The sequence below is a fragment of the Lissotriton vulgaris genome, chromosome 10 (assembly GCF_964263255.1).
Source record: "Lissotriton vulgaris chromosome 10, aLisVul1.2, whole genome shotgun sequence".
Lineage (NCBI taxonomy): Eukaryota > Metazoa > Chordata > Amphibia > Caudata > Salamandridae > Lissotriton > Lissotriton vulgaris.
The window spans coordinates 972344175-972416263 of NC_141698.1; positions in this window are offsets into that span (position 1 = coordinate 972344175).

Consider the following 72089-nt stretch of genomic DNA (forward strand, 5'->3'; position numbering starts at 1 on the left):
TCTCCTGTGAAGCTGCAGAGAGAATGACTAAAGTGGGCGGGGCCCTTCAACTGTTAGAATGGGAAACCTTATGAACCAATCAAATGCTCTCTTTTAAAGTCGGATGGGAGTCAGCCCTGCTGACCGCAGTGTAGGCCAGAGGCAGCGGTCAGTAAGGGCCAACAGCCACATGGCGTTCCCTTGAGCTGCACAGAGTTAGTGGCACCAGAGGGAATCAGTGTGTGCACAGCCAGGGATGATGCCTGCTCCTAGCGGGCAGCACTGGTAGCAGTGTCTGTTGCCTACCAAACCACCTATATTTGATGTGAAAACCACTGGCCAAAATCCACCACAGGCTAAGCTTGGAGTTATTCAGCGGCCAAAAGTGAAATTGCTGACATACTAAATCATTATTAAGGTTAGCTTGACCCACGTGGCATGACTTGAACCTCTGGCCTGAATGCAATGATGAAACAATAGACAAGTGTCTGCAGCATTGCCCCCCTGCTTCTTGGTGGCCCTCACTTGACATTCACAACATGGCATCACCATAATAGTGGCACCAGCCCTCATGGTCTGATAATGATTACTACATCGTTGTCCCCTACAGGTGCCTAGCCGCACTCCGGATACCCACAGCTGGCCTCCATCCCATCACATCGGCGAGGCAAAACAATGTGGAAGCGCGAAAATGCACGGGTGGCCAGACCCTCTCATTTTCACATACATCCTCCCTTTACGTCCTCCACAGTTGCCTAGCAACCCAAGGGACACCACAGAAAAAGCAGAGCAGGTATCACTGGAAAACTGGCGATATCGGCAGTTTGCACCAGGTTGAGAATGGGATGATCATTTTTTCACCACTTTTGCTGTGCTAAAGTGCCGCTAAACCGGCAATAAGTCCTTATTTTTTTTCCATCCGGATTTGCTCACCCAGCCAAATAAAATAATAATAATGATAATAATTTTTGGGCCCTGGGGGTTTTTGTGGGATCCCCTGAGCAGGCCTACGGGGTCAAGGTGTTTGTACCCTGCCCACCTTTTTTAATCTTTATTCTTGTGATTCGACTGTAGCTACAGCAAAGTTCTAATAAATACAAGGGCTCGTTTTAAAGTCACCTTATAACCCAACAGTGGGAACTTATCGCCAAGTTATCAGTGCACTTTAGCACAGCAAAGTGGCAAAAGAATAATCGCCCCATTCTCAAGTTGGTGCACACTGCCACATTGCCTACAGGCTGACGGTACCAACACAGCGGACAATTAACATCCTTCTGCAGACAATGCTGCTGGCTGTGCGGCACCTGTTGGCCTCTGGTACCTTCCAACTAACACCTGCTGGAGCCGAAGGAGTCTCACAGCCAGCCCTATTAAACTTCCTCACACGTCTTGGATGCATGTCCACAAAAGCAACATAGGGCCCATGTATCCGCACCACCTGCTCGACCAAATTCATAGTATTCCTGCATAAATGTGCATACATTTGTGAGTGGATACATTAGTGTCTGAGTGGATCTGTGAGTGTGTGCAGGAGTGTCTGAGTGGGTCTGAATCAGCATGTGAGAATCTGTGTAGGTGTGTGAGTGGGTCATGAGAGTGAGAATACATGTGTAAGTGGGTGCATGAGTGTCTGAGTTGGTTTGTATGTGGGTATGTGAGTACCTAAATACATCTGTCAATGGGGGCATATGTGTCTGAATGGGTTCATGACTCTGAGTAGGTCTGTGAAAGGGCGTGCAAGTATCTGAGTGGGTCTGTGAGTGGATACATGAGTGGGTCTGTGAGTGGGTATGTGAGTGGGTGAGAGTGTGACTGAGTGAGTGTGTGACTGTCTGAGTTTGTGCATGAGTGGTTGATTAGGTCTCTGAGTGGGTCTTTGAGTGGGTGCATGAATTTCAGAGTAGGTGTTTGAGTGGGTGTATGAATGTCTCAGTGGCTCTTAGAGTGGATGAGTGAGTTTCTGAATTGGTCTGTGAGTTGGTATGTGAGTGTCTTTGTGGGGATCTGAGTGGGTGTTTGAGTGGATCTATGAGTGGGTGCATCAATGTTTCATTGTGTCTGTTAGTGGGTGTGTCAGTGTCTGAATAGGCCTGTGAGTGGGTGAATCTGTGAGTGGGAGTGCAAGTGTGTGAGTGGGTCTGTGAGTGGGTGCATGAGTGGGTCTGTGAGTGGGAACATTTGTATCTGAGTAGATCAGTGAGTGGCTGTGTGTGTTTGAGGAGGTTTGAGAGTGGGTGCATGCATCTCTGAGTAGGTCTGTGAGTAGGAACATGACTCTCTGAGTAGGTCTGTGAGTGGGTGTGAGTGTCTCAGTTGGTCTGTGAGTGGGTTCATGCGTGTGCTAGTGGGAATGTGATTGTCAGTATGGGTCTGTGAGTGGGTGCAACAGTGTCTGAGTGGATCTGTGAGTGGGTGCAAAACTGTCTGAGTGGGTCTGTGAGTGGGTGCATGAGTGGCTGAGTGGGCCTGTGAGTGAGTACATTAGTGTCTGAGTAGGTCTGTGAGTATGTGTGTCAATGTCTGAATGAATCTGTTTATGGGTGCACGAGTGTCTGACTGGGTTATGAACAGGCATGTGAGTGGATGAGGAGATCTGTGAGTGGGTATGTTAGTGTCTGAGTGGGTTTATGAGTAGGTGCATGAGTGGGTCTGTGACTGGTTGCATGAGTTTGAGTGGGACTGTGAGTGGATGCATGAGTGCCTGATCAGGTCTATGAGTGGGTATCTCAGTTAAAAGGGTCAGTGCATGGGTGCATGAGTGGCTGGGTCTGTGAGTGGGTGCATAAATATCTGAGTGAATCTGTGAGTGTGCAGTTGAGTTTCTGAGTGGGTCTGTTAGTGGGTAAGTGAGTGTCTGAATGGGTCTGTGAGAAGGTGCATTAGCATCTGAGTAGATCTGTGAGTGGGTGTGTGAGTATCTAAGTGAGTCTGAGCGTATGTGTGTGAATCTCTGAGTGGATCTGTGCATGGGTGCATGACTCTGAGCACGTCTGTAAGTGGGTCTGTGAGTGGGTAAAAGACTGTGGGTCTGTGAGTGGGTGCATACGTGTCTGAGTGAATCTGTGAATGTGTGTGTGTGTGTGCATGAGTAGGTCTGAAAGTGGATGTGTGAGTCTCTGAGTAGGTCTGTGAATGGGGGCATGACTCAGTGTAGGTCTTTAAGTGGGTGTATGAGTGTCTGAGTAAGTCTGTGAGTAGGTGTGTGAGTGTCTCAGTGGGTCAGTGAGTGGTTGCATTAGTATCCTTTGGGTGCTATGAGTGGGTGCAAGAGTGAAAATGGGTCTGTGGGTGTGTGTGTGTGTGTGTGTGTGTGTTTGTGTGGGTCTATGAGTAGATGCATCAATGGGCCTGTGAGTGGGTACAATAGTATCTGAGTGGTCTGGGAGTGGGTGCATAACTGTCTGAATAGATCTGATAATGGGTACATGAGTCTCTGAGTGGATCTGAGAGTAAGTGCATGAATGTCTGAGTTGGTCTGTTAGTGTAGGTGTTAGTATCTCAGCAGGCACATGAGTATCTGTGTAGGTCTGTAAGTGGGTGAGTGAGTGCCTGACTGTATTTCTCAGTGGGTGTGTGTGCATCTGTTAGGGAGTGTATGTGGGTGAGTGAGTGGATGTGTGAGTGTGTTAGTGGTTCTGTGAGTGGGTGCATGCATGTCCAAGTTGGTCTGTGAGGAGATGCATAAATATCTGAGTGGGACTCTGGGTGCACAAGTGTCTGAGTGGGTATCTGAGTGAGGGCATCAGTGTCTGAGTGGGTCTGTGACTGGATGCAAGTATCTGAGTGGGACTGTGAGTGGGTACATGTGCATCTGTGAGTAGGTGTGTGAGTCTCTGAGTGGGTCTGTGAGTAGGTTTGTGAGAAGTCAAAGTGAATACTTTTCACTGGCTAATAGGGCCACTTTATATACTCATAGATTCGCACTTGAGCGGAACCAAGTAGCCACTTAGAAATGGTGTCATACTTTAATTCTTGGTATATCCATTCAGGTATAAATGCATTTTGACTTAGTTCAATTTCATCTCTTGGTAATGTAGATATCAAAATATTCTAGACTTAAGGTGATGATGGCCATTCTATAATATCAACACAGCTTGTCAGTTCAACTCGGTTGTTCAGGCACTTAGGCGTGGTATCCAGACTCCATTTGTCTTCTGCCACAGCTAACTGCAATGAGTGACGATGGACTCTCAGCAGGTCTCCTTTGCTGAATGGTTGCATTGGCCATGCTCTTTGTCAAAGTAAAGCTTGCTCTAATTCTACACGCCGCTCTGATTAGTCTGAACTAGAAAGATCAGTACATAGGATCACTCCCTGTGTCATTGATCTTATGTTGCCTTATGTCAACCCACCTTCTTTATTGTGGCTACGCATACAATGGAGCAGCATCAGCCTGCAGTACATTATCTCACACTCCTGATTATACACACAGAGATCTCACACTCTGGTGATAGTGAGGGACTCTAGTCATAGAAGACTACACGTTTACTAGAGAAGGAGCTAGACACACTTCTGAGTGCTAGTATAAAGTCATGTGCCCCACAACTGTATGTCAGGTGCCACAATCATTGCCCTTGCCTGAAATGGGGTAGTAGTCACCAAAAATTTAAGGTACAGCACTTTGGATGGAAGCAAGCACTCATCTCCTGATCATCTCACCAAACCCATGTTGAATACCTTTCTCTGGACTCAGGACTCAAGTCTGAGATGCAGGAAACATAGCTAGTTTCTCAGTAATTATGAAGTGAGGAATGAGGTGGTGCAGTTAGTTTTGATTTTACAGCACCCATTTTGAATGTTGAACCAGTCATTATTGTGCTCCTTCTTGTGATTGCAGAGCAGTCTTACTCAGATACGAATGGTTCTGTCAAAGCTGGTTGCCAAAAGCAGTTGTATATGCCTGTCCCCTTCTCTCCCAGATGGGCTGCCTGTGTATCCAGAATGCTCCTGTTCAGAGTGCCAGACCACGCATCTTTGGCTTAAGCCCTTTGTATTGACAGCAGTTAGTTTTGATTTTACAGCACCCATTTTGAATGTAGAACCAGTCATTATTGTGCACTGACAGATGCGTTTTGGCATAAAATGCCTTTCTCAATGTCAGTGAAACAAAGTTCAAATTGAACCTAAATACAACCTTGTAGGTGCATGTGATCGAGACATTCTAAAACTAAATGCTAAACATCAAAGAGGTGGCAACAGCTAGGAATCTGTAACAGTGAAAACAAACCAAAGTATTTACAACCAGCAGCATTGCAGTCAATGGGTCATTCGAACTGAATAGTTCCACATGGTTAAAAAATACTAATAATGTAAACATTTCATGAAAATGGACAAATACCCATGTGTAGCAGTGTTTTGAGCCCATTTGCAGCTTTCATAATTGTGCCCTTAGTGTTGCAGTGTGGCAAAATTCATATCTTGTCACTAATCGCTAGTCGCTGTCAATATTTTTTCTCTCATTCATTCTTTAATAGATTAAGGAGTCCTCGGTAAGATTACATGAGCATTACAATAATACAAGTCCATGGACTCTATATCATATATGGACAGCAAAAATAGTCATGATTTTATACAATTGCTGTAATCTAATTTACCAATAAGCAACCTAGACATAGTAACAATTTCTTTAAAAGAATTGCAGCAAAAATATCTCAATCCCTACCTAGATCAGGAGGTGAGAAAGGTGGAGTATAGCAGGGAAAACTTGCTAACCTAAAGGTACCCACATCTCTTCTTCCCCATTGTGACCCCCTGGTGTCATGGTTTGAAGCTTGATGATGTACTTAGATTCAAGTCCCCGCAATTGTCTCACTCTGTCCCCTCCCCTTTCATTTTTAGGTACCTGGTCCAGGCTGAAAAAGCTCAATAGGTCCCTATTGCTTTTATCAAATTCCTCGAAGTGACGGGCGATAGGATAATTCGTATCCTTATTGTTAAACGCCCGCATATGTTCGAAGATACGCTTTTTCATGGGATGTATGGTGCTACCAATATACAGTTTTAATGCAAGGACAAACCAAGCAATAAACGGTATGCTCTGAGTTGCAATTAAGTAGCAGATTGATCTTCCAGAGACTCTTGGGGTCATTGACGTTAGTTCTGTAACTAGAAACTTTCTTACTGAACTTGCAGGTTTGCAGCGCATGCAAGGATAAAATCTATGAACCGAATCCTTCTTAGGTGGTACTGTCTGAAAGTGATTATGTACTAAATGATCGCCCATAGATTTCCCACATCTATAGGTGATCATAGGTCTCATAGGTAAAGTACTCTGCAATACCTGATCTTTGAGAAGTCTTTTCCCTAGGAACCATTCGATGGCATGTAGCCCTTGGGTGTGGTGGATGGACGTATAAAGACTTGGGATGTCCAAAGTCATCAGCATCATGTCCGGCTCCATTGTGATACCCTTTATGAGCGGAAAAAAATCTTGCGAGTCTTGGCCGTAAGATGCTAATTCCCTCACCAAAGGAGATAGAAATAAATCTATATAAATGGAGCAATTTTTCAAGAGACTTTGCATACATGCCACTATAGGCCTCAGCGGGGGTTGGCTAGGTCTTTTTGCACTTTCGGTAAGTGATAAAAGGTGGGGGGGACAGGGTTTTCACAATACAAAAAAAGGAATTCTTCATGAACAATCATACCTGCAGTTTCCCATTCCATGAGATATGAGTCAAAAGTTTGAATACAATTAAGATATTCTGTTTTAAAAATGGTTATATAACAGTCCTGGTCCTGCAGTTGTCTTAGGGCTTCTCTCAAGTATAGTTCTTTCTCTAGAATGACAATATTCCCTCCTTTGTCGGACGCCTTGAAAATTAGGTTTTCGTCATTCTTAAGATCTTGTAATAAATCCCACTCCTTTTTGGTGAGATTGTATTGATTCTTCGTTGGTGTCTTATCCATCATAAGTTTCTTGAGGTCGGCAATAATGGCTTCATTGAAGACATCTATAGCATCATGCTGAGTCTTAGGTATAGTCCTAGATTTGGGTTTGAGATGGCTTTTACCTCCACACTGTGTGATGTCCATCACTCTTACATGTTCTTCCACAGTGGCTTGTGTATTTATTCCTGTCGTTCTCTCATCGTATTGTAGACTCAAAAGTACTCCCAGAGTGTTGAGATCATTGCTTGTGATGGTATTAAGGTCATCTATCGTCACTCCTCGGTTGCTGATATTAGTATTAGGATGAAGCAAGTTGATTTTTTGTAGCTTCAATTTCTGGATGTATTTAAATAGATCAATTCTGATCTGGGTGTAATCAGGTTCCATGGTTGGACAAAATGTTAAACCATATTGAAGTACTCGGATTTCCTCTTAAAGTTCCTTTGGAGAGGTTGATGATTGTCATGGTATTTTCGTCTGTTACCACTTCCCTCTCCATCCCCGGCTCTGTGTCACTCGCTGGTAAGTTTCTTCACCCATTCCGTTTTTGTCCCCTCTTGGTTTTGCGTTTTTTCCTTGATATTGTTGGGGGAGATGTGTTCTCGGTGCCGGCCTCTGTTTGATTTTGCGCATCAATTTGTATTCCCCAAAAAAGTAACTTGGTTCATTTCTTCCTGATGCTCCATCTGGAGCTACAGATTTTTCCCTCTCTATGTTCTAAACTTCCGATTCTTCTTTCTTGGTGCATCATACGTGCACACGTAGGTCAGTATTCTTCCAGAGAGATAATCTTATTCATCTCTTTTTGACTGCTTCTGTTTCCTGATTATTGCCTCATAATATTTAAGACGTTTTGTCATGTTTTTTTTTTCTTTTTTTTTTTTTTGGCAAAATGAATAGGAATTTTCATTGCAGCGACCTGTTCTGAACCAAAGATAACAAACCTTCAACTTTTCCACCACACCCCCACCCACTCCAACCCCCCAATCAGGTTGTGTTAATCCCCCCCATCAACTCGCACAGCGTGCAAGTAACCGAACATTGGGATACACCCCAGGAGGGCGAGGGTCCCCGGACATACTACCCTGTTTGCACAGGGTGGCCATGAAGACCATGTGGGCGTCCATCACATCAGTCCCCAGCGCCCCACATTGTTTGGAATCTCTTTGTCTTCACCCCAGCATAGCGCTAGCAATCTCAAAGATACGTTGTCATATATCTACTAGCTGGGATTGGCATATGGAGACATTCACTCTGTGTTAATTAAGGTGACTAACCCTCCCCATTCAGCCCCGGATCCAACTCTCTCATGTAATAGCCTCGGTACAGTAAATAAAATCAGTCATTATCACTTAGCTGGTTCTTCTCGGTGCTCCGCTGCTACCTCGGGGTCTTCTTTCTTGTGCCACAGATGTGTTGAGCAAATTTCAGGGCGGATTTTGCATCAACAAAGAAATGGGCCGACCCCTCATGTGTGACCCTCAATTTGGCAGGGTAAAGGAGCGTGTATGGCACTTTAGCCTGTAGTAGCAGTTGCTTCGCAGGCACGAATTCCTTTCTTGCCGCCTGCACCACAGGTGTGAAATCCGGGTAGAAGGAGATATTGTTCCCTTTGTGAGTAATTTGACCCCTCTCGCGTGCCATCTTGAGAATTGAGTCTCTGTCTTGGTAATTGAGGATCTTCGCGAGAATGGGTCTTGGCGTACCGCCCACTGCCGGTTTCGGGCCTAGTGCTCTATGTGCGCGCTCCACCGCAAACATTGGGGACCAGTCAGAGTCAAAAAGTTCACGCAGCAGATCGGTAACATATACCTCCATCTTCCCTGTGTTGGTCGTCTCCGGAATTCCTGTGATGCGGAGGTTGTTTCTCCGAGAACGTGCCTCCGAATCGTCATTCTTAGCTTTGATTACCATTAACAGCTTGTCCATATGTAGGAGCTGTTCCTTCGTGTCAGGCTGAAATTCAACGCACTCCGTGTGCCGGTTAGCCAGCCCATCAAGTCGCGTTTCATGGGTTGTCACTTGTGTTTTAACCTGGTCCATCTGCGTGGTCAGCATGTCCAGCTTTGCATCATTATTGCGCAGGCTAGAGCGCACATCCCGCATCAGAGTGCAGAGATCCTCTTCACGATCTGCCTCCAGCTCAGCACCTCCAGTCGCACTAGTCTCCGCCGACGGGGTGTTTTTGGTTTTAGTAGATTTGGCGTTGTCGAAGGATATTTTCGCCTGTCTGGCGTCGGGTTTCCCCTTGATTAGTAGTCGATGAGGACACCGGACTGCAGCACTGACGGTATGGCTCACCCTCCAGTCGCCCACGCGGTGTCAGCACAGTCCAGTGCCCGGCTCGCCAAAACCAAGCAAGCAGTGGCAGGGTGTCTTACAACATTGGTCTGCCGTTTTCCGTCTGCGTCTTGCTTGCTGACCAGTGGTCTCCCGTTTCAGTGGCGTGCAGGTGCAAGGGGGTATCTAACGCCAGCAGTCTGACTTAGCCGGTCATAATGGTGCCTACCTCCCACATCGGGTGCCGCACCCTACGGCATCAGGCAGGGGGGCAATGTGAACTGCGCGCCGGCAGCCCTGCCCGCGGAAGTCAAGGAGCTGTGTGCGGTTGTGGGGCTCCGCGCCAGGGTCCGGGGCCACTGACAGTTATGGCGGCAAGTCTCACCACTTCCAGGTATAGTGTGCCACCGTCTTAGGAGGAGGATTGCGCTTTGGCCTCCAGCTTCTTTTATCATAGCGGCACCTCAATGCAGCTTAATCCTCTCATTACATCTCCGGTGAGGTTTGGGCACAAACCGCTCCACTGTCCCACCCGGGCCTGATGACGGAGCTCGCAAGATGGCGCCCCGCGAGCTCGCAAGCAGTCTCTGGCATTCACTGCAGCTCCCATTTATCTCGGCCAAGCGCGTGTGCCCCTTTGATGCAGCTGTGGCTGAGGCTCACCTCTGCGCCTTCCGCTCCAGGGTCGTGGTGAGACAAGCCGTCTCCGAGCAGCCCTGCTCGGTCCGCCCAGGGGCCAGGAGTCCTCGGGCTGTATTTGCAGCAATGCGTGGAGGAGGAGTCACCCGTCTCTGGCTTCGGCGCGGGCCCCGTCCCGAAGCAGTCCGCGCCTGTGCCCAATGTTCGATCGACTGGGCAGTCGAGGAGTCAAAATTCACCTGCCGTGATCCTCCGGTGTTAGTGTGAAGGAGCGCTGGTTCCCAGCTCACAAGGACGCCACTTTAAGGATTGTTTTTAAAGGATTAGGTTCATGGCCGGCAGAGCTCGCTCACAAGGCGGCCATTTCGCAGTCCGGATAGCCACGCCCCTGACGTTTTGTCATGTTTGATCTCAGATATTCACTTTTTTCTTTATCCCTTTCTTTAGCAATCTGATCTTCTATTTTCTTAATTTCTAATTTCAAGGAGCAATTTCTTCTTGGTCACTCTATGCATACATTTCCACCATGCCTATTGCTGAGTTGGTAGTATATTCTGCCCAGTCTTAAGGCAAATTGGGGTCCGGGTTCGCAAATGATGGAACCGTGAAAATCCTGAGCCCCGTGGAATGCGTTTTACATCTAGGTATTTCTGTAGGGAGGTAGCCTCCCACCATTTCCTTATTTGTTTTTCTTGCATTTTTTTCCAAAGTTTGATACAGTATTTTCAGGTCACTGCTAGGAGTAGTAGTTGAATTCTTACTCGTGTAGCTCTTGCTCCACCCACACATGGTTTAAAAATATCTGTTGCTGCCTCTTTACGTTTTACAACACGCGACATAACTGTAGAACCTCGTGTTCTAATTCCACATAGAGACAAGGTAGAAAAGGGGATGGGGGCTCCAAGTAGATGCTATTGTATAGCCAAGACCCTCATTGCTGCTGCAAGTGTGATTGTATGTCTCGTAAATACACTCGGAGACGTCGTCACTCACAGCTTTCTTGCTGTATTTACTAATACCGCTGTGGAGGAACGTATATATATATATATATATATATATATATATATATATATATATATATATATATATATATATATAAATATGGTCCTAACTATAGCTACCTACTGGCAGTCATCATTAGGTAGCTTTAGTTATGACCCTGTTTCCATCGAAAAATCATTTTTTGACTCGCTTATATCTTTCGCATCATTTGACGAACCTTCACAAAATTTTACAAAGTGTCATACATAGTGAGCCTAGAAAAAGTGGGGGTTTAAAAAAGTGAATTTTCCATGCTAATTTCGATAGGAGCTTTAAACACGACTACAGCCCAAATCACTGGACAGAGTTACACCCAATCTGACAGATTGGGTTATGCAGATCACGCTTTCACTTATTTGTTGTAAATCTATTCAGTAGTTGTTGAGAACTTTAAGGAAATCCAAATTTGTATGTCTTCTATGTCTATGAGTTGGAAGTCATGCGACTCACAGGAGGTGTTTGCCACTGAGCAATCTTTAAAACATTGGCATATGCAGCATTTCTTTCTGTGTGATCAAGAGCACTTTGTGCTCGAAACGTGTCATAGAGAGAAGGTCTAAATAAAACATCTACCTGCCAGAGCTGTGTGGTCCATCTCTCTCTTTTTCGCCCAAAGTGAAAGTTTGGAGAGAGTGCTTGGTGCAAAGTAACGACGGAAGCTGATTGTTTCCAGTGACGGCGGCCCCTCTCTCTGAAGTGGCCTCCACCTACAACCAAAAGCAAAATACGATTCCAGAGAGGAGTATTAAATCAGTGGCCCCCTACGGCAGCAGAAGTTATCATGGAAGCCGAGTGGAACACGAAAATGACTGAGTCGGAGGACCCGTCGGGAATGTAGAACAGCCGTGAGTGATATCAATAGAGCTGCGTGCAGGTGGGAGAGACAACGGTTTGAAAGCAGGGAGGAGGAGGGGAACGGCGGACGCTGACCCCGGGATTGTGACATTGACATTGACTCCGCTCTTAGAAAGGATGTCAGCGAGTCTTGAAAGAGAGCGGGAAGAGGCAGCCGAGAAACTGTTTGGCAATCTACCAAAAACTAGCACCAATACACTAGGTGCGGAAAGTAACCAAAATTAAATCAATCATGATGTCAAACAGCTGTTAAAAACGTTGGAGAAGAAAAAAAAAAGCAAAATTACAAAATGGTGGGAACACAAGTCTCTCACAAAATACGTGGAGGTTGGACGAGTCTCTCGGGGGTTGAGGATTTTACAAGCGCCAAGTTTTAAGGAAGCAAACCCCGCCATGCTGCGAGAGTGGGGGGAGAGCAACCTCGAGGCTTCAATGAATTTAGTCAAGATTCTGATAAAATACGCATTAATTGATCGCCAAGCTCTCTTGGAAGACATTAGAAAAATCAATGAGGAGTTTGACACAATAGTTCAGAGTGTGCAAAAGGAATTAATACTTAAATCACAAAAAGAAATAAGCAAACGGCTGCGTAAACATGAAGACAATATCAATATTTGAAAAGTAACTAAGTTTGCGAGAGACCAGAGGGACTATGAACAAAGGCAAATTTATACTTTTTCAAGAAAATTTGATCATGCAAAAAAACTAAAATTCAATGGAAAAAAATTCCACCAATCAAACAAACCAACAGAAACCTCAGTCTGAGCCCCTGTCGGAAACTGAAGGAGATACAACATCACTGTCCAGTGCTACCGGCTCTCAGTACAGCAGCCATAAAGGGCTCAGTCTGAATATGGTGTTGAATTTGAGTGAAGAAATTGATTTTAGAGTAGAGGATCGGAGAAAAACGCTACGCCCAAGAACTCAGAATACTCAAATGGGAAAAGGAGAAATGCAAAGGGGAGAGCAAGAAGGAAAAAATAAAAAGCCACAGCCAAAGAAAAAACAACAGTGGTTCAGAAAGAAATGGTAGTGGACATGACCATTACTAACCTATCTGATATCAATTTAACGACATCAGAAAAGCAGCTACTTGCTCTGGGTCTCAATTTTTGCCTGGAAAGTTCATTCAATTATGCCAGTACCAGGGTCGATATTGTTTGTTTCATAAGAAAATTGAAACTAAAAAAGTTTTTTACTATTAAAGCAGGAGGCACTAGTGGTAGCTCATTGACCACAGATTACAATGTGGGCATACCACCCCCTGATATTCCAGCATCAGATGCAGAAATCTTTTTGGCTCCCCACTGTTGGACCTAGGGTATCCTAGACTACATAGGGTAGCCTGGCACAGTAGTGGATACAGCTAAACTCAAGGTGTTGGTTAAGTGCTTACAAGTCCCACTCACAGTAACCCAGTGATTAACCACTAAAATAAAAGACACAACACCAGTCTTAGGAAAATACCAGTACCTTTTATAAAAATAATATACTTTCTTGTTCTTGGGTTAAATAAAAGCAGTATACAAATAATTTACACAGTTCTCATAGATCTCAAATCACATTGGATACTTTCCTCAGTCAGTACATAGAATTAAAGGTACAACACTTTTGAGATAAGTTGCTGCCAATGTTACAATAAACTTCTTCAACTTATGATTACAGAAGGGAAGCCTCACCTTTCAGGTGTAATATGCCACTTTACACAACCTGGAGTGCACCTTACCCATCCATATTCAGAGCCCAGCTCAGCCTGTCAGACTCTACCTCTAGTAGTGCTGTTCTCATAGCCCACAGCCAGTTATTTAGCTAGAAAGGAGACAAGATGGTTTAGTAAGGCTTCCTTTTGTTTAAGCTAGCTACACCACTCGGGAAATGGAGTTGACTCCAGATGATCCACTGCCTGCAGCAATTTTAACAGAGGCTCTAAATATTGCTGGGGCTCTCTAGCCCAACTCCTACACTTCTTGCCCAACCACGTGAACCAAGCGGTACGTTTCTTTTCACACTCCCTCCCTTCTTTAAACTCTTTACTCACAGTCAGGGAGTGTTCTAGTCACCGTTCCTCTTTGGATCTTTTGGGCAGACACAGCACTTCGCAGCCGCGCTCGCTACGGCTGCCTTCACAGGTTGCTGTCTGCCGGCACAGCCTTCTCGCGCTTCCCCCCTTCCCGGCTTACTTTCTTTCTGAGGCAATCCCGTCAGCGTTGCCTTCTTCCGGCACCTGTCGAAGGGTCTCGGCGAGGTCGGCGACGGAGGGGGGAAGGCGGGGAAACTCACGCTCGGCTGAGTCGCTCCACCGTCGGGTCCTTGGCGGTGCTTCTGTCTTCTTTCCGCGTCTCCTCAGGCGGGGGCTCCGCCCCAGGCGCACCTCTGGTGACGTGGCCGGCTCCCTCCTGACTCCGCCTTGCGCCCGCCTCTTCCGACGCGACGGCGTCCTTCTCCGCCTTGCAGGCAAACAGCTGGGCTCTGCTTCGCTTCCCGCCTCTTCCGGTGCCTCAACGGAGCTCCTCAAATGACGAGGCAAGTCAGCTGGGCTCTCCCTCTTCTGTTGCCCTCACGTCTGGATGCCGCCTCTCCTTCCGACAACAATCAGATCAGCTGGACACTCTACACTTGTGTGGGACAGTCGGGCAGACGGCGCTTCACGCAGGTAGGAGTCTCTGCCGGTGTCGCTGCCTTAGTCCACGGGTTAGAGAGCCAGTCACCAGATTAATGAAGCTGACAGACGCCTCTCAGCCGTGCAGCACAGCTCAGATCCGATGTTCACTTCGGATGCCCACAGCATGCAGGCAAGTGAGTAGGACGCTTACCAGGGTCGATTTGGGTTGTAGATTATCAAGGTCTCTTTACAACACGACCCGGGCTCTCCAAGTCAATTATACAGTCTCTGGTCACACTTTAGGGCTGGTGTAACAGTGGGGTTCGGTCAGCCTGAAAGGGGGCACTTCCCAACACGTGACAGCCGGCCCACAGGTCGATCTGGTCACCTCTGGTGCACAATCCTCCTCCGCAAGTCGCCTCTCTCCTCACTGGTCACTCCTGAGACTACTCAAAATGGCTGCTGGACACTGGCCTTATATAGGGTGGCCTGAGACCTGCAGAAGTCACTGGATGCTTCTAGAAAATTCCTCATGTTGTCCTATGGCCTGTTCTCCAGTGTTGTCCGTTATGGCAGTTGGTGGACACCATTTTAGGTGTCTGGGTGTCCCTAGATTTTCAGGAGCTGACTAGGCCTCATAGGTTATGAGGGAAAAATGGCGTCATAGCCAAGGAACACCTAGCCCCCTGACAGCACTGAAAAATCCTGGTGGACACATATAAAAAATAAAAACAGAAACTCTGGGAGGCTAAGGGGGACAAAAATAAATAATAATGGTTAGAACATCCCCAGAAGCAGACAGGTCTAACACCCACGATTTAAGAACATCATCTACAGATCAACTCCAAACAATCAATGAAGATGGGATCAGTACACAAAATCGACTTCAACAAATCAATATACCACAAAAGGGAGCAGGAGAAAGCCCTTTCAAACCAAAAAGTACCTTTACATCAATCATGCCGAAGGATGCAATAGACATTTTTCCTGAATGCGTATTGGAGGACTCGAAAAAATTAAATCGGACAGTTAATAAACAACGCCACATGAAGAAAAATTACAATTTGACAAAGTATGCAAATTTGATGAAAAAACTGTCAGACAATCAGCAAGTGATAGTCAATAAATCAGATAAGGGGGGAAATATTGTCCTGTGGCCAAAAAAAACTACATCAAAGAGGCAATGAGACAATTAAGCAATGAACAATGCTACATAAAATCCAACGGATTAGAATATAAGAAAGCGAAGGTTATTATAAAAAAAACTGTTGCACAAATACAAAAGGGATGGTTTGGTTTCATCTACATAGTTCAATTACCTTCATATTGAAAATCCGGTAATTCCAGTTTTATATCTGATCCCGAAGGTGCATAAAATGGTCTCCCCAACACCTGGTAGACCAATTATTTCTGCGATTAATAGCATTTCTGAACATATCTACCAATATATTGTCTATTATCTTCAAGATTTTGTTAAAAGCCTCCCAAGCTACTTGAAAGACACTGGAGATTTCCTGAATAAACTCAATACCATCAAATGGGAGGATGGCTGGTGTCTGGTCTGATAACATTAGACATTGAGTCGTTACACACCAGTATTAATCATGAAGCAGGATTGAGAGCAGTCAGCCATATCTTGAGTAAAAGACCTTGCCAATAATATGGTCATAATAAGATGTTGTGTGAATTTACTGCCTGGTGTCTAAACAATAACTTCTTTTTGTTTGGTAAGGAGACTTGGAAACAAGAAAGGGGCGTAGCTATGGGATCTTATTCCTCCCCCAGCTATGCATGCTTGCATGTTGGCTGGTCAGAGGAACAGGTCCTAAGCAAGATAGCCAAAATACATCAGGCGCGCCATTGGTTAAGGTTTATAGATGACGTTTTCTGTGTATGGGAGGGAGATGAGGATAGTGCAGAGGAATTCGTCAACACTCTGAATAACAATTCTAGTAACCTCAAGTTTACATCCAACTTAAGTAAAAACCAAAGTAGAATTTTTGGATGTACAAGTCTCAATACAAAACGATAGTGTAGAAACAACTTTGTTCAGGAAAGAAACATCAGGCAACAGCATATTGAATGCCACCAGCGGACATCCAAGACACTTTATAGAGAGTATTCTGTTTGGTGAACTATTAAGACTCAAACGTATATGTAGCTCACCACAGGAATTTGGGAAATGCTCGAAAGAGATGGTAGGTAGACTACAAGAGAGGGGATATACCAAAGCAACCCTTGCACAAGCTTTGAGTAAGGCCAATGAAACAAGAGATTCTTTGTTAGCCCCTAAAGAAATACCCAGTGAAAGGGAGGAAGGGAGCCCCAGATTAGTCACCACGTTTAGTAAGCAGGACAGAAAAATGACATCAATCATAACAAAGAATTGGCCAATCATTGTTACAGATGGGGTCATGGGTAGCAGGCTACCAGAAACACCTACCATAACATATAGAAGAATCAGATCTATGAGGAACTAATTGGTTAGAGTGAATTCAGAAATTGGCACTGGTAGTACATGGCTTAAACCTAAAGGAGGTTTTCACAAATGGTCATCATGCCGAGCTCGGCATAAACACAACCCACCACAATACTCCTTTTTCGGACGTCGGTGTGCCAATCAAAGGAATCTATGGACGCAGAACAGAGTATGCGGTGTATGTTCTGACGTACACCTGTGGCTTGCGTTATGATGGTAGTACAAAGCTGCAGGTGCACGTCCAAATCTTGCAGCATCTCAGGGCCATAGTAAACAATGACACTGCCTATCCAGTGGCTAGGCATTTCAAGGCTGCGCATAATAACGAGTTGAAGTGCCTTTCATATTTTGTGATCAATGTGGTGGCCCCCCTGAGAAGGGGAGGCAATAGAGAAAATCTACTAAGAAAATTAGAGACACGTTTGATTTTGAAACTGGATAGCAAGAGTCCGAATAGGTTGAACGCTACCGAAGATTTGCAAAAAAAAGGTTATGTGATTTATGAATTGATGATTATTTCTGACTACAATCAAAAGGTTGTAACAAAAGTAACAAGTTATTTGGGACATTTTATCATTCCTAAAATTGTAACTGCTAAGATTTGCCGAATTAGGATAATTTTTGAAGATGAGGTGTGTAGATATATATATATATATATATATATATATATATATTCACTGAAAAAACCATAGATTTCACACCATTTATAGTTAGCTGGAAATTTTACTGACATAAAACCATTGAAATTCCCACGTTATAGTTAGTTGGACTCACTATAACTTGCGCGCCTGTAATGCACTGCTGATGACGTCACATATTACATCACTCATGACATGGTCAGTGACATCACTCATGACATCACTGATGACACCATCCAGTGAATGTGTGTCTTTCTGAAAAATAAATTTGTTTTATATATGTATTTGTAAAGGTCGATGGAAGAATAAATGTTTAAATAAGTGTGTAAATGGATGTTTTTTTTAAAAAAAATTGGTTGGGTAACTGGCTTATTACGTGTATCTTAGTGAATACATATATTAGCGAGTATTGTTTAAATATTTAAATGTTTGTATCAGTGTTTCTCTTTGTGTATAAATGGCTGCAGGGGTTGGTGACTGACTCACTGTTTGTATGTGTTTTGAAGACAACATATGTGCAGGACTGTATGGGTGGATGAGTGTGTATATGTGTGTGTTAGTGAGTGAATGACTGTCTCACTAGTGTCTTCATTAGTAACGACATATGTTTTAATCTAGTATATGTGAGTATTGATGTATATAAGTGAGTATAGTATATATAGTGAGAGATTGTAGGAGTTCCTGTTTAAATAAGTATGTGTTTCTATAAGTGATTGTTTAAGAGAGTAAGTATGGGTAAGTTTCCTTAAAAGTAAGGTGGTAGTGTGTGTATAAATGTATATGCAAATAAATGGATGTTCAATAGTTTATTTGCATGTGTGAGTATGTGTGTGAGTAACTTTTGGATGACTGCTGATGTGTAACAGGATGTATAGGTGTATCACTACATATGATGAGTGAGTATATATATGAGTGACTATATAGAACTGTTGGTGAATGAGTGGATGTGTATATAGATGGTGGAATTACTGAATTGGTTGTTGTTACTGGTTTGGGTATCTCCATTTTTTTGAAAATGTTTGTTTCTATTTTTGAATATGTGTTTCAAGCGTTACATTACACTGAAATTAGGTCTGTCACTCTGTCACAAGGATGGTGTCATCAGTGATGTCATGAGTGATGTCACTGACCATGTCATGAGTGATGTAATATGTGACGTCATCAGCAGTGCATTACAGGCGCGCAAGTTATAGTGAGTCCAACTAACTATAACGTGGGAATTTCAATGGTTTTATGTCAGTAAAATTTCCAGCTAACTATAAATGGTGTGAAATCTATGGTTTTGTCAGTGAATTTAATAGGTTTTTTAAATGCTAATTCCTAACTATAACTGGTGTGAAACCTATGGTTTTTTCAGTGAATTTCAAAGGTTTTTTAAATGCTAATTCCTAACTATAACTGGTGTGAAACCTATGGTTTTTTCAGTGAATTTCAAAGGTTTTTTTAATGCTAATTCCTAACTATATAAGACCTGAAAGCCCACCAGGAATCTCCAGTATGCGCCAGGGGACTGCATTGCAGAGAGGTGTAATGAAGCCACAACCCTTTTTACACCTCTCTGCAACGCAGCCCCCGTGCATGTTTGAAGAGGGGGAACTAATTCCCCTTGCATACTGGGGGCCCCTGGGGGCCAATTAGCCCACCTGGAACCTCCAGTATGTGCCAGGGGCTGCATTGCAGAGGTGTAATGAGACTATGCCCCTTGTTACACCTCTCTGCAACGCAGCCCACTGCCGCGTTTGCAGAGGGGGAACTAATTCCCCTTGCATACTGGGGGTCCCTGGGGTCAACTGGTCCACCAGGAGCCTCCAGTATGCGCGAGGGAGCTGCATTGCAGAGAAGTGTAATGAGGCCACACCCTTGTTACACCTCTCTGCAATGCAGGCCACTGGCGCGTTTGTAGAGGGGGGACTAATTCCCCTTGCATACTGGGGGTCCCTGGATCATATCTGCCCAAACACCGATATTCCGAACGATTGTAAATTACTTTTCTTGAGAAACATTTGGATTTGGATTATCATGTCCTATACTTTGGAATTTTTGAAAGACTGACTTTGAAGATGCTATAAATTACTCAAGTCTGCCCGAATTGTGTGGGTAAAATTGATACCTAGTCACTTTGAATAAGAATATACTTATGTCTCGTCTAACATTTGGAAGAAATATCTAGTTATATGACAACTGGATACCGACATAACTTGAAGGAAATAAGAACGCCCTGAAGAAGTTCTGTTGTACAGAACGAAACCTTTCGGCTGGCTGTGGTACATAAACTTAAGGAAAATAAAAGCATTTGAATATACACCAAGATTCAGCGCTTCAATAAGTACTCTAAGTGATATGATTTGATTGGACTCATTGTGAAAGTGGTGCTGTGCCAAACTTTGGAATATTCTCCACTACTCTCTACTACTTACTCTCTCCTACTCCACTACTCTCAAATACTCACTGTCTACTACTCATTCTCTACTACTCTACTACTCTCTACTACTCTCTCTCTACTACTCACTCCCTACTACTCGCTACTCACTACTCCCTACTACTCACTATCTACTACTCTTTACTACTCACTCTCTACTACTATCTCTCTACTACTCACTCTTTACTACTCACTACTACTCTCTACTACTCACTCTCTACTTCTCACTCTCTACTACTGTCTACTACTCACTCTCTACTACTCTCTCTCTACTAGTCTCTACTACTCACTCTACTACTCACTCTCTACTACTCACTACTATTCTCTCTGCTACTCATTCTCTACTACTCTCTACTACTCACTCTCTACTACTCACTCTCTACTACTCACTCTTTACTACTCTCTACTACTCACTTTCTACTGCTCTCTACTACTCACTCTACTACTTACTCTCTACTACTGTCTACTACTCACTCTCTACTACTCACTCTCTACTACTCTCTACTACTCACTCTACTATTCACTCTACTACTCTCTACTACTCACTCTCTGCTACTCTCTCTACTGCTCTCTACTACTCTCTACTACTCACTCTCTACTCTCTATTACTCACTCTCTACTCTCTACCTCTCTACCTCTCTCTTCTTCTCTCTCTACTAATCTCTACCTCTCTACCGCTACCTCTCTACCTCTCTACCTCTACACCTCTACCTCTCTACCTCTCTCTACACGCACACATTTGCACATATATGCATATATATATATGCATATGCATTTATATATATATGTATGTGTATGTATAAAAAAAAACAACAAAACATTTTTTTTTTAAACAGCTACTTTTAAAACTGTCATTCTTTTTCCCCATGGTACGCTCCCCGGTACGCTTACCGGTGCGCGTACCGGTGCGCGTACCGGGCGCTCACCCCGCGAAAATCAAAACATTTTTTTATTTTTTTTTTGCTCCGCGGGGCCCTTTTATGGCCCCCACATCAAACCTAGGGGGTCAAGGGGGGTCTACTCTGCCCCCTTATGGTCATTTCCCTCTTTGTTTTGGCCACCTCTCGTGTCTCGATCCTACCGAGACACAAGATGGCGGCCGCTCCGGACTGTTTAGAATGTTTACAGACACCCCAGAGCCAATCAGCTTTCTGCGCGCAAGTCGCGGTAAGCGCCCGGTGCGCGTACCGGTGCACGTACCAGAGCGCGGCTATAGATATATATATTTTTTTGAACCTTAATTACTCAAAATCCACTGGAGCACATATCTTGAGACATAGCAAAGGCACATCGGGCTACCAGTCCCTACAATTTTGCCAAGTTTGGTGGAAATCCATTCAGCCGTTCGGGCTAAAAGTGAAATCGACCGCCCTATGGAAATTAACATGGGGAAAACGCGTTTTGGGACCCCCCTTTTATCTCGGCCCCCGCTTGACGAATCCCCCCCAAACTTTCAGGGAAGGACCGGAACGCCGCGAGGCCATTTTGAGGAAATTTTCAGGCAGATTCGTCAACCGGCGCCAAAGTTATTCCAAATAGAATTTTCAGATTTAACATTGAAAAAAATCCTAACTATAACTACCTACTGGCGACCGCCAGTAGGTAATATATATATATATATATATATTATAAGTTAGGTAAAAGACTAGGGTGTATTCAGTAGGTTTTTTTATGAGCACTGTAGCACTTTTTATATTTATTTATTTATCACTTTTTTAGTATTTATAGGCTTCCATATAGACAATTTTTTTTTAATATTTTTATTTTCATCTTAACAAAACAGTTAGGACAGCTTCATTAAAGTTATTTCCATCATGATACATCATACATATATAAATCACCTGTTACATATTAGTCATAATTAATCCAAGGCTTTGCGGGAAGAAAACATAATTGGTAATACAGTATATCACATCATGACTATATTTAGGCGAGGGTTCCACAAGCAATCAGTCTAAGTCCTGGCCCTCCGCAGTGGCTCGTGGTGGATCACAAATACAACCTCTGAACCTGTTCCAGTCCTCCCATATTCCCTCCCATTTACTTGGGCAGCCACGATGGATGAAAACAGCCCTCTTCGCTACCATCGCCTCATCCATATCTTTACGCCATTTGTTGAGGGTCGGAGAGACTGTTGATCCCCACAACAAAGCAATGTTGCGCTTCGCTATCATCATGCTCAATGTTACCCGGTCCAACTGACGATGGTTCAAATTGTTAGGCTCCCACACGTTGAGTAAACAGCGGCGAGGCTCCGGCAGCAGAGAGATACTGATCGTTTGTGACATCGTCCGCATTACTGCTGTCGAGTATGCTGCCATGTGCCTACAGTCCCAAATGGTGTGAAAGAATGCTCCCTGCTCCCCACAGCCACGAAGGCAGTACTTGTCCGTGGCTCTACCTATTTTATACAAAGTTGTCCTGGTGTAGTAAGTGCGGTGTTGTATCTTTAAATGGACCAGTTTCAATCTGGAGGTAATGTCACGGGGTGAGGCAAGGGCCTCCTGCCATTCGGAGTCATCGCAGGGGCCCACCTCTTCAGTCTAGGTCATTTTCAACTTTGACATCACGTCCAGGAGATTATTTATGAGTTTCCTGTAAGTAAAGGAAGTAGCCTTATCCGGCATGTGGTCCATCAGAAGTCTGTCCTCTAGCGGGGATGACTCCTGTAGGACAGTGCCCCGCGGTATAACCGAGTGCAACGCATGTGTGATCTGCAGGCACCTACATCTCTCCGTCTGGGACATGTTGTATTGTGCTTGCAGGTGACCGAAGTCGACTACGTCACCCTTCCTCCATAAGTCCCCTATCACCGATATACCAATGGAGTCTCAAGCCTGGAACCCCATACTGTTTCGAAGGAAGCCTAGTTGCCAGGAGTCCCACAGTGGTGTCATTTGTGTGATAACGTCCTTGCACTTAAGGCGTCTATTGGCCTTGTACCATAATTGTACCGCGTGGTGGGTCGGACCCACTAGGTCCAACGGAGGGCGGCGGGAGTAAAGATTACGGAGTAGACCCCTACCTTCAAGAGAGTGCCTATCAGCAAAGTACACTGGCTCAGTCTGCGGGGCATGTAACCAGAAATTGATCTTAATGTAGGCCGGTGGGACCAGAAACGGGGAATTTTCAAGCACGTATAAAAAGCGCGGCTGCGCCATCATTTTGTACAATGCCGCCTTACCCAGGAGCGTAAGGGGAAGGGACTGCCACACCTTAACGTCACGCTTAAACCTGTCAAGTAATGGTCGAAGGTTCAAATCATAAAATTCGTCAGGATCTGAGGTAATAAAGACACCTAGATATTTGAATGGCGCCTTCGTGACACGTAGGGGACAGCTCTGAGGAAGCATGGGAGGTGCGCCAGACAGAATATGGAGGACGGACTTAGTCCAGTTGATCTTATAACCGGACACCCTACCAAATTTTTCACAGGCGTTCAATAGCTCCAGAATGGATTTCTTGGGGGAGGTGAGGTATAAAAGTATATCATCCGCATAGAGGCTTATGCGGTCCTCCCACCCGGCTGTCCAATGAAGTCCTTTAATGGAAGGCTCCCACCTGATCCATATCGCGAGAGGCTCCAAAAGCAATGAAAAAAGCAGTGAGGACAGGGGGCATCCCTGCCTAGTGCCACGACCCAGAGGGAAGTCTCGCAAGATGTGACCATTGGCAGCAACATGTGCTAATGGTTTGGTATATAATAAGTGTATCCAGGCACAGAACTTAGGGCCAAAGCCCATTTGTTGGAGCACCGCAAACAGGTATGGCCATTCGACTGTGTCGAATGCCATTGTTGCATCCAATGAGAGGATGACTACCGGTTCTTCTATAAGTGCCGAGCGTGCCATGACTGCATGAAGCCGACGGAGATTAAGAGCCATGCTTCGATGAGGCATGAAACCAGATTGGTCCGGGCTAATCAGGGATACAAGGTGGGGAGTCAGCCTTAAGGCTAGTAGTTTAGCTAGTATTTTGGGCTCAGCATTAATGAGGGATATCGGACGATAGGAAGCTCAGTCCGCAACCGGTTTACCCGGCTTATGGATTGCAACTATCGTTGCTAGCCGCTGATCACTCGGTAGCTCCCCGCGCTCAAGGCTTTATGATAACATACGGAGAAAGAAGGGGGCCGTCGTTTGCATCGTCCTCTTATGGAGTTCAAATGGAAGCCCATTCGGACCTAGCGCCTCGCCAGATGCAAGTGCGTAGATAGCCACCTGCACCTCTTCAATCGTAATATCCTCCTCTAAAAGAAGCGCCGCTTCTGAGGAGAGCCTTGGTATCGTAAGATCTTTAATATACTCATAGGCCTCAGAGACTGTGTAAGACGCCTGGGGGGGCATATATTCTTTCATAGTGATCCGCTAGCATATCCCTCACCACCCCTTGTTGTAAATAGCATATCAACTATAGCAGCAGGGTCGGAGACCATGGAACCGGCGGGGGAGATCAACTGGCCAATGACTCTGGACGCAATATCCTCCTTGTCCAGCCAGGCCAGCATATTCCGGCTTTATCTCCCAGTTCGTATACCCTATGTCGGGTGGATTGGATCGTGGCATGGACCATCTCTCTCTGTACGGCTAGGACCTCGGCCTGCTTAAGGCGAACCGTACGTGTAGCTCCCGGAGACGGGTGGGTCTCCTGGTACGCAACAGCCGTGGACAATTCATCTCGAGGGTATCCAAAGTTGCCCTCTGTTCTCTCTTATGCCCTGTGATTGAGGCCATCGCCCATCGCCTGCCCGCGCAGGACCTTCTTGTAGGCTTCCCAGAGCGTACTGGGGGAGTCCACCGATTCTTGATTTTCAAGGAAGTACTGCTTAGTGGTGCGTGTGAGGGCCGTCATGACAGGGGCTACCTGAAGGAACCCAGCGTGCAGCGGAAACATTCGTCTTCTACCCACCCGACGAAGGGAGTATATTAAAAGGATTGGAGAATGGTCTGAGATACCTCTCGGTCGTACTGTGACCTCCTCCAGTCTCTTTAGTGCATCTGCAGACAACAGGAAATAGTCGATGCGCGTATGACTGGCGTGTACTGGGGAGTAGAAAGTGGAGTTCGCCTCTAGTGGGTGCCTGAACCTCCATCTATCTGTGAGGCCCAGGGCCTCCACTAAACCAAGAAGTCGTCGCCCACCCCGCGGTTCCGTCCTAGGAGGGGATCCATCTAGAGTTCCATCAATGATGTCATTAAAGTCGCCCCCTATCAGGAGTGTCGCAGCAGGTAGCGCAAGGAGAAATGTCGTAAGAGCTGTATGAGCTTGCGCATGGAGTGCAGGGGGTACATACACAGACACCAGGCTAAACATCCTTCCTTCACATTAACAGGTTAACGCTGCAAATTGGCCCTGGTCATCAACCCGTGTCTGGTGCACCAAAAGGGAAAAATGTTTCCTAATAAGTATCCCAGTCCCTCTTGAACCTGAGGAGAACTCAGGATGGGCCACCATCTTGTAGCCCCATCTGTCCATCGCTCGGGTTGCAGACCCCACCAGGTGTGTCTCTTGTAGGAATACAACCGCCGGGCCACAGCGCTTCAGATACTGCAGCACAAGACCCCTCTTTACCTTGTCCCCCAAACCACGCACATTCCAGGTAAGCAGAGTAAGGGCCGGAAGAGGAGCCTGTAACTCCTGTGCTTTGGTCTCAGTCAGTATTGGCGGGGAAGCGAGTCAGACATTCCATATTGCAAATATCCCGCAAAGCTAACATAATGTAATATAAAGCTGTCCTTTAGTGAAAGATACCGGCAAACCAAAGTACAACCTTTAGAAAAACAATAGGAACAACAGAATCAGTTGCAACCATACCTTTCCCACCCAAAAAACCGTCCCCCCTCCCTGCCTCCCTGCTCAGCGAACTCAAAACTGCCCGCCGCCCCAACACAGCAGAGCGCTCTTTCCCACCCATAGTTGCAATACTTGCGATCAGGGGAAAGAGTCCTATGAGTCGACAGCCAGTTCGGAGTTCTTCAGGCTCCCCCAGTCCAGAGCAACAAATCCGCCGAGGAGACAAAATGGATGCTGTTACACTCAATACAAAGGAGTCATTATAATATTGTCATGTTCACTCCTCTTCCGGGGTAAAGTCTTGTCGGGTATCTTGGCTATCAGGGCCTGGATTATCTGGTGAGTCTTCTCCTTCACGGCGGCGGTGCGGTTTAGGTCGTCGATCTTTTCTGTTCGCGGGACACCATCCCTCTTGCCAGTCCTGCGCTGCCTCTAGTGTATCAAAAAAACAGGTCTGTCCATTATCCATCACTCTCAGCTTCGCGGGGAAAAACATTAAATAGGCACCTCCTGTGCCTGGATTCGTTTCTTTACCTCGAAGAAGCTCCGTCGCCTCCTGGAGACAGCCGCTGTGTAATCAGGGAAGAAGGCGATGGTCGAGTTCTGAACCCGGATGGGGGGGGAGATTCTTGCCGCCTGGAGAATGGCATCTCGGTGCCTGAAGTTAAAGAGGCGAGCCAGGACAGGTCTCGGAGGGGCCCCCGGGTTAGGCCTTCCCCCCGGGACACGGTGGGCGCGCTCCACGGAGAAGAAATGTGAGAGGCCCTTCGGCTGCAGCCTGGTTTTGATCAGGTCTTCAACGTAGGGATCCATAGCCTGGGACCCCTCCGATTCCGGAATGCCTATAATCCAAACGTTGTTGCATCTTGCGCGCCCCTCCTGGTCGTCCAGTTTCTCCATAAGCATCTTGTTGTCCTTTTTGAAACAGGCCATTGACATTTGCAGGTCCGAAGTGTCCTGGACCAGAGATTTGGACACTATCTCCACCTCCTTCACCCTGTCCGCCATTTTGTGGAGGTCTGCACGCAGTAACGAAATGTCCGTTGAGATCGTGCCAACCGTCGCCTGGACGTTTGTCAGTGCTCTCATGACATCTTCTAGGGTGATTTTCTTCCCTCCATCGGCCTCCTGTGACTTAGTCCGAGGTGGCGTAGTACTGGGTCCCTTGTCGTAAGCATACTTGTCTAGCTTACTCTGGACGGTCTGATTTCTGGGCCCTCTGCCCGCCATCTCGGCACAGGGGCAAGGATGTGTCGTAGTCACCAGGAGGATGACGATCGGAGCCGGTGTAGACGCGGCTCAGGTCCTGCCGTTGATAATGTGCGTGCCTCCACGTATCACGCCCTTGTCTCAGACTGCAGGATCAATAGGGTCCCCGGCTTTGCAGGCCCTACAGGGCCGCTGGCAGCTCGTCAACGGTTCCAATGGCTGTGGGCATCCGCGGGGAACCGGAACCGCTCCGTTGGATGCCGCTCGTATTCCAATGCAGGGGGATCCCCTCTGCGGACTCCTGTAATGCGGTTTAATGTGTGGATAGTAGGTTAAGGGCTGTAATGACTCCGGAGCTCCGAGACTATGCGGCCATCTTCTCCGGCCGGTAGCCACGCCCCCTCAATATAGACAATTTTGATCATTTTTTACACTCGTAAAGATAGAGTTGGCTGATTAATTTGGGTAATTGTATTAATGCAGATTACAAGAGAGGTCTAATAAGTATTTTCATTGATGGCATTTATTGAACCAATATGAGTAATTGCAGATTTTAGTGCTGACCCTGATTTGCAAATTTTGCACATATTGCGAATTTTGCACAGTTTATTGTTTACATATGTATTTATTGAAATATCAATGTGTGAGGGGCCACAGTGCAATTTTCTAGGTCCTTGTACATATGCAGATTGAGTTGGGATTTTTATTATTATTTATATATTTATATATTTTATGAATATTTATTCTGATTCTCTGCATCTGTATCCATCAGCATTCATGCTGCTAAAGAAGTATTGTTAAACACACAAAGACCTCAATGTAAAAGCCTTAACCCCTTTGCTGTGGTAGTTATTCCCCCGCTGTGCTGGGGGTGAGGGGGGTGCGCACAGCGCCAGCATGCTCAAGGCGAGTTCAACTCGTCATGAGCTACAGTGCTCCTGTGCTCATGACGAGCTGAGCTCGTCACAGGTGCATTGGCTCCCATGGAATGCTCAGCACAGCAGGGGAATTCTTCCCGCACCTGAGCATTCCACGGGCCATGACGAGCTGAGCTCGTCATGAGCACCGGAGCGCCGTGGCTCATGATGAGCTCAGCTCGTCATGAGCACCGAAGGTGATAATACTCCAAAATGGAATTATTAGGAAGTAACACTCAACATAGATGCATTGTTCTTTATGTGCAACAACAGAGTATTTCTTCTTTGTCTATGAGTTGGACGTCATGTGACTCACAGGAGAGGTTTGACACCGAGCAATCTTTAAAACATTGGCATACGCTGCATTTCTTTCTGTGTGATCAAGAGCACTTTGTGCTCGAAACGCCTCACAGAGAGGAGGTCTAAATAAAACATCTACCTGCCAGAGCTGTGTGGTGCGTCTCTTTCTTTTTCGCCCAAAGTGAAAGTTTGTAGAGAGTGCTTGGTGCAATATATATATATATAGGTGCAGGAATGGTCCATCACTTCATGGAAGTCTCCATAAAAAGAAAAGTTCAAATATCAAACATCATTGTTGTGTATTTATGGTAACATTATTCCACTTGATTGAGAATCGTATTTTGTAATCATACGATTGGCAAATTTTATTTAATTACCGGTCTCAACAGTACCACACAAGTGGGCCTAATTAGAGTTACTTAATATATATCACAATCAAATAATTAGAAACTCAAAAAAATTAAAGAAAATTATTGTACACTCAAAATAAAGCTACTCGCTTGATAGTTGGTATCTAATGTAAGGATATATTTAGATTTCAAAATCCTCAGCTTCTTCTCTCTATTCCCTCCTCTCTCATCCCGTTTTACACCATCAATTGCACTGTATTTCAGATCTTTTTTGTCACCACTATGTACCTCATGAAAGTGCTTTGCTACTAAGTAGCTAGTATCATTGTTGTTGATAGCTTGTAGATATTGTAGTATTCTCTTATGAACTTGAAGAGTAGTGCTACCCACATACAACTTTTGACATCCACACCTTAAGATCTATACCACAAACTCACTTTTGTATGTATAGTGACCCATTATTTCATTTTTTCCTTTCTATTTCTTTTAGATTTTCCCCATGTTTGCAAGCCTTGCATTTGTTACAGCAGTAGAAACCATCATTTGGTTGCAACCATGTACCCCGTTCTGCTTTCATGTCACTCCAAACCAACCTATCCTCCATTGAGTTGGCTCTTCTGAAGTTTATCAATGGTCTTTTCAGTATATCTTCTGTAACTGGGTTACTTTTGAGCAAATGCCATTGTTCCTGTAGTACACTCCTCAACCTCTGGTGTGAGCTGTGGTATGTAGTGATAAAAAGTTGTTCCTTTCTGTCTTTTTCTGTCTTACATTTTTTCTTAAAGAGTAGTGTTTGCCTTTTAACTCTTTCAATTCTATTGTTAGTTGCAGTCAGAAGTTTGGTGCTATATCCTCGTTCACTGAATCTCATAAACATTTCTTCCTTGGCCTGTTTAAAACCCCTTTCTGTATTGCAAATCCTTCTGGCACCCAGGAAGCTCCTCATATGGAATACTGTTGATTAGAGATGTTGGTTGGAAGCTCTTGGCATAAAGTGTACTGTTACCTGTACTTGGTTTTCTATAAAATGTGGTTACTGGTTGGTGTTCTTTAACTTTCAATCTAACATCCATAAATTCCACCTCAGTGACACTAATATGGCTGGTATATTTAAGATTCAAATCATTAGAGGTGATGTGTGTTACAAACAGCTCAGTACTGTTCTTGCTACTTCTCCATATTACAAAAATATTGTATATGAATCGTAACCATAGCTATATATGCTTGTTCCATTTGTCTAATGGGTAGTTGTTGAGGACTAGACCTTCCCACTAACCCATGTGTAAGTTTGCAAACCGTGGGGCAAAACATGTACCCATGGCTTACCCCTTTTGCTGTTCAAACATGTCATGATTGAAGTAAAGAATATTGTGTCTCAAACACCAACTCATCATTTCTAATAACTTAAGAGTATGTTTGTAAAATCTTAAGTGTCTCTTTTTCAAAAAAAATTCTGTGGCCTTCAATCTTTCCTTGTGATTTATACTTGTATACAGGGACAGTGCGTCCAAAGTCAAAAGTAGCATGTCATCCTCCCACTGTGTGTCCTGTATATACTTTAGAAATTCTGTTGTGTCCTTGATGTAAGATGGTAGCCTTTCTACTAAGGGTTTTTAAAATGTATCTATATATTTTAATATATTCTGAAAGAGACTCTCCTGAGCTGAAATGGTAGGCCTAACCAGAGGTTTCTTTGCATCTTTATGCATTTTTGGTATAAGGTAAAATACAGAAAGTTTAGGTTCTTGCACTTTCAGAAAACTGACCTCTTCACTACTGATAAGCCCTTCAGTTCCTAAAATTGCTGAATTGAAGCCTTGCTCAACGTCTCTGTAGTGTGATAAACTATATTTCTTATAGCATGTGGGGTCCCTTCATTGATTGTACGGTTCTGTCATGTATGCTTTTCTTGACCAGAGAACTATATTGCCCCCTTTTTCTGAGCTTCTGACTACTACCTCTGGATTCTTAGACAATTTGTCTAATGTGGTGTTATAGCTATGGTCAGTATTATGTGCTCTCTTTTTATTTATAGTTCTCATTTGCCTTAGTTCTGTAATTTCTCTATCTGGAAATGTGTCCAGACCATCATTTATAGTAGGCAGCATAGTTCTAGATTTGAGTTTCAGGGCAGACCTTCCCTCCTCTGAGGGGAAATGTCCTTTAAGATGAAACCCCTATCACGCTGCGCCTTAACAGTGCCGGTAGCAGAACAAATGTGTCTTTAAAAACAAATTTGTTTTTAACGCAAGTTTTTACAATGATTTGCCTTAGGGGGACACAATGGCAGAGTAGTGCTAGAATTAAAGTTCAACACCTTCCCTACTGTTGCGCAGACTGTAGTTGGAATAGTAAACTAACATTTTCCAATATCAAGCCCCCCCCCCCCAAGGCAAGTCGTTAAAATACTTTCATGCAAAATAAATAGTTGCAAGCAGATGCATTTATTCAAATGAGGGAGATCCTTTGGCATGTGTAAAAAACGCATGCGGAATTCCATCATACATTCTACTCCGAAACCCATACTCCTTCCCTTTCCAATCTTTCAACTACATTCTCTTGGTCATTATCACTCATATCATCTCCTTTCAAGTCTAATAGTTCTTGCATTGTTGCTATATCACCCACTACAAGATACTTCTCCATATGCAGGCGCAGGGAACTGACGCATCTCAGCTCTAACACAGACATGGGCCAGTTTCTTGTAAGTCCGCCCCAAAGAGTTTTTTTTTTCACGTTTGATTACTTAACATCATTAGATGTAAACATCTAAAATTAGAGTTTCCTGTGTACCGTACTAAGACATATTAATAAGTTGCATACAATAAACTGATGTATACGATTGTAGCAGCATTGATGAACAGCTTTACTGTTCCTTGTGATAATAGCATAGTAAACTTTGGCTCTCGTATTCAAGGGTCTTTTTTGTTTTTGACTGTGGACTTCATAAGGCATTAAGAATCAGGTACCAATCCATATATTACAATATTTGAAATGTCTTATAGACCATTGTTGCCTTTTTGGTCTAATACTTAACTCCTTCCATGCTCATGACGAGCTGAGCTCGTCATGAGCCACGGCGCTCCGGTGCTCATGACGAGCTCAGCTCGTCATGAGCCGTGGAACGCTCGCATGCAGGGATTATTCCCCTGCTGTGCTGAGCGTTCCACGGGAACGGGTGTGGTCATGACGAGCTGAGCTCGTCATGAGCACAGGAGCGCCGTGCCTCATGACGAGCTCAGCTCGTCATGAGCATGCGGGCGCTGTGCCCCCCTCATCCCCGGCACAGCGGGAAAATAACCCCCGCAGCGAAGGGGTTAAAAGCATTACATATTGACATAGAGGGACAACAACTTCCTATATAACACTCTGGGGGGTGATCGTAAAAAAAAGAAATAAAGTATTGCAGTCTATAAGATTTTAAAAGGTAATAACAGCTTTAATGTAAAGACTTTAAAATTCCTTGTGATAAAAATGTTGGGAACTTTAGCCCTACTGTTGATGGACCCTTATTGCATTTAAACGTGGCCGTCTGTGGGCTTTTGAGAGACTATGGCCTATCAGTGCATTTCTATGTTTAAAGTGCCTTGTAGTTTGTCAACTATCACTTTGCTGATTTATTTTCAGGTGTGAAGAGCTTGAGTTGGAAGGAGTAATACAACAGGATGTAATAAGAAATATACACACACGCATGAGCTCTCACTCTCTCGCAGGGTGTGGTGGCATGCAGGTTTTGCGTTAAAAAAAACACAGCATTGAATTTTTGTAGACATCCAAGAGGCAGAATTGTGCACAGTAGCAGCATTCATATGTTAAGAAGTAGTGTTTCGAGGCTGAACAAGCTGGCACTGGGAAGTATTACAAACAGAAAATACTCGTACTGTTCCCCACAAATGCAGCCATCTAAAAGTAAGAAGGAAACTTGATGAGAAACCCCAAATAATCTAAAGTCCACAACATGCCAACAGGGAATTGTATGAAGCAGAGATTTAACATATAAAAAGATAATTAATTGCACTTTAAATATACCCTAGGTAAAGTGAGCAATCTTCTTGAGGTTACCTTAAGATACTGTCTACTGTGGAGGTCTCCATGACGTGCAGGCACAGGCTCAAACCATGGCAATGTGCGGTATTGTTTTGCAGTTCACAATAAAAATACAGCTGCATAGAAATTCTACTAAAGGCTTAATTTTCGTGGAAAAGTGTGAAAGTAATTTCTGCTGTGACTTGCCATTCTATAGTAAAGGTGCTAAACTGGGCCTAACTAACACTTGATGCTTAGCATAATTAGGGTGCAGAGCGCATGTCGCATCACTGACACTCTGTGGCCCCATCGTGCTAGTGAGAGAGCTGGGGCTCACATCTGGGCATTTATGCACAGTAGCAGCATCTAGTACGATTAAAGGCACTTATTTGTTTGTTCATTTCCTGCAAATAAGTCTGATTTGGAAAATCTCATAATATGTCTATGCAAAATAAGTACATTGTTATAACGTACAGAACCCTAGTTTCAGTACGCTGAGATAACCTTGTTTTAATATCAGAATACACTTAATGACACTGTCATTCAGCAGGCACCTCCTTCACGAGACCAAGGGGTAGATTTTCAAACATTTTGCACTGGGGTGGTGTCACAAAAGTAATGCTAACTAGCACAAAATATATATTTTTAATGCACTTTCCAGCACTGTTTTGCGTTACTTAAAGCAAAGGGGGAGTTACATGGGTGGTACATGAGCATTCCCTTGCAACCACCCATACCCTTTGATGCAAAAACATATCGGCAAAGAATTGTAGACAGAGTTTGGCACCAAAAGTAAACACCACTTTCAAAGGAGGAGATAAACAGGAGCACTGTTTTTATTTCTCCTTTCGTTTCCGACATTGCATGCGCGCTGCACTGTGCGGCACTCATAGAAAGTAGGAAACGCTTTTAAACTTGTCTAGGCGTGGTATTTTGTACAGGAAAGGGTACTCTCCAGTACAAAGCCTATTCTAAACTCACGCACACACCCTGGCGCTATGGCACTAAGGTGTGTGTGTGGCGCTCTGCAGCTGAAATCCTCGCTGATGCTATGGAGAGGGGAGGAGAGAACAATATCTCACTAGATGTGGCACTCTCTTGGGCCCTTATTTATGAGGCCTTGCGTCAGTTTTGCGCCGCCGGTGCGTCACTTTTTGTGATGCACCAGCGGCGTAAAATATGCGCCTTGTTGCGCCATATTTAAAAAGTGACGCATCTAGGTCACTTTTTAAACCTCTGCGCCACATTATACCTGCGTCAGGTATAATGTATGCAGAGGGGGCCTTCCCCTGCAAAAAGCCTCGTAATAGTGACGCAGTGAAATCTATGAGATTTCACTGCGTCACTTTTAGGATGCTGTTGCGTCAAAATCTTGCACCTGCCTCACAGCAGGCGTAAGACTGACGCAAGCCCTTTCACATGGGGCTTTCCCCATGTGAAAGGACGCATTGCTGGAGTTGCGTCACTTTTGTGACACACTCCAGCAATGCGTCACTTTTGCGATTACTGATACATCAGAAATACTGACGTATCTGTAAGTCCTTGCGACATGATGCGTCATACATTAATTATGACGCATCATTGGTGTCGCAAGGAGTGCACAGTGAAAAGTGACGCATCGCTGTTTTCACATAGCGATGCGTCACTTTTCATAAATGAGGCCCCTGGTCCTTCCCTGCTACGCAATGCATCACAGACTCTTTGGGGCTGTGCTGCGTTGCATGCATTTTTTGAAAATCTGGCCCCAAATCTCTCTCAATAAACCTGAATCACCTCTTTTTCATCAAAGATTCATAATTTTGTTATTATCCTTTGTACTCGGTGGCGCTCTTCAGTTCATGTCTAACACTGTGGTAGATAGTTCTTATAACCTGGCCTGTGAGCTGTGGGTGGCCTCTGGCCTCCTGGAGTTTTATATGGAAGAGATGTGTTCACTGATGGGGTGGGCGACCAGGTGATGAAATGTGTTCATGGAGAAGGGGACGGTTACATTGAGATCTGCAGAAAGTAATTCATTAATTCCTTCATTTCGGTCACAAAGCACCATAAAAAGTGCAATACATACAGTCATATCTCATAAATATCCATTAAAATATAATGTACAATTATAAAAAACAATGTGAACAAACCAAACAACTAAGTCAATAGCAACTCTTGATGGCAAGGCAGATGTCTAGCAAAGAACAATGCGTTCCAATGTCAAGGTTCACATTCAAACAAAAAGAGTGCTAAAGTGCTCTATAAAATATTAACAGCTTGCAGAGTTTAAAAATATTGTGTGACAATAACAATTCATGATTGCAAGTAAAATATTTAACACGAAGTAATGCATTTCGATGTCAAGAAACAAATTCATATAATGAAAAAGTGCTAAAGTGCAATACAAAAATTATAACAACTCATGGGTGTCCGCAAGGGGGGGCAAGGAGGGGCGCTTGCCCCCCCTCTGGAGCGACCCTACTTGTCCACCCCTAGAGCGACCCGACTTGCCCCCCCATCCCCCCTGCGGACGCCCTTGAAAACCGTGACTTCAAGACGGGGTTCTCACTCTCTTTCCTCTCCTTTCTTTTATTTGCTTCCCTGTGAAATGGATCCAAAAAAGAAAGACGCTTTTGCTGGAAATGTAGTATTTTTCTGACATTTTAATTCCAAAGTGAAGCATTGGGAATAAAAGGCTAAAAATATGAAAAGTAGATAAATAAAGTTAGACAGAGTGGTAGCAAACTGGCCAAACTGATTTTATTCACACTGAAACACATTAGCGCCACTTTTACAGAGTTTGCCAGTGAAGCGCTATTTTAGTTTTCTTGTCTTTGTTTACCCTGGACTTGGAACTAGTGCACCAATCCTGGAGGTACCAAAATGTGTGGATTGGAAAACAAAATGTGTGCTGCAGCTCTGCTTCCAGGGATGTGGTCTTTTTACCATACTGCTTACGTTTTGAAAGGATATAAGCAATGGCCATTGAAATGGGTCCATTCAGAGCCCTGTAGTCGTGTCCTTAACTTTTCAGGCTAAAGCACTCACTGATTTCTGAATAGTGAGTGTAAAAGCATTAAGGTAACCATGTTGTTCCTGCTTACATTTCCCATGGTTTGCTTAATTTTGCATTCCCTATAAGTGTTTGCTTCTTCCAGGATGTTGTTCCTTTTTTTTTTGTAGGCCGCATATTGCTCTTGTCTAGTGCCTAATTTAAATTGTGCATCCAGGTGTTTATAGCCGGCAACAATTGGGTTGTAGTTGAAAACAATGGGAGTTTTTCTCAGTGGGGCCGTACGGTGTTCAGTGTTGGAGAGAATGTGGCACTATGGTCAGAGCTGCTGAATTTGGAACTGGGAACCAGGTTCAGCCTTAATAACCAGCCCACCAGGCCACTCTCCTGCGAGAGCACAATCACATGCTAGACCTTAGAGCGCTTCGCAACACCTTAGAAATCCTGGTGTCTTCGCACCAGCAGGTGGACCCTAGCATGACAAGTGTAGGTTAACCTTCAAGGCTTGTCCACCACTATCCATACTGAAGGTGACCTCAAGTCTTGCGGGCAGGCCTATGAAGCAGCACACCCTAGAACAACAGTCACTGAGGTCACACGACCCTTGAGAAGGGCCAGCTCTAGGGCAGTGCAACCAGTGAGACTGCACCGGGTGCTGCCTTTAGGTGAAGGCATCATGTTTGCAAGTATATTATGGTTTTAAAAACGCTTGCTGCCTCCTTCCTGGCTTCCAGCAATTTTCGACAACAATAAAAATGTCATGATAACTCTGGTGATTAATGTTATTCCTAGAGAGAGGTCAGAATTTTGTCTAGTGGAAGTTTTGACTCATGGAAAGTTAGCTCAGAGGGTTAATGTACCGGCTGCAAAGAACATGCGCCATGCAGATCACAAACTACACATAATGTAAATAGGTCAGTGGGCTACTGCTTTTGTCAGAGATCCTTTTGTTACTTGCAGTTTATAAGTTAAAATCCTAACTTATAACAGTGAGCTATTAACTGTCATCTAAGAGCTGCATACACACTGCAATGTATACATTAGAGCATTATGTCCCCCCCACCCGTCCCCCAGTCTTTGATTATCCTAATGTCCAAAAAAGTGTTCTTTTGGACAGAAATCAATTCTGATTAATATGGAGAACCCCCAACCATGGTATTACGTTTTAAATTCCGGGTATTGTGTTTCTCCAGACCAATCACTATAAAACTATACGGGCTACTAGTATGGTTGTCATGTGACTCCTATACCTTGTAGTCCTTAGTCTTATGTAACATTTTCTATACAGTGAATTACACACATATTGATTGTCTCTGTGTAATGTGTGTGATGTAAAGTGCACAGGACACCACCAGTGCTATGGCTGGCCCTGCCCTTTAGTCGAATCTGCCTCACCCAAAGGTACCTCCAGTAGCTGCAATTCACCAGGGATTGGCAATACAGGATTTGCACACACTCAAACTAAGTTCGCAAACTTCACAGTCTCCCTGCTTCATTCACAAGCACTTTTAACATGTGCTGCCTGCTGTGGGGACACTGGAATTAATCATGCAGAAAAGGATGACAACATTCTGCCATAGTGTTGACTAAATTATGCATTAATAAAAGGCTGCAGTGTAATGCAGTTTATTTTCAGATATTTTATTATTTTGACGTGTGCACACATGCTAACAGTCTCTGGAAATACTTTGCCTTATTAGTACCAGTGTAATATACAAATGCAGCAGTGAGAAAGGTGACCAGTCAACCTGTACAATAGGCCATCCACTCCGCAGCAACACAAGTCACATTTTATATGAACTTTTGATATGTTTGAGCTACAAACAATTTATTGGTTTAAATGATCAGATCATGCAGCAGATCTTGCATTATGAGGCAAATATGGCAGAGCCATAATTTTTGAGAAAACATTTGCAAACTAGGATATTTTGCCATTCATGTTTGAACTCATGTTGTTGAAAAAGGGTGAAGTGCTGATGACAGAAACACCATGGCTCGGAGACAAATGGCTTGTGTTTCCACATTTTATCGTATTTGGTACATTCTGTGATTAGAAGCATATCCCACTTTGTGAATATATTTGAATGTCAAATAACTCACTATATCCTTAAATAATCATGTGTATTCATTGGTTGATTAAACTAGGCAATGAAATGCCAAACAAATACTAAAAATTGGGATGTCTGCGCATTCTAGCCTCACCTCTGGCTCCACCCACAGATCCAATCCTTGGGTTATTCCCGCCCTCTGATTCTCCACCCACTGTTCCCCTACTATTTCCTCCCCACTTCAACCACTGTGTAAGACTCAGCATCCCTGGACCTGTGATGTGGCGCAGCTGCGGGTGCCGTATGTGCCACACATTTACGGTGCCGGGCTTCCGCACAGGGAGGGAGCTGGCCATTATTGTATCCCTAAACGTGCGCACAATGTCAGTTTGACATTGACTACACGTAGAGGAACTCTAAGTTTCTTTTCAAAAATATAGTTAACATTTGGACCTATACTTTTTACTTTTTATAAATTAATTGGATGTGTCTAAAATTTAGCAATGCCCGGGGAATTCTCGTAAAGGGACCAGCCACTGTCAAATCACTAGCTTGTGTGATTGCTGCATTATTTATTACTAACTTTAACGTTGTGCTTTAACTTTGGATAAAAGTTATAATGAATTCTAGCACCAAGAAGCCAATATTGGTAAATATGTGTGCTACAAATAATCCCTAACATACACTGTGCACACAGTATATTTAATCTGGTACTTTAATCATGGGCTGATTTAAAGTAGTCTGATAAAAATCGAATCGTGCTGAAGACAGCCTTTATTGGTGTTGGATCGAGGATCCGGAAGTCTGCACACCTAGCAGACAGAGATAAAGCACCTGTCAGAAAGTTTAGCGTTTTCCCTACAGGTGGTGTTTGTTGGCCCGTGGCAGGGTCAGTCACATGTCCTGGATTCCTGGCATTTAATTAAGTCTATCCTAGTTCTGCGCCCCAGTGTTTCGTGTGCCCCACCTGACACACATCATGTCAGAGGATGGTGATGACGTTAACATTTTGCGCCTCCGGGAAAAATTTCTGCGGACGCCCATGTAACAACTCACGGAAGTTAACAACGCTGTGTAACACCAATCAGCCAAATGAGTATAATTAATAATTCTCGATGGTGTGCAAAGATACAGTAATGATACACAGCTAAATTCTGAATGTTAGAAGAGATATTTGCATTTTTATCAACAAGCCCCGAACATAAGCCAAAATATTGCTGCAGCAAAAGATTGATGCTTCTACTTAGCTGCTCTGATAGACCTGGCCCAATTAATATATAGAATAGCTTTTTCCCAGATGAAGGTCCCAGGAAAGCTTGTAGTGAGCCTAATTCCCAGAAAGTCAAAGCTCCTGACCTGATCAATACTGAAACTTTCCACAGTCATCATGTTTCTAAAAGTATGATGAGGATCAATGGTTATTAACTTGGATATGCCAGCATTGATCTTGAGCCCCAAGTCCCTGCTGAATCCCAGAAAATAGTTTCACAATTCCTGCAGGCCCATAGGGGTGTGTGAGAGCAGCAGGGTGTCATCTGCAAATAGTAGAAGAGGGTATGTGCACTAGCTATCTAGGGGGCATCATGCTGACATTTTTCAGGGCTTCCACTATGTCATTCATGAACAAAGAAAACAGCATGGGGGCCAGGACACAAATACAGCAATCCTGGGGGGAAGATCGCCCTGCTTGCTCCACCTAGCCTGAGCAAATGAGTTTGTATGAAGTCTAATGAGGAGGTAGAGTATATCATGTGGGATCCCCATTTGGGCCAATGATGTCAATGAAAGCTACATACAGTTGGTCCTTATTGCAAATGGAAAAAACTAGTCTATAATCTATATACTCTTGTGAAGCACGCCTGCAAATGAGACAGGCCTGATGTTCTTCCATCCACTCCTGCAAACGAAATAGGACTTACCTAAATAAGATTTTCTGGGTGTTGTCAATGAGACTAATTGTCCAGAAGTTTGGAGGAGTGTCTTTTGAGCCCTTTTTATGGATTGGAACATTAACGACACCACACCACATCTCTGGGATGTCCTACCTGTACTGAACAGCATTGCTTAACTGGTACCCACATTTCAGGCTCAGATGGAATACATCCACTGGAATAGTGTCTAGGACAGGAGCTTTCTCCTTCCTAAGATGTGAAAGAGCGACCCTAGTTTATTATTTATTTATTATTTATTTATTTATTAGAAAGTTTTGTATAGCGCGAACAAGACCCGTGGGTATCAGAGCGCTTCACATAAAAGAGCAGATTCACATACAGTCATAAAGATCGTAGAACATAAATGAAGTAGAAGGTTATAGGGCTTTTGACTGTGCGTATTGATATATAACCTTCCGACTGACCATTATGCATTACGAAGTCGGTTAGGCACACTTATATCATAATCTATCTACGCAAACCTGTATGAGGTAGGAAATTCTATGGCATTAAGATGTGAGCTAACTATGAAAGATAAATGTAAGGAGGCTGACTTAAATCATAATCTATCTACGTAAACATGTCTGAGGTAGTAAATAATATGGCTTTAAGAAGTGAGACAAATATGAGAGATAAATATATAGAGGATAACTTATATCATATTCTATCTACGTAAACATGTATGAGGTAGAAAATTATATGTCTTTAGGATGTGAGGTAGTATATAGGTTTCACATTGACATGAGGTAATCTTTAGTGTATAGCTTAGTTCCAGGAGTGACGCCAATCTCAATAGTATCACCCGTCTCATATCGTCGAATATCTTACAACTTATTCTCGTTGAAGCTTCCCCTTCTGAAGGCGTAAGTGTTCTGAGGTAGAGATGCACTTGATCGTAACCCTGTTCATTAAACCTGTGTAAGGTATTTACTCATCAAGAAGCTCTTCACTTCCTGCTTAAATGCTACAATATTCTGAATCTTCCTTATGCTTGGTGGGGGCGAGTTCCATATTCTGGGGGCGGCTCCTGAGAACGCTCTGTCATAGGTTTTTTTCTTTCTAAAAATAGCTGGCCGCAGCAGCAGCTCCTTGGCGCTCCTAGCTGGTCTGTTACCTCCCGATAGCTCAATTTTCTTGGCTAGGTATCTTGGCTTGTTGTGGTGAAGCGCTTTGTGGGTGATACATGCTATCTTTAGTTGAATTCTGGCTTCAAAGGGTAGCCAGTTTAGTTCTTTCAAGTGAGGGGATATATGGTCAAATTTTCTCGATCCAGTGATGAGTCTTGTCGCTGCATTGAGGCAAGCTTTTAGTGGCGCTGTGGACGTTTTTGGTAAGCCAGCTAAGGTGGTGCAGCCATATTCAATCCTGGATATAACTAGGGATTGTATTGCCAGTTTAAGATCCACCTCTGAGATGAAGGGTTTCAATTTTCTTAAGTAGTTCAGGTGGAATCGTGCACTTTTAGTCATTGAATTAATGTGCGCTTTCATGTCAAGGTTTTCATCTAAGGTGATTCCTAGTGATTTAGCTGAATTGATTAGGGTTGGGGTGCAGTTTAGCGCCGTCACCAGCTTAGTCCATTCCTTTATTTCTGCCTGGCTCCTTGTCGGTGAGATTAGTAGGAACTCTGTTTTTTGGGCGTTTAGCTTTAGATGATTGGAGGTTAACCATTGCAACGCCTTTTTTAGCGTCTCATTCATTAGCTCCATGTCTTCAAGGGAGGCGATCTTTATATATAACTGTGTGTCATCCGCATACATGTGATAGGACATCTATGAGTTTCGTAGAATTTCGGTAAGAGGTTCAACATACAAGTTCAACAGGTCAGGGGATAATGTGGATCCTTGTGGAACTCCAATTGAATTAGGGCATATATGTGAGATTGATTGGTTAACCAGGAATCGTTGCGTTCTGTTCTGTAGGAAAGACTTGAACCATTTCAGCACATTTCCCGTGAGTCCCATCCTGTCTGGCAACCTTCTCAGTAATGCTTCGTGGTTTACTGTGTCAAATGCCGATGCCAGGTCCAGGAGAATCAGTAAGCAGGCTTTGTTTTGGTCTAGGGCCTGTAACGCATCATCAACAATATGGAGGATCGCTTTTTCCGTGCTATGCCCTGATCTGAATCCTGATTGGCATTCATCTAGTAGGGAGAACTTAGTGATGTGTTGGCTCAGTTGGTATTGTACACATTTCTCAATCAGTTTGGCCAATATAGGGATGTTGGTCACTGGGCGAAAATTATTTGGATCTGTTGCATCCGCTCTATTGAAAAATCTATGAGAGTGACGCTACAAACAGAAGGGCCAGATAATGCTGCCACTGTGCGAACACCCATGTCCTCCCCCTAAGAGCACTTTCCTTTGATCACAGTTGCTTGCTCTCGTGCTATATAGGGCTTAAAAAAGGTCAACCCATGGAACCAGTGGGACGTGCCCATTGGGAGAGGTAGTACCACCACTGCTTTTTTGTTGCAACTATTTCCAAAAGGTTCTATACTCACGTTTCCCCATAACCTCTAGCATTTTGCTGCACTGCCCCTCCTCCCAGAGACCTTTAGCATTAATCGGTATAGCCTTATAGGCCTTCCTAGCGTTCAATTTATCTATTTGTGAGCCTGCTTTAAAGGCCTTAATTAATCCTCCTTTTGCCTCCCTACACTCCTTGGTAAACCAAGAGCAGCTCGAAGAGGCAACTTGTCCCTATGTGCTCTACTTCGTGAAGTAATATTTGAAGGTACTAACAAAAGGTGCTTACTGTTGAACGTAGCAGCATCTCAGTTGAGAGGATTACATATGCAAAAGTGGTCTACAAATGATTGATACATTCTTGCCTTGACCTGGGTATCCATGCTAATATTGGCCCACTTTATGTTCCTGCGATTATTTGTAAGAGCTAATGGTGGTATGAAGTTGTCGCCGGCTTGTTCCAGAGGTTTGCAGAACAAATCTAATTTAAAAACAACCGCATTCAAATTATAATTGCTATCCCCTTGAGTGACATCGTCCATATCTGCCTAGTAACTCCGTAGCCTCAAGTCAAGCAGACCATAATCTGTGTGGTTAGAATACATGCCTCTTTTGAAGATGGGACGAGGCTGGTTATCAGATTTAGTGCGCCAATTAGCAGCTGTCAAGCCGAAGAGTTAAAAAAGATGGAAAATTTGACTTGCTAATTTTGGCCATTTCAATGCTGGCTGGCTCCTAAGCCCCACTCTTCATCCTCATAAACCATTACGGCTAAAAGAGGTTCAAGAGGTTCGAATTTGTGATATAGTCGCCCGCTATTACAAAGGCCACAAATGATGTATACTGCCCTCTACTAAACCTTAAAATGCATGTATATGATTATTTTGCACTAAGCTGGACTGAGCATATGTAGATGTTGATCAGAACTAGGTGGTTTAGTACAACAGATCTGTGAAATATCAAATGGATCCCTAAAATGTCCCTTGATGCTGAATCTAGTAATTTCACCCTGTAATTGTTGGAGTTTATTGCCAGATTATTAAGCCTCACTATGCTCTCGCAGAAGTAGCTGGGATGGCATTTTCGAAAAAGGTATGATAACCTGGACTATAAATTGGCTCTGTGGCCCATGTTTCCTGTGATGGAATGATTTGATGACTATCCATGAAGTCCCCCGATTCGCATCATTTTGTTTAGCCTGTAGCCCTGCGACAATCCATGCCACAGGTTTAACTTCAACGTCTTGCCTCGTTTCTGATGTAGCTAGCATCAGAGATGTGTATTGGGCAGAGAAACAGATCGGGGTTGTTTGGTAGATATCTCCTATGCAATCGCAGGCATGTCGACCTCTCCCTGCCCAGTGTAGGAGACCAACTGGTTACTACTCCCGGCTTTGCCCCAGTAACAGATGGCATAACATAAGGTTTGGCTCTATCCTGGGCAGCGTCCTGGAGGAGTCAATATGCATATGATGCAGCCAAGGAACTTGAGCTGCCCATCGTCGTTTCATGTGCTGTTCTTTGAGTCAAGGCCAGACTTCCGCTATCCCCAGGGTCAATTATTGCTGGTGGTTTTATTTTAATATATATGTTCAAAACATTATGTAAGGGCACTCTATGCTCCAGAGCAATCAGACCTTTATGTATTTTGCTGTTGGTAAATCCTATGCCTATGCAATCAGCGCCTCCTAGCTTACTACTGAAACGCCTGACTTGTACAATACCCTCCCTGATTATGGACCAACACTGACATACTTTGCATAGTCAATGAATTGTCTTGTTGACTAGTTGTTTTCTTTACTTTCGAAAGAAATCCCCAGGGATTATTTGGGAACATTTGTTACAAATATTTCATCCTTCTCATGGGCAATGATACTACTCACTTCCAACGTGTGGGATTGTGGAACCGATCTTTTGATCATCAAGAATGAAGGGCAATGCCCCTTTCCATCAGGCCTCGTTGGGCCACCTGGTGAGAATTGCGGTATATTTGAGCCCAGAGCTCCCACCTTTTGTTGCATTCCCTTGCCCTCCCACCTATGGCCTCCTCCCGCATAATGGACAGTTGCTCTGTAACTAGGATTGGGATAAGAGGCCCTAGATTCATTGAGTGGCAAATTGGCGCTTACAAACTTGGGTGTTTAAGGGGGCTGGAGGAAGGGCTGTCACGTGCAGATCAGAATCAATTGATTTAGTATTTCTTTGTACAACAAGCTACCTACCCTTCTCTAAGCGGCCCAGCATTAAAGTCAGTTTGTCCACATTTTTGGTCAGAGTCTGCGTGAAAAGCGAAAAGCGTAACAGATTTCCTTAACTCATGGATCTCGTCCCTCAGTGATAACAACTGAGCATCGGTGGTGATACTAACTGTGGGTTCTCTTGAGCCTGCTCTCAGCTCCTTGGGGCTATAACGCTTGGAGTGGGAGGATCCTCATGTTGATAAAGAGCTGAGAACCTGTTAGAGCATTCAACATGGACATGGAGGGGTGTTGGCTGAACTTCTGTTCCAGTACCAGGTTTTGTCGCAGACCACGGTGCACTTGGAATTACCTTCGTACTGTCCCTGGGAGCAGGTGGCCCAGGTGCCTGCATGTTGGTTTGGGTTACAGCGTGGTTGAGTTAAATAGGATTCTATATCTGAACGCTTTGATTTAGTCAATCACGTTGCATCCTCCTTGTGTTTCTGAGTCAACAATCCCTCCACTTCTTCAATTAAATCCTCAATGTCCTCTAAAGTGCAATTTTCCGCAGCATGCTTCTCCTGTTTTTTGCATTTCCAAGGTTCCCCAACTTTGTCCATAGCCTTGCGTTTCCCCAGAGGAGTAAAAGGCCACACTACTAAAAAAAGGGTGTCAGGGGCTCACAAATAGGTGTTCCAAATGGAGGTAGCCCAGCGTTACAGGTGCATTGCTCGTGTCACAAAGTCACAGCATGCAAAATACACGAAACGTGTTAAGCAGGCACTTCCACACAGATAGTGTCCCAGTATCCCGAGTGCCCTTCTAGGGGGGAGAGGGTTCGGTTTTTAACCCACGGCTTAAAGCGTTTGGCCCTGACCTTAGCAACGTTTTGTTGAATAAACATTATACAACTTGGGCCTTCAATAAATATGACAATCAGTCCTTCAAGTCAAGTTTGTGCTTAAAGAGGAAGGGTGGCTTCCTCGGGCATTTAAGCACAGTGGCACTTGGAATCCCCCAAGCAGAATTACGAACAGCAGAACCAAAGGCAAAGTCACTTCCAGCACAGAAGACACCCACTAATTATACATTTTAGTATTGAGACAAAAAGCAGTACCTTTCCGAGGGACCAAAGGGGATCGCCCATGCCAGCATCGGACTGGTGCAGACGCCCACCCTTCTTGGCCCAGGTGCAGCCCATGATGAGCGATAGCTGGCATCACTTTTAGCGCATTGGTAATGGCAGCCCGCCTCCTTCTTGTGCCGATGCGTGCCTCCCGGCAGTAAGGATTACGTTGTTAAAGTCCCCTTCGGAGGGACGTGGTTTTTGTGGGGTTCGAGTCTATTTCAGCTTCAGTCAATGTTACACCCTGCAGGATAGTCGAGAGCGCTTTTAGCGAGGTGATGAGGGCATCCCTTCCCCTTCTCGTGCCGATGCAGCATCTCGGGGGTAGTTGAAGTCCCCTTCTGAGGGACTGGTGATCTTCATGGGGGTTTGGCCCTATTTCAGCCTCATTCAATATCCTGCTGCAGAAAGTGACTATTCACTGCTTAACTTAGTTCATCAGTGAGGTGCAATGCACAAACCAGATGGAACCTTAGCACTCTTTGTGCACACTGCCCCATCTCTCAGCAGCTGCCCCTGCATCTCATCATGGTTACATCTCTTCCCAGCCACTTCATCTCTTCATTGCTACTTTCGCCACCGCCTCTGCATCCCCTTGCTGCTCCATCTCTCCACAGTCCCTGTATCTCTTCAATTCCCTCATTCTCCTCACCTCTCCTCATCTCCTGCATCTCGTCACTCTGTCTATCCACAGCCCTGTATTTTTCACTGCCCCCTTTCCACGTCCCTGTTTCTCTTCACTGTTATATCTCTTTGCAACTCTAAAATCTGGTCACTGCCTCTTCTGTCCCATATCAATCTCCTCACAGCCTTCTATTGTCACTGCTCTAGCAAATCTATCTTCCCCTTTTCCCCACAGTCACTGCATTCTTCCCTGCCTTCTTTCTGCACAGCTCCTGCATCTCCCTCACAGTCATGTATCTCTACAGCCACTGCAGCTCTTCGCTGCATCCTTACTCTGGAGCTCGTGCAGCCCTAACTGCCTTTTCTCTCCGCAGCTCCTATATCTCTTCATCACTCAATCTGCCAACAGCCTCTGCATCCCTTCACTGTCATATCTCTGTACATCTGAAACTCTTCACTGTCCCATAACTTCACATCTCTGCCTTTGCTTTACAGCCACATCTCTCCTCAGCTGCTTCTGATTCACCTCAATGCCTGCAGGTCTACAATCCCAACATTTCTCCAGAATGCCCATTCAAGTTTCCACGGCCTCTACCTCTGCTTCCTAATCTCTCTACAGCCCCTGCCTCTTTTGCGACAAATCCACCCGCCGTAGTAGGTTATACCGGCTATTAAAGGCCCGCTGGATCGTTAAAGGCCTGAGCCGATGGCGAGGATCTTTAACAAGGCAGCAGAACTTTAATAGCCGGTATAGTCCAGCTACGGAGGGCTATAAGCCTATTAGAACATTCTGCCACTAGGGGGCAGAATGCTCTAACAAATTAAACAAAGGCTTTAGGGAGCACGAGGCGATTGAAAATACCTCAGACTCCCTGAAGCCTGTGATCAAAAATGCATTGAAATGTTGGAGCTCTGGGCTTATTCCAGCCATTATAAGCCCAGAGATACTCCATTGTTTTCAATGGAGCTCCCAACATTCCAGTGTTCTAATAAGGTTTAAGTTTGCCTTAACAATTTTTGCTTCAAATCTTCAATAGTTGTCCTTGGATTATTATGTAATTAAAGGAGTTATTGGCTAGTTGATTGTTTCCAAACAACTTTTCTCCCCTTAACACTTTCATGCTGCGAAAAAGAACCGTCGGATTGTGACTCTAGAACAGGTCTAGAACTTATGGGCCTGGACCTTTCAGTCACTTTATTAGTAGCATCATAAAGTCTGAGGAAGTTTAAAAAAAATATTGAAAAAGACATTTATTACTAAAAGTGATTAAGCGTTATCTAGCATAAACATAAATTATAGTTGTATTTAAACCACTAAATGTAGGAATAAGCAGGAAATCTTTTTAAACATTGTGTTGTAGATGTAGCCCATGAAAGCGAAGTAGGTGATGTTTGTACAGTCAACATTTATTTCACAGGTCATCCCCTTCTTTAAGGGAAATAGTGCTCATAATCACCACCACTAATTGATAGATGCTCTGTAAAGGATGGAAAATATGCTTCCTAAACAAATCTGAACCAAAATAGGAAGGGTAAGAACCTAGAACTTTAGTTTTAAATCAATTAAATATTTTCAGACTTTAAATATTTTCTTTAAAAATCCTTTCGCACTAGGGTCCCTTTGAGTCATTTTACTGCTCTTGAATTTTACCTTCTGACTCAGTCACCTTTTAGTGATTGACCCTGCAGTGGCGCAAGGCAGGATTCTATAACTGATGTAAGCTCCACACATCAGCTATTTCATTTTCTTGTGGTAGCCTTTAACTTCTAGCGAAAATGCTCAGAGAGAGGCTACCGGCCAACATTTTTCAAAGTCACGTCTTTTGTGTGGGATGAGGGTTGGAAGATTGTTTCTGTGCCTGTAACTTGGAGAAAAAAAACGAATTCTCATCTTGTGAAGATGTTGCAGACATCTTCCCAGTCACTACCACAGCATCTAAACAGCTGGGGGAGGCTTGAAGACTGGACACAGCTCCATACAGTTCCCAGTAACAAGTGATCTACTTGTTTCTCTTCCATGATGACCTTCTGCAGTCTTTTATGTGCCTTGGACTACAAACTTTCTCGCCTGACCATTGAAAGCACACCCACAGCTGTAACACACAGCTAATCAGAACCCATAACTTCTCCGGGCAGAGAGCAAACAGATATCCTCTCCTTGTATTTCTAGCCTCTTCCTAGACCAATTGTGTTCTATGAACTGTGGGTGGAAAGCTTTTCTTAAAGGCGTTGTCAGAACAGCCAGAAAACGTTTCTTAAAGGCATTGTCAGAACTGCAAGTTTGAAAAGCTCGCAGTCTCCCATTGTGACACCTCAGACACCTACAGGTTTTGCTAGCAGTCGGACTCCTGTCACACCTCTCCAGACACTTGCAAACACTTAGGGCCCCATTAGGATAACTGGGGGATTGCCACCGCCATAGGGGCGGTGGCGATCCGCCCGCCAAAATCCTCCGCCAGCTCTGCATTTCCCCCGCCACATTACCATGGCGGCCGGGACCCCGGTTGACGGGAAGACCGTCTGCCGGTTTTCCGCCGGTAGACAATCCGCCCGATTGCCTACCGGGCGGTAAAGCTGTTTATATGGTGGCAGTGTCTGGTAGACACCGCCATCCATATTAAGATGCAGTCGGGGTCCTGCCTTTCCGTGGTGGAAACACCACCAAGGGAAACTCAGGCGGTTTCAGACATTGGATTCTGGGGTTGGGGGTGCACATGGGGGGTACCAATGATACCCCCTGCATTTCCATGCACAACATGCCTTCCTGGCATTGTGGCGGGTGGTGCTGAGTGCACCACCCGCCACAATGTTGGGAATGCAGGATGCACCCGCCACTGTGGCGGGCGCATCATAATGGGATGTACAGGACCACCGCACCCTTAGTGGGTGGTCCCAATTCCCACAGGTTGTCCGCCCACCATTCCAAGGATGCCCTTAGTCTCATGACGGTACAAAAGGAGGTGGTGATGGACGGAGCATCTGAACCAATCAAACACTCACACCCAGTCAACAGATCTGGGTTTGGTCCATCACCGGTCTTTAGCCCACTCTGTCACCCCAGTTCGGACATGGCCATATGCAAATCAGTCTGACCCTATGCCTCATGGCAGCACTCAGGCTTCCATTGTAACACATCAGACCAGCCGTGGCCGGTAGTGGGAGCCCCGGTCAGACGGTGACGTGGGGAGCGGCAGGGTGGGGGGTAGTAATGTATGGATTACGGACCTTAACAGGTAAGTAAACATAAAAATAAATAAAACGAATTTCGTTGCGCGCACTGCATCACCAAATGCGATGCAGTGCGTGCAAAAAAATTCATTTTATTTATGTATATGTTTACTTACCTGTTAAGGTCCATAATCCATACATTACTACCCCCCACCCAGCCCCTCCCCCTCCCCACGTCACTGCCTGGCCGGTACACCTACTACCGGCCGCGGCTGCATCAGACTAAGGAGTTTCGCAAGCATGCAGACTCCTCAACTCCTCAAGCAATACCCTTTGTTAAATGCACTGTTTTCCTTAAAATGTTAAACTCATACAGGCAGACGCAGCAAAGAAAATACCGGGAGCAAACGGGCAGATTCTCAGAATCTGGCTGTTTGCTCTGGGTATTTTTGCATTTGGGATGCATCATCCCAAATGCAGAAATCACAATTTAAGGAATATCTAAATAGCAATTACTTATATTGCTCTTGCATTTAAGGAATCCCAAAATGAGATTCCTTAAACGCAATGCATGAAACCCAAAAAATAGCGATTTCGCAATTAGGGGGAGCAAATTACCATGAAGTTGAACTTCATGGTAATTTGCTAAAACTTTGAAAAATGCACTTTTGTGCATTTTTCAAAGTTACATGTCGCGCACACACATGCCCTTCGGGCATGTGTGTGTGTAACATTTGTGCACAGGTCCATTTCAGGGGTGCAACAGGGTGTCCTTTGGACACCCTGGCACCCTTGAAATAGCGGAACATTAGCGATTCGGTAATAGCTAATCGCTAATAAGGAATGGCTTTAATTCATTCCTATGGGCCTTAGGCCCATAGGAATCAATGGGAAAGCCATTCCTTATTAGCGATTAGCTATTACCGAATCGCAAATAAGGAATCTGTAGGAATCGCTAATAACATTGCGATTCCTACATGCATCCCGTTTTGCGAGTCTTTAATAGCGATTCCTTAAAATTCGCTATTAAGGACTCGCAAAACATAACTTTGATGCATCTGCCAGATAGCATATTCCAATGGTGCTTCTCCCTTTAAGACACTCTATTCCAATAGTGCCTCTGGCTTTGACCCTTCCGACCATTTTGAGCAACTGAAATATAATGAAGTGAATTGCAGTTGTTTGAGAATATACTCCTATGCACTCAGGGTTTCAAGATGTCTTGCTGAATGGATACACTAGAATTTCACACATAGTAAAATGATTTTCTTTGAAATATGTCTACTGAAGGTGGCTCAAACAGGTCAGAGGTGCTGTGACAGACCATAAATAATATTTTTTTAAGTGATATTTCCGAACCATTGTATTGTGGCTTTATCTAAAAGTTCAAAATCCATTTGGAATCAGCACGACAGCTGGAGAGAACAGCTCACCTGATTACTGAATAAGGAAGCCTCGTTCGCGACTTCCAGAGGAACCTGATTGGTAATGCAGCAGTTCCATTCTCGAACTTTGACTTCTGGAAAAAAAAACAAGAACAGTAAGTTTTTGGTAAAATTACAGCTTTACTGAAGCTTCAAAAGGTTAGTAAATAAAAAATAAACAAATTCGAACTTAAAAGACTTTATGATTGGCTGTCCGGAAAAGTTAATACATACGTTTAAAGAAAAGATGGCCTGAAAGTGACATACCCTGAATTTGTGTAAGGAGACCATTTTTATTTGTATGTTCAATTGTTTATGAAACCTACTAACTAGCGCCATTTTCATAACTGGCGAAGAAGGCAAAGGAACATTGGCTACATTCTTTTTTAAGTCAAATTAACTGAATTGAGAATAAGTGTTAACTGGGTTTATCTTTGTTACTTATCATGACACCAATCTTTGGTTGATGATCAGTGTGGGCGTCTCGATGAAGGGACAAAGTAGGGAGAACCTCTTGTAGGTGCTTAAATCGCATTGCATTCATGTGATTAGTTATAACTCCTAATCCAGTCCGAAGAGAACGCTCACTGTACACCCAGATCTCTTCTACATCACTTCTTTATTTTCAGTTTATTGTAACCCAATTCTGAAAGTCTTTTCTTAGAGTCTTTTAAATTGGCACAACCCTTGTACCACTGAGCACACAGTATTTCATCTTCGGTGTTGGTCTAATGCAATTTAGTGAAATCGTCGCATTACCATTCAAATCAGCTGACTGAGTTCAGATGCTAGTGTGGCTATTCTAAAAAAGACCTTTTGTGTTTTTTCTCAGTTGGGTCTCTTTGGCAGGCTGTGCCATTACTACTGATATTAATTATCCAACAGACACAGGGTGCAGGTCCCCGCAGACAACATGGGCTTCTGTTCTGATTGTTGAAATACATAAAACTCTGTGAAAGCTCATCCCCGAGACGTCTATTTCAGTCTGTCTGGTCTGTCTATTGTCTTCTGGGCTATCCTGCTCTGTTTCATGGGAGACACTAACAGCATGGTCCACCTGGGAATGAGTGTCAAAAATCTGGGAACAGCTTCAACGGCACTGCTGACACCTTAGCATTGTTTACCATGACAGTGCTACAAGAGAAGTTTCTTGACAGTTCTTTGGGAAGGCCCCCAGTTTTTCTTTTCATTTTTCATCTCCTACATTCCAAGATGAGTGCCAATGGATGACATTGATTAACTCTTCCCACGTGGCTGTCAGCAGGCCATTCCTATTGTTCTGCCTCAGGACACAATTTTGCAAACCCTCAAAGAGCTAGTTTCTGTTACGCTAGAAAGGAGAGCCTGGTAAGAACTGGATTAATTACTGCCCAATCTTTCAAGCAGAGAAAAAAAGCATGTCTATAAAATAATTGTTTGTACTATATTTAACGAAAATATGTGTCCACCACTGAAGCAGGTATGTGTGATAATTTGCAGCCCATGCCGTGATGAAAAAAATTGCTTTTGTATGTCCATTTCACTGAAGAGAAATACTAACTTACATTTTAGGTGTGTTCTAATTTTAGACATGCATAGGCCTGTTCACAAACTGAATATTATTATACGTTCACTAGTACTTAAAGTAGTGCTACTAAAGTACTATAAAAGGTAATTCACAAACCTATGAGTGTAAATAACCTTTTCTGTTGGGAGATCCTCACACACGTAAGCTTACTACTTAGGGCCCAATTACGATGTTGGATGGACCTGAGTCCGTCCGACATTGTTTGGGAACTTGGACCGACCGAACTCCTGTCTTCGGTCCCAACCCAGCAGGATGCGATTGAATACTGTTCGATCGCAATCTTATTCTTTACAACGGGAGCATGCATTCCGACTGGAATGCATGGTCTAAGTGTAAAGAGCTGAGGTGTCTTTCATCCCTGCACCCCCGTGGCAGGCACCGGGTGCAGGGATCAACAAGCCCTTAGGCCGCCATCTGGTGGCCTTGCACCCATGGTGGCCCTGCTGGGGTCCTCCAAACTCCGATTCCCACAGCCTTTCTGCGTCGGAAATGCTGGCACAGAAAGGCTGTGGGAATCTGCCATCATAATCCCTCAGATGGAAAGAGCCGCCCTTGGCATTACAGACCCCTTTCCGAATGGCAGACGGGCTCTTGGAGCCCGTCGTAAGCCATTCCAAATTAATTTCCGACCGACTCCATCAAATTGAATCAGTCGTAACTTAATCCAAACAGGAGATTACGATGCCATAGAAACAGTTACGACCTAGGGTTGGAGCCGTTTCCTACAGCATTGTAATTTTGCCCTTAGTAGTAAATATGGGATGGGCCTGCTAGGGGGCAGGGAAAAAGGGTTAGATTTAGCACTAAATGGGAGGGGCTTAGAGAGTGGTGGATGGGGTTTGTGGAGGGGCGTTCACCCACCTAGAATGGAGTAGGCTAATTGGTATTCTCAAATTGCAATTTTAAAGTTACTTCATCAAAAAAGGGACCCAAAACAGTAGTAAACAGTAGTGTTACAGACAGTACCGGTGGTTGGCCATGCGTGGTGAGTAACTCAAGCCTTTCCAGCCTGCCCATGCCAATCCCTGCAGCACAGGGATTGGAGAGGAGTCTGTCCCAGTGGCTGCTGGGTCCAGGAAGAGGACAGCAGGAGCAACGCAAAGAGGGAGGTGACCGGCGGCTTCAGGTAAGTTCTTTAATTTTTTTTAATATATTAATACTACACACCGTGCAACCACCATCCCTCCCTACACCCACCCATCCACCCGCCTCTGCGTGTGACCACATTTTAACCACTTCCATGTTTATGAGGAGCCCAGCTCGTCATGAGGCACAGTGGAGCTGTGCTCATGACAAGCTGGTCTCGCCATAACGGCCGCGGCACTCCCACGTGTAATTGATTCCCCGCCTGTGCGGGAGAATCAATCAGTGGGCGGAGTCTTGATAAGCCCAGCTCGTCATGAGCACAGCTCCACTGTGCCTCATGACGAGTTGGGCTCGTCATGAGCACCGCAGCGCCGCGGTCCACCCAACCCCCACGCCGTGGGGGAATTACCCCCGTGGTGAAGGGGTTAAAGACTTAGTATAAGTTGAGGTTAACACAGAGAAAGCCAGCTGTGGCCTCTAAATTTGGCAGCTTGCAGTCTGGACAGCAAACAGAATGTTCACTGCCACCATGACGAACTGGTGGGCTGTCTGCCAAACTCTATATTGCATTATTCGTCAGGATATGACAGATTAAGAGAAACTATAAGATAGGTGTGAATATTGTACAGTCTTGAAATAGGCCTATCTGTTACTTGATGTAGGAAGAGAGTAGTAGACTTCCTCCGCGGCTATCACCTTTTTCCATTGCACAACCTCATTCTCAAATTTTTTTGTCCGCTCATTGTCTGGCAGATGCTCAATAATGGTTCTTTACCAATATATGTCCATGATTTTAGGTATTATGATTGGCTAGGAACTAGTTGTTCTTTTTCCCCAGTGGTGAGTATTGGAGCATTTACATTTGGTGGGTATTCTCCGGATCGTTATTGAATACATACAGAAATAATTAGCTGAAACATTTTCTAGAACATTGCTATTGTAGGTCATAGGTGATTCAAATACAACACGATGTTATATTCAAATCAAAAACAATTAAATGTAAGATAGACTTGACTGTTGTATATTGCATTAGGTCACCATGAGTGAAATAAATCCTCCGTAGGCGGAGATGATAAGGCTAGGGGCCTGCAAACAAGGAAAAACCTTTTTTGTTTTATGAATTCCTGCTGTTCTTATCAGTGGAATAAGTCACCAAAATGTGGTTTTAAATGCAGAAACCATGATTGAATCCAAACTATCAATCAAGAATCTGCTATAAAGCTGTTCTTGGGTTCATCTTTAGTTCAAACAAACTGAGTTATGTAAATAGAGTAAAAATAATCAAGTTTCCTTTCTGCTTTCTCGGTGATGTAAAGTTTTTGGAATGAGCCAAACCAATGTTTAAACAAAGTAATTTAATTTACAGAGGTTCTTATGGCCTCTGCAGAAGTGCTATAAAAAGACGACACAAAGTAGGACATTGCTTTTTTAACCTAAGCTACAACTGGCATACTGTGGTACGATCTTGGAAAGAACTGTTCATAGTTCTGAAAGTCAGGGTAAACGCCATGGGCCTCATCTATGAGTCCGCGCGTCACTTTTACGCCACCGGTGCGTCACTTTTTGTGACACACCAGCAGTGTAAAAAATTTGCCTTGTTGCACCATATTTACAAAGTGACGCATCTAGGTAGATGTGTAACTTTGTAAACCCTTGCGCCGCATTATACCTCCGCCATGTATAATGTATGCAAGGGGGGGCGTTTTGACGCAAGAAAGGGTCATGGAAGTGACGCAGTGAAATCTATAAGATTTCCCTACGCCAGTTCTAGGACACAAATGCGTCCATTTCTTACGCCTGCCTCACAGCAGGCGTAAGACTGACACAGGCCCTTTCACATGGGGCTTGCCCCATGTGAAAGGACATAATGCTGGAGTTGCGTCACTTTTGTGACACACTCCTGCAATTAGTCACTTTTGCGCCATACAGATACGTCAGAAATACTGACGTATCTGTAACTCCTTGCGCCATGATCCGTCATACTGTAAATATGACGTATCATTGGTGTCGCAAGCAGGGCGCAGTGAAAAGTGACGCATCGCTGTTTTCACGCAGCGATGCGCCACTTTTCATAAATGAGGCCCCATGCATTTAAAGACAGCGCATTTTATAATGAACAATAGTTTATAAGGTGTGCACCGCCCGAGAAGGCCAATCTATATCTTTTTGTACGCACCCGAACCTCCATCAAGATCTACAGCCATTAACTGTACCAAAGACTGGAAGCGAGGAACTCCACAATTTAGAGATCGAGTAATAGAAACTGACAATCATGTGACCACGAGAAGCGAAAATTTCCAAACACTGCAACAGCTTAATTTACCACAAAGCAAAAGAAAATCCAAACAAAACACGCAGAGGCAGTGAACCATTTTGGGAATGGGAGGGTGATATAGCACTGAAACTTGCAGCTAACAACTGGGAGGAAAATGTAAATTGTTAAGACAGGTTTGCACTTATGCCCACTTAACGCAGTCTTGGATCCATATTTTGCTTGTGACCTACGGGAGATCAGTTAACTTTCGTATATTGAGCCTATTAAGCACACCTACGTGCTTGCATCTCGAAACAAGCTGAGGTGCACATGCTTTTTGAATATGCTCAAAGTCGTAAATTTTGCCATACAATTTTGAAACTACGGGGCAGATTTACAAAAAATTGTAAATTGTAAATTGATACTTGTACAGCGCACTGCTCACCCACAAGGGTCTCAAGGCGCTTGTACGAAGTCAAGTCAAGTCAAGTCAGAAATTTATATAGCGCCCTACATACCCATAGGGTCTCAAGGCGCTTGAGGAAGGGGGAAAATTACTTGTCGAATATCCAAGTTTTAAGTTGCTTTCTGAATGCTAGGTGGTTCTGAGTAAGCCGAAGGTGAGTGGGAAGAGAGTTCCAGGTTTTGGCTGCCAGGTAGGAGAAGGATCTACCTCCCATGGTGGCTTTGTTGATGCGGGGAACAGTGGCCAAGGCTTGGTTGGAGGATCGTAGTTGACGGGAGGGGGTGTAGAAGGACAGTCTTGTGTTGAGGCATTCGGGTCCAATTTCGTAAAGTGCTTTGTGTGCGTGGGTTAATAGGCGGAAGGTAATTCTCTTATTTACGGGGAGCCAGTGGAGGTTTTTCAGGTGACCAGAGATGTGTTCTTTACGCGGGATATCAAGTATGAGCCTGGCTGAGGCGTTCTGGATGCGTTGGAGTTTTTTCTGGAGTTTTGCAGTGGAACTGGCGTAAAGGGTGTTTCCGTAGTCCAGGCGACTCGTGACAAGTGCGTGAGTGACCGTTTTTATAGTTTACCGCTTTATAACCCGTCCTGGCTTTCCCTGTGAGGCGTCCACTCCTGGGCACCCCCAGGGTGAAGGCCAGGCACCCTTAGCGTTGTGGGGGCCGTTGTGGAGATTAAGCAAGCTATTGCCCTGAGTTGCAGAGTGGGACTCTATGATTAGAATAGGCACTGAGGCAAGAATTATCAGGTCCGTGGAATTTTTGAGCCCAAGACCCGCCGAGGCGTGGAATTGAACCCTGGTCCCAGGCTAGACCTCTGCATCAGGGACTGACGCTCTAACCATTGAGCCAAGAACTGGTGGATCTCTGCATATTTCCAGGGATGCACCAGTTAATTTGCCACATGTAAAAAATCGCTTGCCCCACCGGCCCACCGTAGAGTGGCGCAAGGATAGACAGATGCGTGACACATATTTTTACGTAAGCGCAGTGCATTGCTGGAGTCGTGTCGCAAGCACAACGCAACTCCAACAATGGTCAGGAATGCCTATTCCTATCATGGTAAGTCACTCCTTACGCTCCTTACGCCTTCTTCAAGCATGTGCAAGGTTTTGGCGCAGTGGGGTAATAAAAGTTACTCAGTGAAATCTTGTAGATTTCACTGCATCACTTTTACGAGACTTTCTTACATTGGACCGTCTACCCTGCATACATTATACCTGATGCAGGTATAATGTAGCGCAGGGTTTTACAACGTGATGCATCTCCCTAGATGTGTCACGTTGTAAATATGTTGCAACGTGGCACATTGTTTACGACGCCACAGAGGTGACGCGACGGCGGCATAAAGTTGTCGGAATGGGTTTGTAAATGTGCCCCACAGTCTACATGTGTGCAATGAGTATTCCCATCACACCCACTTTACTGCTACTGGGTTGCCACACGGGAGGCTGTGATTCTGGGCAAATCACATGATCTCCCCGTGTCTAGAAAAAAAAAAGGAATGTGTCTATCTGTAATGCAACTGGGGCTGCTGTAAAGCACTCTGATATGGTCGGGTCGTGTCCACGCTAATTAAAACTGCAAAAACACCACAAAAGAAATTGAGATTCACCACTCACAACAGAAACTAATGGTTGAAATGTACAGAAAAGACATGTATAAAATGATACCTCACTTGTGTGGTTGTGGCAAGGGCATATTGCCTGGGAAGGGCCAAAAAGATAGGGATTAAGGATATAGCACAGCGAATTCTAAGCACTAAATAAAAAATTAAAACGTTTTTAGCCATTTCTGCATTGGACAGCCACACAAGTGAGGTATCATTTTACTTGAGAGACAAAGGGTGGTAGGAAACTTGTGCCGGCACAGCAATTCCCCCCCTGAAATGTGAAAAAAATTGATTTTTTTATCAAAATGTGAGGTCTTTAGGGGATTCTGGGTGAGAAAACATTGGGGGATGAACACAAGCCACACATCATTGGACTCCCCCAGGTGTTTAGTTTTAAAAAATGTCTGGGTTTGGTAGGTTTCCCTAGATGGCCTCCTAGCCTGTGACCAAAATGCAGGTACTTCCTTGCAAAACCAGGTTGTTTTTCTTATGCATAATTTTGATGTCTCCACAAAATGTTTTAGGCCCTTCCCTTTCGTGGGTTCTTGCCAATCCACACAACTGAGGTACCATTTTAATCGGGAGACCAAGGGGAATGCTGGATGGTAGGACATTTGTGTTGGCCTGGTTATCCCACAACTTTACCACAAAGAAATGTGAAAAAAATGAGATTTTCTTTTAGCCCAATTCGAGGTTCGCTTGAGATTCTGGGTAGGAAAACATTGGGGAATCCAAGCTGCACCCCCCTGGACTCCCCCAGGTGTCTAGGTTTCAGAAATGTTTGGGTCTGGTAGGTTTCCCTAGATGGCCGCCTAGCCCAGGACAGAAAACGCAGGTTCCCGCCTTGCAAAAACTGATCGTTTTGTCATAGCTAGAGGGCACCTATTTGTTTGGGCCGGGGCTCAGCGCCTATTTAGGGAAACCTACCAAACGCAGACATTTTTGAAAAGTAGACACCCAGGGGATCCCAGTGATGTGTGGCTTATGTGGATTCTTACCCACAATACCCTGCAAACCTCAAATTCAGCTAAAGTGCCACATTTTCTCACACTTCTTTGTGTGAAGTTTGTGACATCACCATGCTTGTAAACATTTCCCACCACCCAGCGTTCCCCTCAGTCTCTCAATTAAAATGATACCTCACTTGTGAGGGTGCCCAAAGCAGTGTCAGCCTAAAAGTGTATAAAACAAACTGCCCTTCTGGATTTACTTTGGTTCCCCCTCAGTTTTTCATTTTCTACGTTTTTAGGTTCTCTTCTTTGGACAACCACATACGTGAGTTATCATTTTTTTCAGGAGACCTAGGGAAATGCAGGGTGATGGAAAATGTATGCCAGTGCATTGTCTGACAAATTTTCCACACCAAAATGTGAGGAAAGTGTGAATTGTTAGCTACATTTGAGGTTTACAGGGGATTCTTGGTAATAGAACACTGGAGGATCCATGCAAGCACACTGCCAGCCAAGCACCATACATGCATGCTACCAGCGAAGTGCCATCCATGCATACCACCAGCCGAGTGCCATCCATGAATACCATCAGCCAAACACCATCCACACACACGTTCAGCCAAGCACCATCCAAGCACATCATCAACCAAGAGACAGTCAGCGTGATAGAGCGCAAGCTCACCTGCTCAACATACTCACCTGGGCCCATAAAACTAAATATATATTTAAACAGGTAAACTTACACTCAATCAATTTTTAAATTTTACCATTCAGGATCTATACCTTTAACTTACAAATCTAAGTCGCCTATACCTAAAGTCCTAGAGGACCAAGGGAGTTAGCAAGAAAATAGGAAGAACAATAACTTTAACATTCCATAAGTAACCACAAACTCTTATAAAAAGGTTTAAGTTATTTTATCTAAGTAAATCTTTAAAAGTTTGAAAAACATGAAATCAATAATTTCTTTTTTAAAATGTCGAAGAATTGAAATAAACATATACAACACTTTGGGAAGAAATATCATTAAGCATTAGACAGAGGATGGATAGAGAAGGGAAAACAATACAATGACAAACCCACATTTGACAAAAGACAAAAATCCCAAAGTGTAAGTGCCAGCAGGAAAGAACAGGTGCAGATCAGAATCAGGACAGGTTACGGACCAAATTGGATCAGGACAGAACCTCCACAGGCTAGGACCGGCACTCACAGCTACCAGCGTCATAACTCTCTCTGCAGCTAACAGCCGAACCCCGACTGGGTCATCGAACTCCTCTCCAGAACCCCAATTTGGTTATCGAATCTTCTGACCGAGTGCTCCACCAGCACTTCTGCTCTCGATCATCTATTAAGTGCGTTGGGCCAGTGACAGGTCAGCTATTCAGACAAGTCGGACAATCTAACTAGCTAAGCCTACCCTAGTTATACTATTTTCCAGGTCAGTGTACCACCCCCAAATGTTGTAAATGTGTGAAATACCACAATTTTATTGGACAAAAGATGAGGAGTAATCATCACACCATATTAATATGAGGTAACTTGTCAATCATGTATTTAAATGTTCCCTCCCATAACTTTATCTTCCCATGTACTTTTTATTCCGCCTGTTAGTGAATGTAACAATAAGACTTTTAACATTTTATTCAATTCAGCTTCCTTTGGCAGGGTGAGGAGGTGGCTTTTCATAGTTTCTTAGTTCATGTCAGATTTGGTACTGTTTCAATGCCACAGCTTCAGTGGCTTGGGGTTTCTTTTGCACAGTCACAGTCTCTCCAAGATGGAGTTCAGAGGTACATTTAGGCCCAAATACGATGCATGCAAGAATAGAAAAGAAACAGTTTTAGAGACACAGAATAAAATGAATGCACTGTATACCACTTCTTTCTACTCTATTCCCATTATTTTGTTTAAACTATTGCATTAAAGGTTAGGCACAACAAACAACTTAGCCAAGCAGCGATGCAAGCTTCTTGCATGTTAGGACACAGAACAGCCATCTCAGTTCTAGTGCGCAGAAGCCAAAATTTTCCACCAAGCGGAATAACACGTTAGTGTGACAGACACATGCGCAGTAGAAAAATCCCGCATAGCAGCAGCAGGTTTAATGCAAGCGGATCATAGTTAGTAAAAGCACATTGACAAGCTTCCCCTAGATACCTAAATGTTGTGTAATGCAATATTAATATGACAAAACATGTTAGTTAGTACATTAATATTATTTTCAAGAGGGCTGAATACAAGCACGTGTGCAACCTTGCTCCATCAGCGCACACCGCCAGACATCTGACATCCATGCAGACCGCTAGCCAAGCAACAGTCCACACACACTGCTTGCCAAGCCTTAGTCCACACACACTGCCAGCTAAGCACAAGTCCACACACACAGCCAGCAAAATGCAGGTATACACACAGCCAGCCAAATGCCAGTAAACTGAGACCCTCAACCAAACTCCAATTCTCTCACACACACACACACACACTTTCACTATTGTTTAGTGGTTTTCTGTCCCCTTGGGAGCAGGTGTGCCTAAAAATATCTATGATATGCTCGCGGGAGACAGAAGTAGCCTAAATGTGTTGACCAAAAAGGGGAGCAACCCTTGTCTAAAGGCTTCTCCCTGACATGGGCAGAAACATATCTCTGGTGTTTAGTGGACTTTCTGCCCCACCAGGGGGGCAGCTCAGCTGCTATTGCATGCTTCTGCCTTCCACAGGGGGCAGAAAGACTGGGCTATTTTTTGGGAGGTGTGGAGGCATTATAATGTCCATTTTGGGCTGCCTCTGCCCCTACACATTCACAAAAATAGAATCTCTGGGATCTGGTGTGCTTTCTGCCCCCCCCCCGCAGATCGGTGGTGATAACCCACCTGCATCCCTGGGGGAACAGAAGGACGTGGCAAATATTTTCGGGATGGATAGGGGGAATTATTGTGCCCATTTAGGGTAGCCCCCACCCCTAAGTATCAAAGAAAAAAGAATCACTGGTATCGAGTGGGCTTTCTGCCCCCCCGGGGGGCAGATCATGGGTAAAATGTTGGGGTGGGGGCATTGGTATGCCTATTGTAAGCAGCCCCAGCCCTCTTTCTTAAAAGAAGAAATACCTGGTTCCTAGTGGGCTTTCTGCCCCGCCCCCAGGTAGATCGGGAATATTGCCCCCAACTGCACCCATGGGGAGGCAGAAAGACTGCGACAAATATTTTTGGGAGAGGTGGGGGCATTGTTGTGCTCATTTAGGGCAAAAATATTAATAAATCCCTACAAAGAAATTATACAGTGATGGCTCCGCAGGATTAAGTTATAGTCACTTAAATCATGGAACAAACAATTTTACAGGAGCCAAAAATGTTAGATGCGCCATAAAATTGCGCTGTGATGTCGACGGCGTTTCGATCCCCTTGAGTCGGGATCGTCATCAGGACAGGATTGTCGAATTACGAGCAGTGTTGTGCACGCAATAACAATCGCGTGGTCTCTGGATACCCTGGTGGAGGCAGCGATGCGGCGTCTGCAATTGTTTGGCGTCGCCAAGGGCAGTTACAGCGTGGCATGCCTGAGTTAATCAAGGCGGCCGGCGGCGATGAGGGCTCAGGCAGTACGGGCGGCTGGCAGTAAATCGAAGCAGCTCCGTGAGCTGCTTCGATTCACGTTTTTGACTCCTGTAAAATTGTTTGTTCCATGATTTAAGTGACTACAACTTAATCCTGCAGAGCCATCACTGTATAATTTCTTTGTCACTTTGCGCCGTTCACGCTGTTCACGTTCAACACTTGCATCCTCACCTTTCACCAATTGTAAATATCACCACTCACCAAGTGCCATCGGGTTTTCACATGATTCTCTCTGTACAGTGCTGTTTAACTGTATTTCCATGTGAAACACCCTCCTTTGAATTGGTGAATAACAAGCTTTTAAACCATATGAACCTCCTTGTTTCTTGTTCATGTAATGCTGACTGCATACATCATTTAACTGCCTTTAACTGATACCTGTTGGGAATTGTTTTTCTTTATATTTAACCAAGGGCGGGCAGTAAACTCCGATCCGTAGGTTGAGTTCTCGGAGTTCTGCCCATGCTGAGTTCCATATGGTTGAGTTTTTTCTCACACGCAGCTCGCCAACTCTAAGTTGTCGATAACGACAGAGAAAACTTGAGCGTTAGGAGAAATACTTGCGCAATTTCCTTATGCGAGAAGTTGAGCAGGTTGCTAACGTTAGCACTGAGAATGATGCGGCTCAATTAGAAAATCTACTTGAGTGGTTAAAAGAAGCATCCCCTCTTGAACAGCGCATGGTGTTGTTTATGCTGATTTTACAGCGCAGAACAAGCTCCCAGCGCTAAAAATCAGAACAAGCAGTGCAACATGCTTAAATTCCGCTGCTTGCAGAAATAAACAGAATCTCGCTGAGTTTTTATGTTACTACATGGAATTCCATGGTGTAAAACTCTCCGTATTACTCCCACCCCTACTTTTAACTGGACTGATGTTGCTTTTTACCAATTTTAAAAGAAAGGCAAGGTAAGAAAACTTTGCAATCTAATTATGCGAGGCCTCTACATTGTCCTGGTAAAACATTACATCATCCACACACGATTCTAACTGCTTGCACTAACACATTGCCAATAGGATATACTTCTCAAACCAGAACTATTTTAGAATTCACAGATTTCGCTACACACACTCATTTAGAGGGCCTCAGTAAAGGTATAAAGGTGCACTAAGCATCTATTTCACTGTAACGAAAAAAATGTTGAGTAGTGTTTCCATATCAGACCATAACGCTTCTTAATCTAAAGAGATAATAAAGATTCTGTTTAGTCTGTTTTGTAAGAGAATATTAAATCATCTTTCACTAATTTCGAGCCATTTTTAGACTGCATCTTAGTAATTCAAAGCAATTAGCCACATCACTTCCTACTACTAACATTCATCTACAGTGTGAAACACATTTGGCCTAATTACACATCCAATAAAATCATCCAGCCATTGGGACCACTGCCTACTCTTAAAACCATACACAAAAGATAAGGGGTCCCTTGTGGACTGCTACCTTTTTTTATTGAGATCCATCAAGAGTTTACAAATTCATCCAAATAACACAATACATACAACCAACAATAATAACTTACACAATAGCCACATTAATCATAAAAAGTCAGTTGAGAACAGGTTACATAATCAAAAGAAAAAACAATAACCTCGGATTAGACAAACCGTTAAAGGTCAGCTACAGTATTCTTTAATGATTAATGAAATAATCACTGGAGTGCCCATCAAGCAATACAATATGAACCCGGGTAAAAGCTAAAAGTGTTGCAGAAATTAAGACTACAAATGGTGTTTGGCGTACTAAAGATCATATGCAACAACACCTGCCAGGTCTAAAATGAACTAGGGTGTCTATAGTGAAGTAGGTCCAAAAACATTATGCAAACATATCAACATATAAGTCATGATTAAAGTTTTTTCCTGTTGACTTAAACCATTTTCTTTTTTTTTCTTTTTTAAAGTGTCTATTGTGCAATAAAGTGCAAACGAGTGTACAAATGTGTCAACACAAACAACAATAGTTAAAATTTCTGCATATTAAGACAGCCTTTAAAAACTCTTATTTAAAATTCACTAGAAATGGGTCGCCCGGACTATTTTAAACTTCTTAATCCTTCCAATTAGAAATGCATACAAGCGCTTGCGATTCCTAACCTGTTTCATTTTCCGAACCCATTCACATTGTGTTTGTACCAGGTCTGTTCGCCATCTCTGAAGCAGAGGTGACCAGGCTACTGCCATTGCAGTATATTGAAATTTGACCAAATTATCAGAGAGATGTAGCTAAGAGTAATAGCCAAGGACTTTGAGCCAATAATTGAAGTCTATTGTGATGAAACATTCAACCTCCAGATGACGAAAAATCTCATTTCAGAACCCCTGCTTGAAGGGAATTGTGAAATATTATGTGTCCAATTGGCTATTGGATGATTCAAACAGCGAAAACACTGACCGGATTGGCTGGGGTAAACCTTATTTTAAAAATGTGGGATTCTATATAAAAGCCATTTAGAAGAGTAGCATCTGGGGCCAATTTCTATACCTTAACATTATAAATTTAAGTTTCTTTAATATTGAACACATGCTCGCTGTAACCTCCAGGCTTTCGTGTTTTTCCCATTTTGTTGCTGTTTTCTCAGAGAGATCCGAACCCCGGATAGGGGTTAAAAAAAATTCCTCTCCTGGTTTCCTGAGTGATATTTTTTCAAAGAGAGCATGCGCCAGGTTTTTACGTTCATTAATCTGTATCATATCCAGATTGTTAAGGAACCTCATAAGAATATTAAATAACCAGAGAAGAAGAAAATTGCTCGTAATTAGATAGGACAATTCTGAAATATTGAACCACCTATCGATCCTTATAAAATCTGAGCTCTTCCAGAAGCTGGCCTTAGCTCATTTTAGAATAATTTTGCTTGATTCTCTAGCCCCAAATACTGAAATGAGTTTGGTTACTGGAATTGTGCATCTTCTAAAAAAGTCCTGACATTTATAAAAGAACCACTGCATCCACTTATCATGCACCAATTTGGGGGATTTAGTAGAATTTTTTATTGACAGTGTATCTGATGCTCTATACAAATTCAGTACATGAAATAATTTATGAATAATCTTGTATTCAAATTTAGTTTATACCTAGACATATACTTTGCAAAATAATAATCTCTGAGATTAGGAAGAGCTAAACCACTAATCTCCACCTCATCGTATAAAGTGCTTAGTGCAATTCGTGGAGTTTTCTTTTCCCAAAGAAAAGATGTAAACATGGACTCTAATTTGGCAAAGAAAGATGCTGTTAACACACACAGAGTTGCCTAAAAAAAATAATTTAAATAGCGGGAGAACAGACATTTTAATCTATGAGACCCTTCCCATAATATTTAGCGGGAGCGAGTTCCATCAAAGTAGTAATTCTTGTACTTTCCGCAAAAGTGGGACAAAATTTAGATCATACAAGTAACGATTCGAGATGAGAAATAGACCCCTAGATATATTTCTTTTTAGAATTTAAACAGGACAAAATGTCAGAATGTAGCATGTTGGGCTTACATCCACATAGGCTTATTTCTGTTTTCTTTTTGCTGATTTTATACCCTCCCAGCAATTCAAACTGCTCAAAAACCTCAAAGACTTTTGCTAGGACCTCCTTATCACCTTTAATTATAAGCATGATATCGTCCGCATATAATTTTAATTTCCCCATAGTAGGTAGAGGGGCCTGAATATCTGCACTGTTTCAAAAGCAATAGCCAAAGGTTCAATAAAAAAGCTAATAAAACGCAGGACAATGGACAGCCTTGTCTGGTCCCTCGTTTTACACTAATTTGTTCTTCTTCGGAGGCGTTAAAAATAAGGTTGGCTTCTGCATTAAGATATATTTTCTGAATCAACCCCATGATCTTAGGAGGTATACCAAAACAGGAGAGAATATGAAATAAAGTCTCCCAGACCATGAGGGCAAGCGCCTTCTCAGCATCTAACAGAAGAACCAAGGCTAGAATTTTCTTGGTCTCGAGATAATCCAAAGCTTCTTCTAGATAATGCGTGTTAGTCCAAAGCTGTCTCCCTGCTATAAACCCATTTTGGTCCGAATGTATCAAATTTGGGGCTATAACATTGAATATATTGGCTAAAAGTGTGGTGATGATATATTAGTTAGAGTTTAAAAGTGTGATTGGCTAAAGGAATTAGGGTGCTCACAGTCTTTTTCCTTTTTTTAAAAACTAACTACATTCCCATTCTAGAAAGAAGGTGAAATCTGGCCTCCTTCTAAGATTGAATTAGCAACCAGCAAAAAATATTCCAAAATAACATCTGAAAATGTTTTTAATAACTCGGGTAGGAGACCGTCCGGTCCACAGACTTTGCCATTTGCTTGATTTCTTTTCATATCCCCCAGGTTTTCTCTAGAGAAAGGGAGCATCATTTTATTTTTATCGGCCTCTGAAAGTACAGGAATTTCCTGTTCCTGAAGAAACTTGTCAAGAGATGCCTTATCAATGGGTTGTTATTGACCATAAATATTCTTATAATGCTGTAGCATTATGTCCCCTATCGCCGCTTGAACTTCGCTTCTGGTACCAGTTACAGGACATCTCAAAGTACTACTCCAGTTACTTGTGACTTGTGCCTGGGTCTGCCATGCAAGGAATCTCCCGGTGAAGTTGCTCTTTTCATACACCTTTTTTCTGTGGTTATGATAAATATTCCACAATCTACATATTATTCTTCGGTAATATCCCGTTTGCCCTGATCAAGTTTTCATTGATTGGAAGTTGAGGGGTTACTAAACAAAATATCATAACACCTCTGTGCCTCCTGTTCCAAACTTTGCTTTTTTCTTCTTTTTTCTAGACCCTTCAGCATCCTTACTGATGACTAGCCCCCGAATATCAGCCTTCAAAGCGTCCCAGACAATGAGGGGAGGAGCCGACCTGGGATTCCTGGCGAGAAACTCCTTTATCTCTGTTTTACAGAGTAATTCCCAATTTTCTTCCAAAAGATATTTCCTATTTAAAGCCCATCTCTTAATATGAGCCGAGATTTTACCCAACAAAATCAAGTTCTTCGATATAAGAAAGAAATCAGTGCATGACGAGGTGCAGAATCTGCCCGAAAAGCAGGTATATGCAATCTTATTCGGGAAAACTGCCTTCCAGGAGTCTATTATATCCAGGGTATCCGTATAATTTTGAATAATTCAACAGGTTTTAGGTTTTCATTGTTTTTTAGAAATGGCTGGGGAATCAATATTTGGATTTGGTAGAAAATTAAAATTAAAATCTCCCCCTATAATCAACCCAATAATCTTAGGAGGTATACCAAAACAGGAGAGAATATGAAATAAAGTCTCCCAGACCACGAGGTCAAGCGCCTTCTCAGTGTCTAACAGAAGAACCAAGGCTAGAATTTTTTTGGTCTCGAGATAATCCAAAGCTTCTTCTAGAAAATGAGTGTTTGTGCAAAGCTGTCTCCCTGCGGTCAAAAACTACCATGAGACACCCCCTTAATGAGATGAGCCAGCATGTTATTTAGGCGTTTGTGGAACGCTCCTGCCCCCCCATGCCCGATGTTAACCCAGAATTAACTTTGGAAAAAAGAGGGTATTTTTTAAGTTCCTTGTAATTCCCAGCCACAGCGTTGCCCCAGGAGTCATCGCATCTGGATCCTCCAAGCCTTGCGCTGTTGAGGGACCGGCCTCAAGATAGACAACAGGGAGAGGGCGGATACTTGTATCCAATTCAGAGGTGCCCCCCGGGTAGTATTTCTGGGAGAGCTCTGCAGTGGCCAACTCAGAGATTTCTGAGTGCAGTCCCAGATCTTTCCTCAGAGTTGCTGTGTGATTAGTCTGAGCTGCTGCTTGTCCAGCATACTTTTTAACCCTCTGAGCCAGAACTGGGGAATCAAGGATTATCTGCTCTCTAATGACTCCCAAGGCTTGTGCCCCTGCAGCAACACCAACGGGCCCAGGTGGCACCCAGATCTTCCACATCAGGTGGCGTTGATTCTGGATACAAGATCGAGGTCGGACACTCGGATTGCTTCTCCTCTCAGGAAAAGGAGAGCAGACGCTTCCCCTCAATTTCACCTGCCCAGGACAGTGGGCTGCAGCTTTTGGAATGGTGCTGGGACCGGGTGCTCCGCGTCATCATGAGCTCAACTGTGCCAGGCAGGAGGACCATTGGCTGTGCTCGCTGGACTGGGCTCCCCTGCTCCAGGAGTAGGACTGCTGTTTGCACCCCGAGAACAGTAACAGCCACGAGAAGGACAGCAATGTATGTCCTGAAGATGGCGACAGCCCCCTTTGCCCCCAGGACTCGGCTGACGCAAAGGTTTTTTTCCCCGGGATTCTTCCCCCATGACCATTTTCTCCATTGGGGATCTATGGACTTTTCCCTTCTGTATTTTACAATCCCCCTTGATTTAATTTTAATTGCGGACTTCTTCCACATCTATGGCTCTTTAAATCTTATCAGCAGTGGAACCCCAGCAACATGGCTGACGCCCCAAGGAGCCGCCAATGCAGCTATAGAGGAGACCGGCCGTGGCTCACCACACTGGCCGTCACCTACCCTCTGGCCCTTGGGCACTGATACTCGTCTCTCCATCTAGTCTCCTTTTGACCCTCGCCTACCGATGAACTCTGATATTTGCGGACTTCTTCAACATTTATAGATCTTTGAATCTTACCGGCAGTGGAGCCCCAGCAACATGGCTGACGCAGAGAGGAGCCACCGATGCAGCTATAGAGGAGACCAGCCGTTGCTTCCCTCACCGGCTATTATCTACCCTCTAGACCTTGGGCACTGATGCTCATCTCCCCTGTCTAGATTCCTTTTGACCCTTGCCTACCAATGGACTCTGATAATTGCAGACTTCTTCAATGTTTATAGATCTTTAAATCTTATTGTGTAGTGTAGTTCCTATTTTCCCAATAGGCCCTGCGCATTGGAATAACATAAACAGTAGTATAGACGTAGAAGTGCGGATCTTCCAGGTCTCCACTGACTATGTTAAACTTAATTGGGTTTGTTACCAACTAGCTCAGAGGTCTCTGGAAACTTTCTGGACTGAATAGGAAGTGATCAGCTTCCCTGGTACAGACAAGAAGGGATTCAGTTTTTCAACAACCGCATGAACATGACAACTTAGCTCCTTAGAATAAGAGTCAATCTCTAGAGTCGTGTGAAACAATAGACAGTTATTTTACTCAGTCAGTTTTGTGCAGATTACTTTCACCAATATGCAGAGAATAGAGAGACGGGCGTTTTCAATAAAAAGTATTATTTATTGAACAGTCTTTCTTCTCGTGCAAGAGAAATGAATTGCCACAATTGCAAGACTTGTTATTATAAAAAGTGTGTACAGTAAAATGAGGATTGCGAAATAATACTGTAAAAGCAGTAATATGGTTTCTTAGCCATACAATGGTTTAAAATTAATAAAACATATATACATTCATATATACATTAGGCTAACGTACTCAACTGGTGCTTCTAACTACGCCTACCCCAGTGTACCTGACCTAAGCCTAATACTTGGGTGGGAGTAAGTAAGTAGCAGTTTTTGTTAAGTTGGTTTTGCCAAGGTTTGCTTCAAGAATTCTCTCTAAGGGTTTAGTCAACACAATACCTCTGAAATAGAATGTTGGAGGTCTTGTATCTCCTGATAGGACTCGATATCCCAGTCACTCGCAAGAGTAGCCTGGAAACGCCGGAGCTGGATTTTCTCGGCAGGAGAAAAGACAGCGTCTCTCTCAGCGCATCGAGGAGGAGGAGGAGGGGCAGCGTCCGTGGGCAGCTTGCATCTGCTGGGCTCCGTGGGCAGCTTGCATCTGCTGGGCTCTGCAGGCGACAGCTGTTCTGCTCCTAGGTTCACCACACCATCGCTATCATTGATGTTGTTAAGACAGCAGCAGCGGTAGTAACATCAGCAGCCTTTGCTTAAGGCAACGTTGGTAATATTTATACCTGAAAGGTGCCTTGTTTGACGTAAGTTTTTGGACATAAGACGTCAATAAAGATGTCACTAGGAAGTGATCGTCTCTCAGTGCTCATTAGAGTTCTATTACTAATCAAAACAGCAAGCGGGGATTTCCCAGGTTGCTGAGTTTTATATTGTTGAAGAACTCGGAGTGTAATCTAGGAATCTTAGATAGTGGCTTCTGCTGTGTCATTTGCTCTAATGAGCTGCAGAGGAAGTGATTCTGAAATGTGGCTCTGATCGTGTTAGGCCAGAGACGGGTTTCTGAAATATTGCTCTTGATCGTTTATGCCATTATAGGGGTACAAATCGATTATAGCCGTGTAGGGGCATAAGGTCACAGTATTGATCGGGGTCCTAGATTAGAACGCGACACCCACTCCACAAATTTATGTCCATCAATTTACTAAAAACTATAGCACAAGATGCATGTGTAACATTACCCACCCCAAAATACATATATGCATTTGAAATGGCGTATCTGAAATACGTGGTAATTTTGGTACTGTACGTTTTTAAGCATAGAAATCATTCAAAATTATAGCATATGTAATCAGTGAACGATTTTGCGAAAAAATTACACATGAAATATCTCTTAATACAGAAAAGAAGGGCGAGATAATTTCATCACATATAAATGCAATTGCTGTAACATGGCCTAGAGGCTGGTGTATGGAAAGGGGCGACCAATCGGTCCCCCCGAACGTATGGTGGAGTACCACGATCCCCCCGGGAAGCCATCTTGGGCGGGAGGCGAGTCTCGGCTGGTATGCCCGAAGCGGCGTAGCCGGGGCGCGCCTTTTTTCCCGCCCTAGAGTGGGCTGGCCTAGACACCAACGCGGCCAGCCACGCCCTCGGAGGCAGGCGGGGGCGGGTTCACGCCCACCCTGAAGACGGATAAAAGGAGCGGAAGCCAAGAAAGCATCCTCTTGTTCCTGTGCTCTGAAGCTGCACCTCCCCGCTGCACGTGAGCTCGAGACGGAACGAAGAGCAATTTTGAGCGTTGTAATCCCTCTTTTTGTCTTACAGATATCCCGTCTAAGAATGCCCAAGAAGGTCGGAAAGCGGGTCGGTACCGAGGAGATGCTCCGCATACTCATGAAGGAGATAGCCGATCTGAAGAGAAAAGTTGAGGCTAAGGACGGGGAGGGAGGACCGAAACGGCCTTTACAGGGAACAATTCCCGGGGGAAAAAGCAAGAGGCCCAGAAGGGGAGCACTTGGGGGGGAGACCCCGGTTCCCGAAGCCCCACGAGAGGAGCCAACCCCGGCGCCAAAGGAGGGGAATCCAATCCCTGTGGTGGTCACCCCTGCGAACAGGGAGGATATGCCCCCCGAGTTAGCGGCACAATTGGCAGCGTGGTTGGGAAACGATAGCGAGGGCGCCACGGCTGACGACGCCCGGGCAGTGATGAGGCAACTGCGGGAATCTAGGGAGGCTGCGAAGACGCCATCCTCTGTTCCCCCACAGGTCCCGGCGGTTGGAAGTACAGCAGGCCCAAGTTCGGCGACAAGCGTGGGGTCTACTTCAGGTAAGCGGCCATTGCCGATTGCGGGGGGGGAGTCTGCACCTTCTCGAAAAGAGAAGATTGCCCAGCACGTCCCACTAGAAATCAAGGAATTGATTTGGGCGGACAAATATGTAAACATGTTTTCATTGCTTACCGACCATTACGAGATCGAGCATGTAAAGAGTCAAAAGGAGCTCATGCATCCGAGTGTTTGGCGCGCAAAAATGGCCGCCTTTAAGGTCGACGAGACCATTGGTACTTGGGGCAGAGCGTGGGGAATTTTTACTTCCATCATGGGGGAGCGCAGGCCTGAGTTGTTGACCGAGTTACCCATTTATCAGTCACGTATTATGGAGTATTCTGTGGCATATGGGGGCAATCAGTGGTTCTGCTATGGTAATCTGTTTAGAAAAGCTAAAGAACACAACCCGTTGTTGTCTTGGGACTGTTACGACTCTGTGTCTTGGCAAAAAATGGAGAGTACAGGGATGTTGAAGGTGCCATTAGTAGGGAGTAACGGGGGGGAATCCTCCCGCCAAAACTCTGGGACGCCCTTTCGGACGGGTGCAGGTAACGAGTTCCACACGAAGCCGAGTGGCAACACAGGTAAAAGGGGGATCTGTTGGAATTTTAACAGGGGCAAATGTACCAGGCCCCAGGGGTCATGCAAATTCAGACATGAGTGTGGGGGGTGCGGGCAGCCATCCCATCCTGAGTCCATGTGCAGAGCCAA